The 72,089-nt window shown below is 39.7% G+C and overlaps 1 long non-coding RNA gene across 2 annotated transcripts; it reads left to right on the forward strand.

The window, feature by feature from the left end:
- Window positions 1–24,827: 24,827 nt before the first annotated feature.
- On the forward strand, window positions 24,828–50,381 carry LOC136862856 (uncharacterized). Of its 2 annotated transcripts, none has more exons than XR_010859078.2 (3): window positions 24,828–24,875; window positions 45,995–46,146; window positions 50,188–50,381. It is a non-coding gene; the product is annotated as an uncharacterized lncRNA (long non-coding RNA). The 2 variants fall into 2 exon arrangements; XR_010859079.2 differs by lacking the exon at window positions 24,828–24,875 and adding an exon at window positions 28,954–29,083.
- Window positions 50,382–72,089: the final 21,708 nt, after the last annotated feature.

The raw sequence follows: 72,089 nt of genomic DNA on the forward strand, positions 1-72,089 counted from the left end.
GGAGGAATGTCCCTGTTGAAAATATTTGATAAGTTTCTTCGATATCCTAGAAAAATAGCTAAAGTTTTGTTTTCATTTAATAGTAAATTATGACTTAGTGTATATTGATGTAGTCTTTCTATATCTAGATTTATTTTACTAATACTTTCGACAACACGATTCACAGGAAAATGGTAATAGATCTGTAAATCATGGGCATACATATGATGTCTCGTGTAGCGTAAAACTCCAGGCAGATCGTTTATATACAGTGAAAACAAAACGGGACCCAACAAGGAACCCTGAGGGATGCCAGAATGCACACTAGACCACTTAGAAATATTTTCTTTGTCAAATACTACACGCTGAGATCTTACTTTCAAGAACGATTCAAACTAAGAGAGAGCTGATAGAGATATGCCCATTGTACGTAATTTAGTCAGAAGGAGGTCATGATGAACTCTATCAAATGCCTTGCTTAAATCGAATAATACCAGAAGCGTTAGTTCCTTTCTGTCCATTGCAAACTTGATATCATCGGTGACTTTGAGAAGTGCTGTCGTAGTGCTATGGCCTGTTCGAAAACCAGACTGAAATGTGTTAAGAATAGAATGAGTATTTAAATACGAAGTGAGTTGTTGGTAAACAATCCTTTCTAATCCTTTACCTAATATTGACAAAATACTGATTGGCCTGAAATCATCAAATTTTTGAGGAGAAGAAACTTTAGGAACAGGTCTTATATTGGCCATTTTCCATACAGCTGGAAATACTCCTGATTGTAAACAGAAATTATACAGGTGAGCTATAACCGGAGTGATTATATCCAAACAGTTCATTAGGAGGGAATGTGAGATGCCATCTGGTCCAACAGCCTTGGTATTCATGCTCTTAAATACCTTGACTATATCCTCTGGGTAAATGTACGAAAAGTGAAAGAGATCATGTTGAGGTTCATTTGTGTTCATGTAATTATGAATAATTTCGGATATTCTGTGAGAATTGTTCACTGGTGAGATCTGTAAGAAATAATCATTTTGCAATTCTGCAGATATGAATGAGGAAGTATGTTGTGAATTTTTCTTAGCAATACCTAGTGATTTTATAGTTCCCCAGAGAGCAGACGGAGTTGTTCTCTTACTGAACAAAGAATGCATGTGTTTGACTTTAGCATCACGGATCGTGAGTTTGGTTTTATTACGCAAGATGCGAAAGGTTTCAATGTCTTCAGGTTTCCTGGTTTTGATGTGCTTTCTTTTTGCCTTGTCCCGCGCAGAGATTAATTTCTTTATTGTAGACGTTATCCATGGGTTAGGTGGGTGTTTGGCTCGAATTAGTTTTAATGGGGCATGCTTGTCATACAACGCGGAAATTAAACTATTAAATTTGATGACTTTATCATCGATATTATGCTGAGAAAATACTTCATACCAGGGAGCAGAAATTACGTCTTTTCGAAAATCTTCAGGATTAAAACTGCGTAAATCCCTAAATGTGATCCATTTTCTTTCATATTTGGGTGTCGATATAGAGAAGACAGCATATAGCATATCATGTCCAGAAAATCCACTCGCTGGGGTCTGCCCAAATTTCAGAAGGGTATCATTACAATTTGAAGCTATGGTATCAAGATTAGAATGACAATATGCAGTATGGTATGTGTCATCAAATGGTATTCTAGTTAAATTGCATGAGTCAAGTGCATCATCGATTACTACAGTTTCCGAGGACCCTGATCCAAAATGCCTATTCATATCACCTGCAAGTATAACATGTTTATAATGAAAAACGTAATTATACATCGCCTCTACAAACGAATCCATGAAACCAATTTTGGGAGGACGGTAGATGCATGAAAATAATACTTTACCTATAGGTAATTCAAGTTCTAGAAAAATATACTCTGGCTTACGACAATATTCTGCAGGGGAGGTGTGAACTATTTTACATTTTATATTGCTCCTCACGTACACAGCCACCCCTCCTCCTCTCTTGCCCAGTCTATCGTTTCTATATAGATTAAAGCCAAGAATGTTAATCTCTGAGTCCGGAATGGACCCCTTGAAAAATGTCTCACTTACAGCAATAACGTTAATATTTGAATCAACAAAGTAGTCAAAAAACTCATCGAAATGTACCTTATCAACTAATGACTGAGCATATAAGTGAATTATTTTCAAATCAGAGGGATAGGTTTCTGATAGATCTACAATAATTTTGTGAATATCAGAACACTTAAGTTTAGAAGACATACGTGAATTTGGCTGGTTGCAAAATTCCAGAAAATTAATATTCAGTTATAGGTCCTAATAAAATTACATACAGTTTTAGATTACCTGAAGCAAAGTAGAGAAGAGAATACTGAATAGAACATACTAATTTAACTTCAGTGAGGAGAGATCATTTTAAGTACAACAGTATTTCTCACACGGTGTTTAACACCCCCTTGTAGTACGATAATTGTGCCATCAGAAGTCCACACCTGCTTTTTGCCAAAGATGGAAATTGCCTGTTTCAATAGATGATGTCTGGTAGAGGTAAGATCTCCACGAATCATCACCTTGGATCCACGTAACAGCCTCTTCGCACGGAAAACTGCCGATCTCTTGGTGTAGGAGACAAATTTACATATGATAGCCCTAGACTTCCCAGACCCAGGGGCACCAACCCTATGCGAGCGGTCAATATCTTCAGCGCTTAAGGAGACTTTCAATTTTTGGGCCACATTGAACACTAAGTGAGTTGTATCCTCACCAGATTCTTCGGGCAACCCAAAAATTCGAATACTGTTTCTCCTTTGGTATTGTTCAATTTCGTCCATTTTATAATTCAATAAAGACATTAACTCCAGAATTTCATTTTCGCGAGCTTTTAACTCATTTCTTAAATCGCTGATAACTTTAGAATTGAATTCTATTGTTTCTTTTAGTTCTTCACAAACTTTTTGTGTGAGAACTGTTACCAAGGGTTGAAGGAAGTCGCTATTTTGTAAGAGGGTGGGAACTTTCCACGAGTTCTCTAGCTGACGACCCAAGTACAGTAGACTAGCAGAGGTATTGGAATTTATCTTTTTTCTTTTGCTATTTGGTTTACGTCACACTGACACAGATAGGTCTTATGGCCACGATGACATAGGAAAAGCCTAGGAATGGGAAGGAAGCAGCTGTGGCCTTAATTAAGGTACAACCCCAGCATTTGCCTGGTGTGAAAATAGGAAACCACAGAAAACCATCTTCAGGGGTGCTGACAGTGGGATTCGAACCCACTATCTCCCGGATGCAATCTCACAGCTGCATGCTCCTAACCGCACGACCAACTCGCCCAGTTTGGAATTTATCCTCTTTCTCGATTTTGTCATCCTGATGTATGTTTATAAAATGCCCCAGAGAAGGCTATTCTGTTACGTACATCCCCATCAAAAGTTCTAATTTAGGCAATCTTAAATTACTTTTACTCCTGGATTTACTAGAACCAGTACTAGCAACACTATTTGCCCCAGTGTCATCATGCAAAAAATTCTCACACCTGGTCTTTAAGGTTAACCACCTTTCACGGTATTCCTCCATGATTTCGTATTCGGCAGTGATGTCTTCTTCTTCTTCTGCTTCTTCTTCTTCTTTTCCTTCATCCTCTCCTGCATACCAAACCTTACAAATTCTTTCATCAAGCACGAATAATTATTCAGTTTTGCCCTCAAAGATTGTCAATCCTGCAGAGAACTCTTCTCTTGTGGGTTGTTCTTCATTTAGCTTCTGCTCAAAATCATTGCCAGCATATGTAAACGGCCAGCGCAATTGTGTTCATTCACTTATCAATTTTGTAACTTCTGCCATATTTACGTGGAAACTAGTCCTGTCCTGGTCACCAAATGTTGAGAAAAGACCTTATAATATAAAATTAACACAGTTTAAACAAATGTTCCAGTTTATTTATATAAAACAAGTTTACAATTCACTACACTAACAAAGTAATACATCAGACAACATGATCTTCACTACACCCAAAGATTATACAAACAAGATAAACATAGTGTGTCCCTTGTAACATCCATAGATATACCAGTAAGATATGACATGGCGGTTCATGGCATAAATGTGGTTCTGTAACAGTAGGGATGTAAAGAAGAGGGCATATAAGTCTAGAGTATGGTTCCAGCGTATGGGACCCTCAATAGAATCACTTGATTCAAGAACTGGAAAAAATTAAAAGAAAAACAGCTCGATTTGTTTTGGGTGATTTCAGAAAAAAATACAAGAATGTTGCAAAGTTTGGGCTGTTAAGACTTGGGAGAAAGGAGATGAGCTGCTCGACTAAGTGGAATGTTATTTGACATAATAAATTTTTCACCTGACTCATTCCTGGTTGCCAGCATTTCACCCCAGTGTGCTAAGATGGGCTCATCAGTTGGCAAATAGTACACCCACCAAGATGGATGCCTAGTGCATACCATAGAGACCACTGCATAGGCTACTTGGAGTCACTGGCAGAGCCAATGAACTATGAGAGACTTTGTCACATTTTCAAAAATTGATGCCTACCTGGCCATCAGATGATAAAGATGTTGATTCCCATAGCGAACCTGATATATTTGTTCCGAATGAGTAAATTTATAATACCAATATAGTTGGTCCATTATTGCACATCATAAATTTTCCAGCTAACTCATTCCTTGTTGGCAGCGTTTTGCCCTAGTGTGCTAAGTTGGGCTCATCAGTTTGTAAATAACACAAACATCAAGTCGCCTGGCTAGTGCATACCATGAAGACCACTGTGTAGGCTACTTGGAGCCACCGGCACTGATAATGCACTGTGAGAGACATTGTCTCATTTTCAAAAATATATGCTTGCCTTGCCATCAGATGATAAAGATGTTGAATCCCATAGGGAACCTGAAATACTTGTTGTGAATGAGTAAATATATAAAACCAATGTAGTTGGTCCATTAATGGATATAAAAAAATTTCCAGCTAACTTATTCCTGCTTATTAGCGTTTCACCCCAGTGTGCTAAGATGGACGCATCAGTTGGTAAATAACACACCCATCAATATGCATGGCTAGTGAATACCATAGAGGCCACTGTGTAGGCTACTTGGAGCCACTGGCAGTGCCAATGCATTATGAGAGACATTGTCTCTTTTTCAAAAATTGATGCCTGCCTGGCCATCAAATGATAAAGATGCAGACTCCCATAAGCAACCTGAAATTTGTGTTCCAAATGAGTAATTTTATAATACCAATATAGTTGGTCCAATATTGGACATTATAAATTTTCCAGCTATCTCATTCCTGGTTGCCAGTGTTTTGCCCCAGTGTGCTAAGTTGGGCTCATGAGATGGTAAAAGTACACCCACCAAGAAGCATGGCTAGTGCACACCACAGAGGCTACTGTGTTGGCTACTTGGAGCCAACATCCATGGCAATGTACTATGAGAAAATTGGTCTCATTTTCAAAAATTGATGACTGCCTGGCCAACAGATGGTAAAGATAATGATTCCCATATGGAACCTGAAATATTTGTTCCAAATGAGTAAATATATAAAACTAATGCAGTTTGTCCGTGATTGGACATTAAAATCTTTCCAGCTAACTCATTCCTGGTTGCCAGCATTTCACCCCATTGTGCTAAGTTGGGCTCATCAGTTGGTAAATAGCACACTCACCAAGACGCATGCCTAGTGCATACCATGTAGGCCAACGCATAGGCCACTTGGAGCCACCTACCATGCCAATGCACTATGAGAGACTTTGTCTCATTTACAAAAATTGATGCCTGCCTGGCCATGAGACTAATAAGATGTTGATTGCCATAGGGAACCTGAAATAAATGTTCCGAATGAGTAAATTTATAATACCTATATAGTTGGTCCGTTATTGGACATTATAAATTTTCCAGCTAACTCATTCCTGGTTGCCAGCATTTCTCCCCAGTGTGCTAATTTATGCTGATCAGTTGGTAAATAGTACACCCACCAAGATGCATGGCTAGTGCATACCATGGAGGCCACTGCGTAGGCTAATTGGAGGCACTAGCAGTGCCAGTGCACTATGAGAAACTTTGCTTCATTTTCAAAAATTGATGCCTGCCAGTCCTTCAGATGAAAAAGATTTTGATTCCCATAGGGAACCCGAAATATTTGTTCTGAATGAGTAAACTTATAATACCAATATTGTTGGTCCGTTATTGGATAGTAAAAATTTCCCAGCTAACTCATTCCTGGTTGCCAGCTTTTCGCCCCAGTATGCTGTGTTGGGCTCATCAGTTGGTAAATAGCCCACCCACCAAGACACATGGCTAGTGCAAACCATGGAGGCCACTGCATAGGTTACTTGAAGCCACCGGCAGTGCCAAAGCACTACGAGAGACTTCATTTTCAAAAATTGAAGCCTGCCTGGTCATCAGATGGAAAAGATTTTGATTCCCATAGACAACCTAAAATATTTGTTCCTAATGAGTCTTGGTGGGTGTGCTATTTACCATCTGATGAGCCCAACTTACCACGCTGGGGCAAAACACTGGCAACGTGGAATGAGATAGCTGGAAAATTTATAATGTCCAATATTGGACCAACTATATTGATATTATAAATTTACTCATTTGGATATAATATTTCAGGTTCCCTATGGGAATCGACATCATTATCATCTGATGGCCAGGCAGACATCAATTTTTGAAGATGAGACAAAGTCTCTCATAGTGCATTGGCACTGCTGGTGGCTACATGTAGCCTACGTAGTGGCCTCCATGGGATCGACCTTGCTAAAACAGACAAATAATCTCCGGCGCAGCATCTCCAAGTCTTTTTGCTTAGCCGGGTGGCTCTCATCTCTAATTTGCTACCTTGCCGTCCTCAGCTAAGCGTATAGGCTTACACCTAGTTGGCTGTCGGCCTTCCCAGTGACATTGTATACCTGCCTCATTCCCAGTGTGGATCCCGCCCTCTCTGAACAAGACATTCTCAGCGATCTTCGCACAGCTGGCGTCCCAATCCATGATGATTTCAGGCTCTTGGAATGCTCCACTTCCTTACCATCAATGCAGATTTTGGAATATTTACGCACCGAGGATAAAATGCTATTCCTCCAAGCCTTTTGGCGTGACTCTTAACCACAGATTCTACGAAGCGGTGCCTATTCCTTCATACATCCTCTATCAACTCTTCACAGATCCATCTACTCTTCCCACCATCAACGGATCTCCACCCTGGATATCGCAGCAACCGCCATCACATTCCCTCTCCACTTACCCCACAACTACTACCAATGCGACCATTACCACGATCGTCTATAGGCCCTACCCTATCCAATATTCCCATCATTACTACCATGACTTGCCACCCTTCGCCCATAATGTCATCATCCATCATAATTTCCTCGACTTCCGCACAACCTAGTCCCCCGCAACTCTTTGCCTACCGCTTGGATTCGACCGCCACAGCACTGCCATCACCACAACCATCTTCACAAGAAGACACTGTCACAGCCGCTGCCATACCATCATCACCCCAGCAACCTCTACCATCATTCCATGCCATGTTTAGTTGTGTTCTCCATGGCATCGAACCTGCCATCTCAACAAGGGACAACATACAGGAACTTCAAGCAACAGGCATTCCAGCCCGCCACACATTTCAAATTCACAACACCAATAGATCTACATATATGGTGCGGCTATACCTTGCCACTGCAGAAGATGTCCAACACATGATTAGCACCGGCGCCTGTATCTACAGACATCACTACAGAATGGATCATTCTCGTTCCCAACTCCCAATTTTTCGCTCTCCCCCAACAATTCCTAACGTCACCTGCAGCCAGCCTCTCCTCCTGTTTCACCCCTTCAACCCATTTGTCCAGCCCCTCCTGAAACTAGTTTATTCCTCCCACCCCTTCCGACATTAGATCTCCTTAGACTTCTTGCCAATTTCCTCTCTAATATTACAGCTATCCTACATCTTACATTTCATCTCCACACTGAAACTCTCTTCTAACCTACACACCTCGCACACATCACCTCTTTAATCCCATCTACATAGCTAAGAGGCCCCATCCGTTTTCATCCCACAATTCTACAATTATCCTTACCCATCTTCTTCATTCACCACACCACACCACACCGTTCTTTTCACTTCTCTGTGCCTGAGAGAGAGCATCACTCTCTAGGGGGCCCGCCCCATGGGGAATGAAAACTTTAAAGCAAGCAGAACAGCCTCCATGGTATGCACTAGCCGTGCATCTTGATGGGTATGCTATTTACCAACTGATGAGCCCAGCTTAGCATACTGGGGTGAAATGCTGGCAACAAGGAATGAGTTAGCTGGAAAATTTATAATATTCAATAATGGACAAATTATATTGGTATTATAAATTTACTCATTCAGAACAAATATTTCAGGTTCCCTATGGGAAACAACATCATTATCATCTGATGGCCAGGCAATCTTAAATTTTAAAAAATGAAACAAAATCTCTCAGAGTGCATTGGTACTGCCAGTGGCTCCAAGTAGTCTACGCAGTGGTCTCCATGGTATGCGCTACCCATGCATCTTGGTGGGTGTGCTATTTACCAACAGATGAACCTATATTTGCACACTGGGGCAAAACACTGGCAACCAGGAATGAGTTAGCTGGAAAATGTATAATGTCCAATAAAGGACCAGCTATATTTGTATTATAAATTTACTCATTTGGAACAAATATTTCAGGTTCCCTATGGGAATCAACATCTTTATCATCTGATGGCAAGGCAGGCATCAATTTTTGAAAATGAAACAAACCCGCTCATAGTGCATTGGCACTGCCAGTGGCTCCAAGTAGCCTTAGAGTAATTATAATTTGTGAAGTGAACTAGCTCGTGTTATTTTTCACTTAGCAGGAAATGTTTCCAGTATTTAATGAAATATTAAAAATAATTGGAGAGGATAAAATGATATATCTCCACAGGCTTTGATTATATACGGAAGGAATAGATCAGGACCTGCGACGTTTTAGGTTTCATATTGCGTATTGCCTTTTGAATTCCGATTGGGCTGATTTCATTCATATTTAGAACATTCTTCCATGGAGCCATTTCCGTATTCCCATATTTCGATTAATCATACCACGCCCGTTTCTCCAAGTATATAAATGAGACATAGTCCGCAAAACTGTCAGCAACAGATTTGTCGCTTAATATTTATTTTCCATTGAAGTTCATTACACTGACATACGGGTTCCATTGTTTACTTTTATCGAATGTCCAAAATTTCGTCGAATCCACGCCTATTTTTTGGTCTACCCGCCCAATATAGGCTTTATACGCAATGCTCATTTCACCCGTCCCCTACTCATATGGGTCTCCGGCGATATACCTACAGGGTCGTAAACTGGGTTTTAAATCTATTGGGCATAATAAATATAAATGAATAACATAGCGGCTTGAAGGGTAGGAAAATACGGGTGTCATCTAACCAAAAGCGAATTAGAATTTTCTGTAAAATTTGTATATAAAAGGGGTTAATTAGACTCCTGATGTTGATGGTAAATGACGCAAGTATTCATGCCGAATAAATAATCGAATTTCACAAAAATTAAATCTTGATATGTTGAGCATTGTTCATGTTCTGAGAATAAGACTGAGTATAACCATTCAAGAAGAATCTATTTCATGACTTCACATTTACGTAACATCAAATATTAGTCACTGAAGCTACTCCCAATTTTAGTGAGAAAAGCAAAACCATGATACTCATATATAAACAAATCTGAGTGACACCTAATCTAACATTAACACATATCCTACTGGAATAACCGAAAGTAATATAACGTAAACAAACACAAACTTCAGATGCCCTGGATCGAACCCCGCCCATATACACTCAAACCCGATCGCACCATTGGTGTCGTCCCCGAATGACAACACAATAAAATAAACACGAACACTCAAGACATAAAATGTTATATACACAACCCAGATGAACGCTGACAACCAGTCCCAACGTTTGTGGGTCTGCCTGTGGCATGCCAGAGCCAGACCAAGTATCTTCGACGTTTACAGAGGGCTGAAATCCCTACTAACAATGTTTAGGTGGATGAAAACAATTAGGAAAAATGAACCGGGTTAGTGATTTCTGTCATTTATTTAAGTTGGCTGAGGAAATGGATCAGTTAATAATTTTTAATGATAATTGTTTTTACGTCCCACTAACTACGTTTATGGTTTTCGGAGGCGTCGAGGTACCAGAATTTAGCCCCGCAGGAGTTCTTTTATGTGCGAGTAAGTCTACCGACATGGGGCTGATGTATTTGAACACCTTCAAGTACCACCGGACTGAGCCAGGATCAAACCAGCCATGTTGGGGTCTGAAGGCCAGCGCTTAAACCGTTTGAGCCACTCAGCCCGGCGAAACAGTTAGTATTCCACACAGGGACAATATTAGAAAACTTTTGTTGTCACAATACGGACCACGATTTCACGGTACGGGGTCACAAGGAAAAATAAAAAACAGCACACTCTTAGAGACGAGTTTTCCTTCACTTAACCTCTCGGCTGGAGGCGTTACAAACAGGATATAACTTGAGACTGTCAAGGGAAGACCAATTCCGTCCCTTTAAATATCACTTTCAACATCAGTTCACTTCTCATAATAGCACTCATTTCAACGAGGTGATTCAAAATTCATTTCTTATTTCTCAGTTCAATAATCGTTCACATGTGTCCACCCACAATCTGACTTCCAAAATTTGCAACATGAGTCCTGATTTCAATTCCATTCTAGCATCGTCGTGTGACGCATTTTATTAACAGACTATTCCTTCTCCCACAGAACCTTTCACACAACTGGACCGGTGGTAACCTAGCAGACACAGACAGGAAAAAATGTGTGCCCAATTAGACTGTGTATGTGTCTGCTTCACTAAATTCCTCATATTGCTTTTCGTGGATCGACATTCGTACTCGTTTGTTCTGTTATCTTTCTTCTCTCCCAGACCATGTTACTGAGGTCACCTTGTTTTCAGCTATCTGTGGGAGTCAAAAGAGGCACCAGAACATTGCAGCACTTCAAATCCTGGACTGACCAGCATATGATCCTGACATAAACCCCATTCAACATGTATGGGATACGCTTGGAAGGAATGTCAAATAACCTGACAAAAACACCTTGGCACAACTGAGAACACCAATGCTGGAGGAGGGAGATAACATCTCGGCAGAGGCCATCCAACAACTTGTGAATATCATTACTGAGCGTTTAAAGCCCGCCATAGATGCTAGGGATGGAAACACCCGTTTTTAGTGACCTGTATCCTCATGTGAAGTGCAGAGCAAACATTATTTTGTTTGGCCGTAAATCTATTAACAATTGACAAAATCCAACTGCAAATAAAACTATAAAAACTGAAAAATCGGGAAATCCCAAATTGTAGTGAAAATTTTAAGTAAATGCATGTTGAAGGATATGTTTTCTTTTTTCTACCACCAAACATTTAACGTTTGAAAAATTTAAGTGAATATTTGAAAACCAGTAATTTTCTTTCTTTCTTAATCTGCTTACCCTCCAGGAATGGTTTTTCTTTCGGACTCAGTGAGAGATCCTAAAACTACTGCCTCAAGGGCAGTGTCCTGGAGCGTGAGACATTGGGTCAGGGGATGAAACTGGGGAGGTTGACCAGTACCTCGCCCAGGCGGCCTCACCTGCTATGCTGAACAGGGTCCTTATGGGGGCATGGGAAGATTGGAAGGCAAAGACAATGAAGAGGGAAGGAAGCGCCCGTGGCCTTAAGTTAGGTATCATCCCGTCATTTGCCTGTAGGACAAGTGGGAAACCACGGAAAACCACTTCCAGGATGGCTGAGGTGGGAATCGAACCCACCTCTACTCATTTGACCTCCTGAGGCTGAGTGGACCCCATTCCAGCCCTTCCACCACTTTTTAAATTTCGTGTCAGAGCCGGGAATCGAACCTGGGCCTCCGGGGGTGGCAGCTAATCACACTAACCACGACACCACGGAGGCAGACACCAGTAATTTTAGTGAAATAAATTAAGATTTTACATAAGAAATTGAACATGCACATTCATTTTAGACTGTTATGACTTTCAGCATAAAGTCTGCAAGCCTAAGTGGTTTTACTAAATTCTGCCACAATTCTCTATTTGTAACTAACTGTGCAATGCTTTCAGTTGTATACCTCTCATCTTTAAAACATTAGAAACCGAGTCTAACAACTGTCACCTTGGTCTTCCTCTACTTCTCTTTCCCTCCATGACTGAGTCCATTATTATCCTAGGAAATCTAACCTCCTCCATGCGCCTCTCTTGGCCCTACCATCGAATCCAATTATGCGTACAAGCCTCATCAATGGAGTTTATTGTCCAGCTCCATGGCTAAATGGTTAGCGTGCTGGCCTTTGGTCACAGGGGTCCCGGGTTCGATTCCCGGCAGGGTCGGGAGTTTTAACCATAATTGGTTGATTCCCCTGGCATAGGGACTGGGTGTATGTGTCATCTTCATCATAATTTCATCCGAGGAGATAAAAAGGGTGGGGGGTGTTTATTCTGGTGAAGGAGACTTATTGTTCACATGAATGGTTTACCGATGAAAGGGATGAAATATTAGGGATAAAATTAGTTTGTGATAATATGAAGGAGGTGGGAATTATAGGAACATATAGGCCTGGAAGAGAGGAAAGAGAATGGAAATATTTGAGAAAATAATAGATTATGCTCATAAAAACAATAATAATGATATGGCAATAATTGGGGGAGATCTAAACTTGCCTGAAGTTGAATGGAATGGAGCTGCAAGTGAAGCCCATGAACAGAAACTAGCAAATAAGTTAATTTGGGAGGGAGGATTACACAAGTAGTACAAGAACCGACTCGTCTCAACAACTTGCTAGATGTATTCTTGGTTAAACCATGGGAAATTGTTGATAAAACTGAGGTAATTGAAGGAATAGGTGACCATAAGGCTGTAATAATGGATGTAGGACTTGTACCAAAAATGCTTAATAAGAGGGTCACACAAGACAAGAAATTATACAAAAAAACTAAAGTTGATGAATTTTGGACTTACATTAAATCACAATTCAGTTGTTGGATAAGTGAAGGGAGTAATGTGGATACACTTTGGGCTAAATTTAAAGGAATCATTTGGGAAGGAGAGAAGAGATTTGTACCTGTTAAGAAGGGTAAAATGACCTCAGACCCTGTTTATTATACAAGGGAAATAAGGAAATAAAAAAGAAAATGTAGAATAGTAAACAGGAAAATTAAAGAGGGTAGGGAGAATAGAGAAACTAGAAAACAGCTAATGAGGGAACTGAATAGAGTGAAAAAGGAAGCAAAAGAGAAACATATGAATGGCATACTTCAAGAGGGTAATGACCACAAAGCGAAATGGAAAAAGACGTATTCATACAGTACGGTATATTAGGAATCAAAAAGGAAAAGGAATCCAAATTCCTACAGTGGTAGGAGAAGGGGGTGAACACTATTCAACAGATACTGAGAAAGCAAATCTATTTAGTAGGGAATTCAGAGATACAGTAGAAGATTGTCAGGAGTTGGAAACAGTAACAGAAGATAGAGAGGTAGAGACACATAGGGAAACAAGAAGCTTCTCATTCACAAATGAAGATATTTTCAGAGAAATCCAACTGCTTCAGCAAGGAAAAGCAGCAGGAAGTGATCAAATTACTGGGGAGGTATTAAAGACAATGGGGTGGTACATAGTGCCTTATTTAAAATTTCTCTTTGACTATGTCATAAATAATAGTGTAATACCAAAAGAATGGAAGGAATCTATAATAATACCCATTTATAAAGGAAAGGGTGATAAAAGGAAATCAGAGAACTACAGACCAATCAGCCTGACCAGTATAGTTTGTAAAATACTGGAGAGTTTAATAGCAAAGTACATCAGGCGGATATGTGATGATAAAAATTGGTTCATGAGGAGCCAGTATGGATTTGGAAAGAAATTTTCTTGTGAGGCACAACTGGTGGGATTTCAGCAGGACATATGAGATCAGTTGGATTCAGGAGGCCAGTTAGATTGCATAGCCATAGATCTTTCCAAAGCCTTTGACAGAGTGGAACATGGAATATTATTAAAGAAATTGGAGGGAATAGGATTGGACATAAGGGTTATACGTTGGATAAGAATATTTCTAATTTTTTTTCGTTTTTGCTAGGGGCTTTACGTCGCACCGACACAGATAGGTCTTATGGCGACGATGGGATAGGAAAGGCCTAGGAGTTGGAAGGAAGCGGCCATGGCCTCAATTAAGGTACAGCCCCAGCATTTGCCTGGTGTGAAAATGGGAAACTACGGAAAACCATTTTCAGGGCTGCCGATAGTGGGATTCGAACCTACTATCTCCCGGATGCAAGCATTTCTAAATTCAAGGGTTCAGAAAGTCAAAGTAGGAAATAATATATCACAGTAGTATTGTAGTGTAGTCGTATATTAATTACCTTATTGTTGTGTACTATCCCAGACAATATATCCCTCCATACATTTTTTTTTTTGCAAATAAGTTATTTTATTTTTTAATTTAAATTCTTTTTTCCCCCGTAAAGAATGGCTAAGGAGCGCGAGAGTACTTATTGTGGGTGTGGTGAGGCATTGAGGGGTATGAGGGAGGAGTTGGAAAGTTTGAGGGAGATAATTAGGATTCTCACAGAAGACAGGAAGGAAGATAGGACTCCCTCAAACAATGTACAGGTTACAGTAGGTGTACAAGAGGGAGGGGAAGGAAAGGGAGGAGTTGTAGAAGACAGGTGGTCTAATGTTCTAAGGGGAAGGAGATTGCAGGCTAAGGGCTCTATTCAGGATCAGAAATCAGGACAGGTGTCTGTGCGAAATCGGTACGAGTCACTCCAGGTAGAACAACAGAGGGAAGATGAGGGACAGGGAACTGTTGCTGAGATGCGTGGAAGTAGGAGGAAGGGAAAAGGTAGGAAAGGGAAATGTAGAGTAGAGGATAGGAAAAGACAGGTGGAACAGGGTCATGGGAAGGAGAAAAGGGAGGAGGAAGTAGCTTCTGCAGCTATCAGGAAAGATAGGGCTGACCAGGAGGGGAGGGGATCAAATGTGGTGGGGAGGGTTGAGGCTCTGGTCATGGGGGATTCCATCGTTAGACACGTGGGGAAAGTGTGTGGAGGAAAGGGAACCAGGGTAGAATGTTATCCAGGAATTAGGTTGAGGCAGATGTTGAGGAAAGTAGAAGAGAGGGAGGAGGGGAAGAAGAAGGTGGTAGTGTTTCACGTTGGTACCAACAACGTAAGGCAAGCTGATATAAGTACCAACATAGTTGGAGATGTGTGGGATCTGGTAAATGGGGCACAGGTGAAAATTAAGAAAGCGGAGATTGTTATTAGTGGAATACTGTGTAGGAGGGATACTGACTGGAGGGTGATTGGGGATTTAAATGAGACTATGGAGTGGGTATGTGGGAAACTGGGAGTGAAATTTCTAGATCCTAATGGGTGGGTAGGAGATAGGGATCTGCGCTCGGATGGCCTTCATTTAAACCGCAGTGGTACGTATAAGTTAAGAAATTTGTTTGGAAGGGTAATAGGGAGGTACATTCAGGGAAACAGGATGGCCTAGGGAGTGGTGATAAGGGAACAGGGAACTGGAAATCAAGTAGGGATGACATAAAATTGTTAGTGTTGAACTGTGGAAGTATTGTAAAGAAAGGAATAGAATTAAGTAATTTAATAGATATATATTTACCAGATATTGTAATAGGAGTTGAATCATGGCTGAGAAATGATATAATGGATGCAGAAATTTTCTCACGGCACTGGAGTGTGTATCATAGAGATAGGATAGGAATGGTGGGAGGGGGAGTGTTCATTCTGGTGGAAGAAAAATTTGTAAGCTACGAAAAAGTTAAAGATGAGACACATCAAATTCTAGGTGTAAGGCTCATTTCTAAAGATAATAGGCAACTTGATATATTTGGAGTGTACAGATCGGGAAAGGGTAGCACTGATGCGGATTCAGAATTATTTGATAGGATAGTCAGCTATGTGGGAAACGACATGGAAAGAAATGTGATTGTAGCGGGAGATCTGAATTTGCCAGGTGTAAATTGGGAAGGAAATGCGAACGACAGGAAGCATGACCAACAAATGGCAAATAAGTTAATATGGGAAGGACAGCTGATTCAGAAAGTGATGGAACCAACCAGAGGGAAAAATATCCTGGATGTCGTGCTGATAAAACCAGATGAGCTCTATAGGGAAACTGAAGTAATAGATGGTATTAGTGATCATGAAGCTGTTTTTGTGGTAGTTAAAAATAAATGTGATAGAAAGGAAGGTCTTAAAAGTAGGACTGTTAGCCAGTACCATATGGCTGATAAAGCAGGCATGAGGCAGTTTCTAATAAGTAACTATGATCGGTGGAAAACGGTAAATAAGAACGTAAACAGACTCTGGGATGGGTTTAAAGAAATTGTTGAGGAATGTGAAAACAGGCTTGTACCTTTAAGGGGGGTAAGGAATCGTAAGGACCCACCTTATTATAATAGAGAAATAAAGAGACTAAGAAGGAGGTGCAGACTGGAAAGAAATAGAGTTCGAAATGGCTGTGGAAGTAAGGAGAAATTGAAGGAACTTACTAGAAAATTGAATCTAGCAAAGAAGGCAGCTAAGGATAACATGATGGCAAGCATAATTGGCAGTCATACAAATTTTAGTGAAAAATGGAAGGGTATGTATAGGTATTTTAAGGCAGAAACATGTTCCAAGAAGGACATTCCAGGAATAATTAATGAACAAGGGGAGTGTGTATGTGAGGATCTTCAAAAGGCAGAAGTATTCAGTCAGCAGTATGTAAAGATTGTTGCTTACAAGGATAATGTCGAGATATAGGAGAAGACTAAGGCCAAAGAAGTAATAAAATTTACATATGATAACAATGACATTTACAATAAGATACAAAAGTTGAAAACTAGAAAAGCGGCTGGAATTGATCAGATTTCTGGGGATGTACTAAAGACAATGGGTTGGGATATAGTACCATATCTGAAGTACTTATTTGATTATTGTTTGGTCGAAGGAGCTATACCAGATGAATGGAGAGTTGCTTTAGTAGCCCCTGTGTATAAAGGAAAGGGTGATAGACATAAAGCTGAAAATTACAGGCCAGTAAGTTTGACATGCATTGTATGTATGCTTTGGGAAGGCATTCTTTCTGATTACATTAGACATTTTTGTGAAATTAATAACTGGTTTGATAGAAGGCAATTCGGTTTTAGGAAAGGTTATTCCACTGAAGCTCGACTTGTAGGATTCCAGCAAGATATAACAGATATCTTGGATTCTGGAGGTCAAATGGACTGTATCGCGATTGACCTGTCTAAAGCATTTTATAGGGTAGATCATGGGAAACTACTGGCAAAAATGAGTGCAATTGGACTAGACAAAAGAGTGACTAAATGGGTTGCTATATTTCTAGAAAATAGATCTCAGAGAGTTAGAGTAGGTGAAGCTTTGTCTGACCGTGTAATAGTTGAGAGGGGAGTTCCTCAGGGCAGTGTTATCGGACCTTTATGTTTTCTTATACACGGACTGACAGAGCAAATGCAACACCAAGAAGGAGTGGTCAGAACTTTATGCCAATTGCAGGGTAGACTGACGTCACTGAGGTATGCGCATGATGTGAAATGCGCCGCTGTGCTGCGCACGTAGCGAACGATAAATGGACATGGCGTTGGCGAATGGCCCACTTGGTACCGTGATTTCTCAGCCGACAGTCATTGTAGAACGTGTTGTCGTGTGCCACAGGACACGTGTATAGCTAAGAATGCCAGGCCGCCGTCAACGGAGGCATTTCCAGCAGACAGACGACTTTACGAGGGGTATGGTGATCAGGTTGAGAAGGGCAGGTTGGTCGCTTCGTCAAATCGCAGCCGATACCCATAGGGATGTGTCCACGGTGCAGCGCCTGTGGCGAAGATGGTTGGCGCAGGGACATGTGGCACGTGCGAGGGGTCCAGGCGCAGCCCGAGTGACGTCAGCACGCGAGGATCGGCGCATCCGCCGCCAAGCGGTGGCAGCCCCGCACGCCACGTCAACCGCCATTCTTCAGCATGTGCAAGACACCCTGGCTGTTCCAATATCGACCAGAACAATTTCCCGTCGATTGGTTGAAGGAGGCCTGCACTCCCGGCATCCGCTCAGAAGACTACCATTGACTCCACAGCATAGACGTGCACGCCTGGCATGGTGCCGGGCTAGAGCGACTTGGATGAGGGAATGGCTTCTGTTCTGTCAGTGATAGTCACTGCAGACGAGTGTGGCGTCGGCGTGGAGAAAGGTCAAATCCGGCAGTAATTGTGGAGCGCCCTACCGCTAGACAACGCGGCATCATGGTTTGGGGCGCTATTGCGTATGATTCCACGTCACCTCTAGTGCGTATTCAAGGCACGTTAAATGCCCACCGCTACGTACAGCATGTGCTGCGGCCGGTGGCACTCCCGTACCTTCAGGGGCTGCCCAATGCTCGGTTTCAGCAGGATAATGCCCGCCCACACACTGCTCGCATCTCCCAACAGGCTCTATGAGGTGTACAGATGCTTCCGTGGCCAGCGTACTCTCCGGATCTCTCACCAATCGAACACGTGTGGGATCTCATTGGACGCCGTTTGCAAACTCTGCCCCAGCCTCGTACGGACGACCAACTGTGGCAAATGGTTGACAGAGAATGGAGAACCATCCCTCAGGACACCATCCGCACTCTTATTGACTCTGTACCTCGACGTGTTTCTGCGTGCATCGCCGCTCGCGGTGGTCCTATATCCTACTGAGTCGATGCCGTGCGCATTGTGTAACCTGCATATCGGTTTGAAATAAACATCAATTATTCGTCTGTGCCGTCTCTATTTTTTCCCCAACTTTCATCCCTTTCGAACCACTCCTTCTTGGTGTTGCATTTGCTCTGTCAGTCAGTGTATATATAAATGATATGAGTAAAGGAGTGGAATCGGAGGTAGGGCTTTTTGCGGATGATGTTATTCTCTATAGTGTGATAAATAAGTTACCAGATTGTGAGCAACTGCAACGTGACCTCGAAAATGTTGTGAGATGGACAGCAGGCAATGGTATGTTGATAAACGGGCCTAAAAGTCAGGTTGTGAGTTTCACAAATAGGAAAAGTCCTCTCAGTTTTAATTACTGCGTTGATGGGGTGAAAGTTCCTTTTGGGGATATTTGTAAGTATCTAGGTGTTAATATAAGGAAAGATCTTCACTGGGGTAATCACATAAATGGGATTGTAAATAAAGGGTACCGATCTCTGCACATGGTTATGAGGGTGTTTAGGGGTTGTAGTAAGGATGTAGAGGAGAGTGCATATAAGTCTCTGGTAAGACCCCAACTAGAGTATGGTTCCAGTGTATGGGACCCTCACCAGGATTACCTGATTCAAGAACTGGAAAAAATCCAAAGAAAAGCAGCTCGATTTGTTCTGAGTGATTTCCGACAAAAGAGTAGTGTTACAAATATGTTGCAATGTTTGGGTTGGGAAGAATTGGGAGAAAGAAGAAGAGCTGCTCGACTAAGTGGTATGTTCCGAGCTGTCAGCGGAGAGATGGCGTGGAATGACATTAGTAGACGAATAAGTTTGAATGGCGTTTATAAAAGTAGGAAAGATCACAATATGAAGATAAAGTTGGAATTCAAGAGGACAAACTGGGGCAAATATTCATTTATAGGAAGGGGAGTTAGGGATTGGAATAACTTACCAAGGGAGATGTTCAATAAATTTCCAATTTCTTTGAAATTATTTCAGAAAAGGCTAGGAAAGCAACAGGTAGGGAATCTGCCACCTGGGCGACTGCCCTAAATGCCGATCAGTATTGATTGATTGATTGATTGCAGGAAGAGAAAGTTTGGAAGGGAATCGCACAGGGTAGTATAATCGGTCCGTTACTTTTCTTAACATACACAAATGATTTAGGGAACAATATAACATCAAAAATAAGATTGTATGCAAATGATATAATTGTTTATAGGGAAATAAATAACATTGAGGATTGTTCAGAATTACAAAGGGACCTTGAAAGTATCCAACAGTGGGTTGAAGAAAATAATATGAAGGTTAATGGAGGCAAATCAACTGTTATAACATTTACAAACAGGAGCTTTAAAACTGAATTTTAATATACTTTGGATGAGGTAGTTATCCCAAAAGATGGCAAGTGCAAATACTTAGGTGTGAGATTTGACAGTAATTTGCACTGGAAGGGTCATGTTGATGACATTGTTGGGAAAGCATACAGATCGTTACATGTCATAATGAGGCTACTTAAAGGATGCAACAAAGAATTAAAAGAAAAAAGTTACTTAAGTATGGTTCATCCATTATTGGAATATGCAAACAGTGTTTGGGATCCTCACCAAGAATACCTAATAAAAGAAATAGATAGTGTGCAGAGGAAAGCAGCAAGATTTGTAACAGGGGATTTCAGGAGAAACAGTAGTGTATCAGAAATGTTAGAGGAACATGGGTGGGAAACTTTAAGTAAGAGAAGGGAGAAAACTAGACTTATAGGATTATATAGAGCCTATACAGGAGAAGAAGCATGGGGAGAAATCTGTGAGAGGCTTCAGTTGGAAAATAATTATAATGGCAGAACTGACCACAAGTATAAAATTAGAAGGAATTTTAGCAGAAGCGACTGGGGTAAATTTTCATTCATTGTGAAGGGTGTGAAGGAGTGGAGCAGTTTACCAGGGGTTGTGTTTGATCCTTTTCCAAAATCTGTACAGGTATTCAAGAAGAGAATAAACAGCAACAGGGAAAATAAATGAAATGTTAGAGGGCATTCGACCAGTGGAGGCTATTGTAAATAAAAATGTGTAAAAAAAAAAAATTAATTCCATCCCCTGGTCTAAGGAGTTTGGACAGCCAAAGTAGGGGTCTGCCTGTAGGGGTTAAGTACAGTGGGGACTTCGAGGGCCCTGGGACCGCTACGGTAGCTGTGAAGGCCCTTCAGTTACTCTGAAAAGTGGTGGCAAAAGGGGGCTCTGTTTAAGACGCAGCAGGTCGTTATGCTACTTAGGTTCCAAAATGGGTAAAAAAAAATAAAATAAATAAATGCAATGTAAATTTTAATCTTATACAGTTGCATAGTATTATTTGAAGTAATTCCACATACTGTATATGAGTTGACTATGTTTGTAAGTATAGGAGATATTATAAGTAGAATTTTGTAAACAATATAAATTTATTAAGGATGATCTGTTTGTTTAATAGAAAAAAATGTTACCATAAATTGTATATTATTGTATTCTAGAAAAAACATTTTCTTCTCTTGTTAATTTAAAATTTAGTGCTTGACAATAATGTATTTTAGTGTACCATTTGCCACCGAGGTAGACACCTCATTTGCAAATAAAGAGATTTTGATTTGATTTGATCCTCATTACGACGCGCAGGTCGCCTATGGGTGTCAAATTAAAAGACCTGCACCTGGCGAGCCGAAGTCCTGGGACACATCCCGGCACTAAAAGCCATACGCATTTCAAATTTTTTATCGAGTTTATTGCTAACTTCTGAGTACCCTCCTGTCATTGTTTCCACCTGTTTGTACTATCGATTATTCTCGCTACTTTCATATCTGTTACTTCTAACTTATGAATAAGTTATCCCGAGTCCACCAAGTTTTCACTTCCGTACAGCAAAGTTAGCCTGAAAACAGACGGGTGTGAAGATAGTTTCTTTCGGGAGTTGACTTCTTTCTTACAAAATACTATTGAACGCAACTGCCAGTTCACTGCATTAGCTTCGCTGCCTCATGATTCATTCTCATTTGTCCTGGACCTGGAGTACTTGCAGTCAGAACTCAGTCATCGACCACCCGCGTTTCGATCCCTGTGATGTGCGACTAATCGCGTGCCCCGATGGTGGTGGTTATTAATGTTTTAAGAGAACGTACAAAAGACATCCATCCTTTATTAACAGTAAACAGCGGGGAAAAATTTAAGGGGTCCGACACTTCGAGAAATGAAGGTATCGGCAAGAGCCACTAATGCCCTAATACCGAAGAGGTCGGAAAGAACAAGAGTTGACCTAGGAACGTCAGATAGGATAGATGAAAGTCAGGAGCCTAGCACAAGTACTTGGAAGCAATGCCAGGACTCAACTAAGCTACCCGCGGTCACCAACACACGCTCCAATCTTAAGAGCCCTAGAGGTTTGGCTAACAGTGGTAGGTTACATATCCCCTACACTGTATTTTAAACATTCTATTTTTTACTATCGGTTTTGCTATTGGGGAAACCCAACTTGATGCTAGGCGGCACTTAAAACATGGTCCTGTAAGAGATGAATAGCCATAAAGGCTTGAATTAGAGAATACATCTATCATGATAGCTGATACGGTGAAAATGAATGAGGCATAAATAATCGGAAGTGGCCTTTCCTGAAACTTTTGTTGTGTAGAGTTTTAGATAAAACAAATATTTCTCGGGGATATTTGATTATGTGTGAAAAATATAATAATGCTGATGATCACCATTATTTTCCTCGCGCGGTAAAGTTGCACTAATCGTAAAAAGATCGGAAGTTGTATTATAAACAACCTTTGTTACGTATAGGTATTCGATACTGCTGATTTTTTAAATTTCGTGTGGCTGTTTCCAGCCGAGTTCAGCCCTTGTAAGGCAGACTTTGCGATGAGGATGGGCGGCATCTGCCATGTATAGGTAACTGCGTGTTATTATAGTGGAGGGTGGTGTTATGTGTGGTGTGTGAGTTGCAGGAATGTTGGGGACAGCACAAATACCCAGTCCCCGAGCCAAGTTTAATATCTGTGACCCGGCCGGGAATCGAACCCGGGACTCTCTGGACCAAAGGCCACCACGCTATCCATTTAGCCATGGAGCCGGACTTCGATACTGTTAATAATAACAGAGAAATCTGACATTTAGTGTCTTGGCCTCCTAACCTAGTTTGTTATTATTACCATGAAAATGAATGAGAAAATTCTACTCATTGCTGGTGCGTCTCATAACATGCTACTTTGAGAGCTGATAACGAGCAATTGTCCAATTTCATTTCAAAACCCATCTGTTTCAGCATCAATAAGCACAATGGCCTGGCGCAATTCTCTTTAAAACTCAGACCTCAGAAATACGTATATTCACACACATTTCGAAGCTAATATTACCTAATAATCTTCCATATTTAATAAAAAAAGATATTTTCGGTTCTATTAAAGTTAAAACAAGTAGCTTACATTACACTGAAATTGCATAAAGAGAGATCTCACCCTGTGCGGAATGTATACGTTTAGATCAGGTGACGGAACATTTGGCTATGAGATGTCAATCAGAATGAAGCACTTTTTGGTCACACTGTAAAATAGTGACATCCTTTTGGCAGACTTCAGAATTACGTAGTATTAAGTTCAGCGTGACTTCACCATATTCGGATGTTCAAATTGTTGCCTAACACTAGGGAGACGCCTTGGTAATGTCACAATTTTCATTCCATAAAAAACGGCATATATCGCTTTATCTAACATTTTACTAGGACACTTCTTACGGCAACTATATTTAAAATATCACCCCATTATTTACTGACTAATGACAAACCGAAATTATTTACATTATCAAAATGAACTTTCCAACATACGGTACTACCGGATAATCATAAAGATTCGTTACTATTCAGAAATGAAAAATCCGGTACAAATGACTTGTAACGAAAAACTTCAAAGCACAGTGGCTTCTAAAACAGAGATACTCCTTCTGAACATGTTATACGGTTTCATCACTCGAAAGTCCATCCCAAGAATATACTGTATTAATGGTATTTCAGTTGAATATATCGAAATTTAATCAGCATAGCCATTCACTCAGGAACATGATTCCTTTTATATTACACAATATTTTCCATTCTAGCTCCGTTACTTACAGATTATTTACATTCACAGGAAATTTTTATCTTCAGTGATTTTCTTACTTGCTGTATTTATTAGTAGTAGTTTATGCCAGTGTAGGCATGTCATATAGCGGTATTTCACAATTTTAAGACGGAATTTATTTTCACGTTCTGTGACAATTTTTTCATAATTATGTAGAGGAATTACTGGAACAATAATTACCATTATCTTATTATCAAAATAGCAGCTTGAGGTCACTACCATTAGGGCGGGGTCATTAAATGGCCACATAGGGATTCAAATGACCAAATAAACTGTTCCATGTTTTAGTTTGTGAAATACGAAGACATAGAGACAAGAACGTTGGGACAGCGTATCGAAGTGTGGGCTCTTGAGTTCGCCCTTACGACCCACACTCCGAACAAATCTTTGTGCGCTTTATTTTGAACCTTCCATTATACTGGGAATTATTTTCACATAATAATACAATTAATTTGACGTGGAAAGGGTGAACGTGCCATCTTATTCGAGAGAAGTTGTAAAAATCCGCTTGATCACTTTAAATTCTCAGCGCATTCCATGCAAAATTTAAAACATATTACAGTCCATTCGGGGGACAGAATATATTTATAGTTCAATACTGCTTCCATCCAAGGCATCATTAAGGTTTTTAAATTCATAAGTAAGGTAGCTTTCGCTAGAATGGAATGCTTTCGTACCGTGACGTAAAATACAGTCTCTACTACTTGAACCAGTGAAATACGCTAATTAATTCACCATTACATCACTACTAAGGTAATAACACTTCTTCAATGTGCTACCGAAAATGAAGATTTTTAATACAAAATACACGAACAAAATCTCAGACAATTATTATTTCAGGTACAGTAAATATTGAACATGTATAGTGTTCAGTTAGTAACTAGCGTAGTCACAACCCACTCCTGCTTCGTCATTCATCATGGATGCCAAGGACCTGTCGGTTGCCTCCTTGCTGTTAGTTGCAGTGGTAAGTTGATCTGATTGTGGCTTTTTATAATTATTTTATGTTTCAGCGTATGGAGAATTATCTGAATTACGTAATATGTCATTGTGGAGAAATTATATTGTGTGGCTTATCGATAACATAACTATTCCCCACCGGTATTTTAAACTCAATGGAAGGAGGGTGTTGTCTTTCAGATAGGGCGTTGTCTTTCTTGGTAACATCAAATCGTCTTAAGAAAGCCTTCGTAGTTTCAAAAATTTCGTCTGTATGTGCTGTATTATAATGACATCTCGACATTCACGACTGTGTTAATATCTGTACAATAATATTTTATGCACTCACAATCACAAGAGTAATTACTGTGGTCTGGATTTGTCTATGTATTTCTTACTTATGTCCAAAGATTGCAGTATTTTGTATTACGTACTTCGAGTTAGTTTTAAAATGCCACATTTCTGTTACATACAGATATAGTTAGTAGCTTGATGCGCATTCCATTCCGGTGAAGCAAATGGAAGAACCTATGAATCATCCACAACCTAATCATATATACTCTGCAAGCTCACTATGGAAAGACTTATCAATAACTTAACAGTAGGTGTTGTTCTCTTTTATAAACCTCAATCAATCAACCGATCAACCAGTCAACCACCCATGGTCTGTATTTAGGGCAGTTGCACGATGGCATATTCCCTATTTAATGAGGTACCCTTAGTTCACGACAGTGTGATATATTGTGTGTGCACGTTTAGCGTATTTTGTACCTAGAAGTATTTTCTCTTTGTTAATCAAGGAACCTTTGTTGTGAAATATTCCCATGATATACCGGTACCTACTCCACAAACTATGATCAGTCAGTAAAAGAACTTAGAATCTTCAAAAAATACAGGTCTTCAAACCATTTTCCCAAACCGAGTGAGTGGTAAGTGTAACGTAGCCGTTAGCGTGTATTCCGGAGGAGGTAGTTTTGAATCCCAACATCAGCAGCCCAGAAGATGGTTTTCCATGATTTTCCATATTCACGCCAATCTGTTCCACGACGGCTATCTCCCCAATCCCAGACTTCTCCTATCCTCACGTCACCGAAAACTTGCAAAAGATATACAGTATATATATTTTCTTAAGTTTGTGAATATAAGAATCAGCCATATTAATTCCTGGCACAACCACTCAGTATAGAGATGCACCGTATGATTTTGTTCCAGTGTATAGCTATGGATGGATTTAAATTGTGTAGAATGTTTCATGTGCTTTAAACTCTGTGGTGATCATTAAAGTACAAAAGTTCTACAAAAAAGTACGTTGTGGCGAAGGGACATCTATGGGCAGTTCAGTGTATCTCTAGCCGAGAGTACCTGTTAAAAGGACTTTGGTTTACAGGCTAGTTTTCCCACAGTAATGTTTAATTTGTCAATGATTGTCTTACTGTATTTCTTAGAGTATAGTAATGGAAGGAATAGTAATAAGAAAAGAAGGAAACTGCATTCACGTATTTCGGAAGACATACAGTTCTGATCAGAAAGTATAAATCTATTTATAGCCCATTCCTTAAAAAATATTCACATTTAATGGAAACTGAATATCGAGACATCAGAACCTGAACGAAGGGAAGTTCTTCAGTCTTTCAACCTGTTACTCGAAACGTTCATCGACTTAATGAACAAAACTAACAAACAAGTGATATAGCCTAAGTATATTTCATTGAGTAATAATTGATATCAGATATGAACTCTTCTATTATCTCTGATCGAATTAGGAAAACGAGTAAAATAAAATAAAAATTACCTTGATTATATGATTATTTCAGTCACATTGTTTAACTGCTATTAGACATACATATCTGGGGAAAATTCTTTCAGCCCATACACATCTATGAATGGTTCCTTCCTGAAAAATATTTGTGCACAGGTTCCTGGAAGTAACGAATTATCTTTTGTCTGTTGGAAGTAAGATTGATATACCGAGTAACATGTATTACTTTGAGTAAGAATACTGTGGGGAATCCTGCGTAATGGTGGTTATCTCTACTAATGAGTTTACGTGGTTTCTGTCGGGACAAGGATATAGAGTTTTAGTGTGCTGATGTTTGCAATCACTTTCAGGACAATTATTGAACCATGAGCAACTTACGGGTAGCTGAATAAATAATCCCCAGAACAGAACTCTGAAATATTCCAACACCATCCATCCGTAGACAGATTTTAGTTTTTGTGCGCTAAGCACTTCTGCAGACCACATAGAGATCTTTGTCACTAAACACTTCCCGGAATACTGGAGTGTGCTATACAACTTTCATGAATTTCGTTACGATTGAGTCATTCCGTTCCATGAAAAGTGAGGAAAAGCCTTTATATTGAAGAATGATTCAGTAATATTGCTAACCGCATTACAATTTAAAATATCTCCAAGAAGATGTCCATACCTATTCGATAGAACTGGTTGTTGTGGTCTCAAGATTACTTACTACGACACACAATTATCCACTTATAAATAAATGAACGAGTTTCTTCTCAAAATTAATGAATTTTTAGGTTTCACCATGCTCAGATTCCTCAGAAGCATCAGAATATGGAAAGTCGGTCCCTCGCGGTGATGTATAATGTGCCGGGCTGAGTGGCTTAGAGGGTTGACGTGCTGGCCTTCTGACCCCAACTTGGCAGGTTCGATCCTGGCTCAGTCCGGTGGTATTTGAAGGTGCTCAAATACGTCAGCCTCTTGTCGGTAGGTTTACTGCGGGACTGAATTCCGGCACCTCGGCTTCTCCGAAAACCGTACAACAGTAGTTAGTGGGACGTAAAGCAAATAACATTATTGATGTACAATGTATTGTTGGTACACAATAAACCAGTCCATGAAGCTATTGATTGCGAAATTCGTTAGTACTTTACTTGGGGATACTGTATACGTCTATTTCTTTTTCTATAGCTTTTCTCACACCTGTGGAGTCGCGGGTGCGAACTGTGTCGCACATGCGGACTTGGTCCTCTTTTACAGCCGGATGCCCTTCCTGACGCCTGTAATCACTATTGCGAGTTTCTGTGGTGGTTGGTAGTGTAGTGTGTTGGCTGAATGTGAAGAGGGCAGTGTTGGTGCAAACACAAACACCCTGTCCCCGTGCCAGAAGAATAAATCAGAGGCGATTAAAATTCCCGACCCGGCCTGGAATCGAACTCGGGACCCTCTGAACCGAAGGCCTCAACGCTGACCATTCAGTTAATGAGTGGAACATACTGTATACGTCTTGATTGGTGTGTTATAACATCCAATAACAATTTGTAATCGATTTCAGGCACTTGCAAGGGTTTCATGTCCAGTTAGCAACGAGGCAACTCTATTCGGGCCAGTTTGATAATGTAAAGCAGGGCCTCTCAAACGCCCAAAATTTCACGCGTGCAAATCGAGGCGCAAGAGCTCCGTGCACTGTGCATCGGTCCCGCTCGGCTCGGCTCGGACCAACGTTTCGTCTCTGGGCTACTCGGCTAAGCTCGGCTCAACTTGGCTCTGATTTGGAGCGCTACGGAGCAAGTGAGGAAGAGGGATACAGGGGGAGCGAGCGAGACAGGCGCGGGGAAAGAAAGAGACATCGCTATTGCTCCAAATCGAGGAGTGGGGGTTTGCACTCTGGTCAACCAAGCGAAGTCGTCTTTTGCACAGTGCATACACCCTGAGAGGCCCTGATGTAAAGGAAGATATTTACGATATATGCTCGATATACGCCTTAGTCGATGTCGTTAAAATGAATTATTCTGCATAATGCAAGTGATAAGGGTTCACAAGAAATTGTAGGATGGTGAGGGCCTGTAAAACCGTGGGAGGCATAGGCTGAGCTAACCTAATCATCAAAAATATTATTCAGTTCATCCTTGCTATGTTCGCTGTACACTGTATCTAAGATTTTCTCCGTTCGCATTGCTAATGTTTATCATGTACTGTCATATTGCGCATTCACCGATCAACGATAAATACCGTCTATGCTGAACAATCTATTCCACGTGATGTAACCTCAACCTTGTGATGAAAGGGAAAGACTGCTCCATGACCATCAAGCGTGAACATTTGCGTCATTCAGTCTGCTGTTTAAGCTTACATAGTAACGCAACTCACAGTCAGTGTCCGCCAGGAATGATTATTTTTCCACGTGGTAAATATGAATTCGCAGTTTCTCCTAGTCGGTAGTCACACGCAACGGCCGTCGGCTACATCAACAACTCGTGGAAAGCCCATTGGAGGTAAATCATCAATCCTGCCTGTATTTATGTAATTCTCTCTGTTCTAATCATGTCAGGTTGACTTCCTATTAAACATTTGTCAACTTAAACGATTGATGATCTTTTCCGACGCATATTGACATTACACGCCGCACTATAGTCTACCTTCCAAACGGGATAGCGCAGCCGTATTACTCACTTATCACCATTAAATACTGATGATGAGTCTTAATTATGTGACAAAAATCCTTTCGTGATGTATGTTAGTGTGTAAGAAAATAACACCTACGTACTTTAAAGAAGACTTGCTGATGTGGGTTAGGCTAATTGAATTCAAGTGATGGTAAATGATTTAAACGACCTCTACCCTTAAGCTTCCTCTGCCATTCCTTTGACTCAATCCGTATTATTCTACTGTACCCTTTCCTCTTTCTAAACCTACAACTGCATCCAGTCGCCCTCTACAATTGTTTTTTTTTTCTCCTTAACCTGTCAAATTAAATAATCTACCACTTCGTGCAAAATCACTTCCTTTCTTCGCGTGTGCTCGTACGACTCCGTATTTTGTGAAAGTTTAACATTGAAGAAAGCGCTACGGTGGAGGATGACTCGTCTTAACCTTATAAATAAATTTCAAAGACAAGGTAAGCAATTACAAAAGTGTGTTACTTGTTGTTCAAAACACAGTATTCAATTAAAAACAGTTGTTAAGAATCTGTCGATGCCGTTTCGAGTGTTTGTTAACGGTGACAAGTGAAAGACGAGTTTAGAGTGGAGTACTGCCAACTCCTGCACCCTGTTGATGCGCGTTCGTAGTGACACTCCATGTCACCAGTAGCGCTAGGATATAAGAGTAGGAGCACGTGGCATCCACAGAGAGTAGCACTATGAGTGTATGCGTTGTGTTTTCTAAGGGTATCTTACGTCAGGATACAGGAAGCAAGATGGCTGACACGCGCTTATCTACGCGCCAACATTAAACGTTTGTATATGAGTGTTTAGAAGTCACACGGTCTATTGTTATCTTACCACGTTCTTGTATTTAAAATGTAGGCGTATTTTGTAATGAACGGGAAAGTTTACAACAGTGGACAGTGACTGTTTTTATGGAGAGAGTTTTATATTTTTGTGGTGCAGTTAAAGCGGGCGGCATCGAGGAGGGGTGTGTGGAATCCAGGCACAGGCTTGGAGGCTGGGGCATGGTAATGGCAGACATGAGGAGAAAAAAAAAAAAAATACTGAAGGGAAGGTTTTCACAAAGGTAGCATCCCAAAAAAATTCATTTAAAATTTTACACAGTTAATAGGGGCAGAAGGCCTCCAAATCCGTATATAGGGCAGTGGTATAATACTGTAATTTACCACCACCATTATCTCCTAAAGTAATTGCAGTACTGCTTATTTCTACCACTGTATATTTGGAGTAAAAACTGGGACCAATATATACACACTATTTAGTTTGCTCTTCCTTCACAATGGAACAGAACAAAAAGAAAACGCCACAGGTGGTAAAATAGTATACCACTGCCCGTGTGGTGGAAACACATTGAGGCTGCATATGTTTGTGTGAAGTTGAAACCGAATTACGAAGTCATATACTAAATGCAGAAGTCTGAGGCATGTTTACAAATAATACTGATATGTTTTAGTTTCAGAATTATGTTTTCATACAGTTCTATTGCTTTTAACTTTGAGAAAATAATGAGATATCTGAAAGCATGCATGAGATTTCTAACCAAGGACAGGCTGTAGGCTACTTTGTATAACCGCTTTGTGAAACATTTATGAGAAATACAAACTGAGACGGTGTAAAACATTATTACAGGAGCTTCAAATATTATGTTAGCAGTATTGCATATTAGTAATTACATTTGCCTAACATGTTATATTGTTATAGCTGCCGTATTTATCACATAACCTCAATCGGTGATGGAGACACGTACAAATTGTTTGTGTGGGGTTGTTATTTTAATAAAAAAACCAAACCCCATGGCACTACAGCCCTTGAGGGGCCTTGGCCTTCTAACCGACTGCTGCTCAGCCCAAAGGCCTGCAGATTACGAGGTGTCGTGAGGCCAGCACGACGAATCCTCTCGGCCGTTATGGCTTTCTAGACCGGGACCGCTATCTCATCGTCAGATAGCTCCTCAATTCTAATCACGTAGGCTGAGTGGACCTCGAACCAGCCCTCAGGTCCAAGTAAAAATCTTTGACCTGCCCGGGAATCGAACCCGGCCCTCCGGGTAAGAGGCAGGCACGCTACCCCTACACCACGGGTCCGGCTTGCTTTTTTATACACCATCCTGTAAATTATCGGTATCAGGGAAAGGATAATAATAATAATAATAATAATAATAATAATAATAATAATAATAATAATAATAATAATAATAATAATAAATTATATTTGTAGATGGAGGGAAAATGCTTGACGGAGCTGGAAATCGAGCAACTAGTATCACTCTGACGAAATTGCTTTCCAGAGGTAATTTAGGGGCTGAGGACATTTTACTCGTGCAGCAAGTTAGATCTTCAATGCTTCTTCAGAAGCGGCAGCTACCTCGTCCACTAAGAGATTTTCTCCAAGGCAGGACGCCCAGAACATGAGATTGGGACTTACCGCAGATGTGCATATTGCAGCACAAAGAAAAAGCAAAAGCGTAACAATCTGATTTGCAAAACATGTGATAAGGTTGCTTTAGACGTTTCCACGAGAGTCAGTAAGACATTAGAATTACTGCTATATTTTATTTAGCTGTATTTTAATTATATGCATTTTGTTATATTGATATTGTCAGTGTGCAGAATTTTTAATTTTGATGATTTTATGATCAAATCTGATTTAATTTATGCGTTAGCACACGGTATTTTGGATGTAACAAAATGTGTGTGTGGTGGTAAATTATTATACCACTGCCCACCTGTGTTGTCGGTTGATCTAAATGGGCAGTGGTATAATAATTTACCACCCCATTAACCCTACCTACACGTCATTTTTTTCTGATTTTTTTATTGAATTGTGTTTCAAGCTCGGTAGAGAGGCAGTTTACAAAGTTTCAGAATTTTTGTAATACCCCCGGACTTCTGCCCTGTAAAGGGTTAATCTTAAGATTCTAAGCAGCTAAGGAAAGAAATATAATTAAATTAGCGACGCCATCCCTTGATGGCCTATACTGAAAGAGAGAGGTCATATAAGTTTAACTTTGGACAGATGAACCCTAAGAATTCGTTCGGTGTCTGGATTGCTCACTAAAAGGTTGGCCGGTGTTATTAAATCCAGAATAATGCACGTTCCATGAAATCTGGGGGCAAGCTTGCCTGTAGGAAGAATATTTTTCACAATGACTTGATCTCCAACCTTTAAATTGGTGGGTCACCGTCCATGAGCATATATCTCTCTAACCTTCCCCTGAGAAACCTTAAGGTTACATTTAGCTTTCTCCACAGATCGCTGATATTATCAAAGTTTATTGTCTCTGGCAAAATCTCATTGATTGACCATAGATTAGATTTTTGCTAGGGGCTTTACGTCGCACCGACACAGATAGGTCTTATGGCGACGATGGGATAGGAAAGGCCTAGGAGTTGGAAGGAAGCGGCCGTGGCCTTAATTAAGGTACAGCCCCAGCATTTGCCTGGGGTGAAAATGGGAAACCACGGAAAACCATTTTCAGGGCTGCCGATAGTGGGATTCGAACCTACTATCCCCCGGATGCAAGCTCACAGCCGCGCGCCTCTACACGCACGGCCAACTCGCCCGGTCATAGATTAGATAACGGCGTGTTAGGAACGAACTTAAACTTAAGAGATGTGGGTGCAAACTTGTGTGACTCGTGAACATCCGAGTTGGACGTGAAAGATAACCCATGCAGTGAAGTATCCCACCTACAATGGTCTCCATGATGAAAGGCGATAAAAGCAGGTCGAAGATTACGGTTAACCCGCTCAGCAAGAGATGGTTGTGGGTAATAAGCAGATGTTGTGACACGTGTACTCTTTCGAACTCATTTTCTTACACAATAGAAAAATGGGAAAGTTAATATCCACCTTTTCAATACAATATTTTACGTGAAAGTTTACATTTAAAACATCACATTTATTTACATTTTCTTAACATAATGTCCAAGTCTATCGCATTAATTACCGGTAGTTAAAGAAATTGCTACCTTCACGATAGGCTGAACGGATGTTAATGTGCTATACCAAATGCGGTGTCTAGTAGTCAGTGGATGTAAAAGCTGCGAAAGGTAAAACTCCGTACAATAAGCCGTCATTATACTTATTCTACCAAAAAACTACATATATTGAGACAAAAAATGAATTATTATTTCCTATTTCCTCCTATCCAGAATCGAGGTAAGGTAAAGCAAACTTACGTAACCCGCCAACACCAATAGAACTACTCAATACAGCTTTAAAAACATATCAGCAACCTTCGTTTGTTCTACAACCACCAATACACCAACGTCTTCAGATAATGAGTATCTTGCACAAGATGCACAGATTTTCTTGCATATTAGTATACGGTATATAATTTCGGCAAGTGCTTTGTGCTAGAATCTCACAGCTCTATATTTTTAGCGAGAATTTTATCATAAGATCAAGTTGACAGCATAGAATAGTTCCAGGAAGATCATCGGTTCTGTGGTTCAGTAGTGGCGATTAGGGGGGCCGAGGGGGGCAGTGGCCCCCTACTTTTTGGACTAAATATTACATTTATATTCGAATTTTAACCGGCTGAAACTACGAATAAAAGGAATTATTTAAAAAAGCAATTTGTACAAGCCTTTTCAGCTAATAATATCACTTATGTTATTTAATTATTAACAAAATTATTAGCGGAAATACCCAAAAAATGTCGTTCGCCGCGGCTAACCAATTTGTATAGCGCCGCAGCAAATAGTGGAGACTTTGCATGTACTGTGAGGAAGGGTAGCACCCTCTTTGGGGTACACTGAACCTATCATTTCTCTGTGTGTTGTTGTTTCCTTAGTGCCCAGTATGTCTTCATTTTTTCTGATCTTAATTTCCTCTCATCTTCTGAGATATTAGATATAGTTTTTAACGTAGATTTGTCTTGGAATCTTTTATTTTCGTCTTTAGTCTTTAGGACTTTTTCAGTCTCTTTAAACCAGTTGGGTTTTGTTTTGTGCTTGCGGAAAAATTCAAAGAAGCAGGGTCATGGACACTGAGGTATGATTCATCCGCTTGCCGCGCGCATTTGTCACTCTGGCAGTCTCTGTATATTAGTGTATCTTGGTTTCTTAGTATGTAGTCAAATACTAAGTGATTGTAATTGTATAATAACGCCGTCCTTCTATTAATTGTAATTAATGCGTAATATCGTTCCTTTGGTGAAAGTTTTATTGTGTAATATCGAATCAAAATCTTAAAAAAAAAAAAAAAAAACTATTATTACCACACTTAAATTGGTACACTGTCAACCTTTACCTCTCTGTCGAAATTCGCTCAGAGAGCATCAAAAAACTTACCTGGGCCGACGACCTTCGATGTTAGGCCCCTTAAAACAACAAGCAAGTTTGTAGCTTGTTTCTTCAGTTTTGATATATATAACCACGCACCCCCAAGGCGCTGTTTGTTGTTTGTATATTTCTTTTGCCCCCGCACTTTTAATTCCCAATCGCCGAAACCGCTGTGGTTGGTTTATAACACTTGGAAATATTGAATAGTTTAAATTCAGGTATCATTGGGACATTGGGTCGGGGGATAGACTACAGCTGGGGAGAATGACCAGTTCCTCGCCCAGGCGGCCTCTCCTGCTATGCTGAACAGGGACCTTGGTGCGGGATGGGAAGATTGGAAGGGATAGGCAAGGAAGAGGGAAGGAAGCGCCCGTGGCCTTAAGTTGGGTACTATCCCGGCATTTGCCTGGAGGAGAAGTGGGAAACCACGGAAAACCACTTCCAGGATGGCAGAGGTGGGAATCGAACCCACCTCTACTCAGTTGACCTCCCGAGGCTGAGTGGACCCCGTTCCAGCCCTCGTACCAATTTTCAAATTTCGTGGCAGAGCCGGGAATCGAACCCGGGCCTCCGGGGGTGGCAGCTAATCACACTAACCACTACACCACAGGTCAGCTACCTAACACCCTTTATTAGTCTCCAGCTCCTCTACATAGGCTTATGCCGAAATTAGCAAAATTTATTTATTTATATATTTAGGATCAGCAATAGCGTAATTAGTACTTGGTGACACGGTTATTGGATTTGCCACTTCCCTTCTTCTGGGTACCCGGGGAATGTTGATGGATTTCTATAAATTATATTAAGAACTTGTCTAGGTGCTAATTACCGGAGACAGAAAATAGACTGACAGGCACACAATAGTACATTATGCAACAGGCCTATAATGGCAATAATTAAGACACGAGTATGTTTATAACCCGTAACATACACGGCGTCCTCAACTGTGGTGTAGTGGTTAGTGTGATTAGCTGCCACCCCCGAAGGCGCGGGTTCGATTCCCGACTCTGCCACGAAATTTGAAAAGTGGTACGAGGGTTGGAACGGGGTTCACTCAGACTCGGGAGGTCAACTGAGTAGAGGAGGGTTCGATTCCCAGCTCAGCCATCCTGGAAGTGGTTTTCCGTGGTTTCCCCACTTCTCCTCCAGGCAAATGCCAGGATGGTACCTACTTAAGGCCACGGTCGCTTCCTCCCCTCTTCCTTGCCTCTCCCGTTCAATCTTCCCATCCCCCGCCAAGAACCCTGTTCATCATAGCAGGTGAGGCCGCCTGGGCGAGGCACTGGTCATCCTCCCCAGTTGTATCGCCCGACCCAGAGTCTGAAGCTCCAGGACACTCAGGCGGTGGGAGTGGGATCCCTCGCTGAAGTCCGAGGGAAAAACCAACCCTGGAGGGTAAGCAGATTACGAACGAACTTACACGGCTGTGTCCCTGGGACGCACGAGTGTTTTCTTTTGTAAGAAGATTTTCACATGTTGGCCGCACTGCGCTTACCCTCCCTGTAATCTCCCTTCCGTTCGTCCTTATGACCTTGGCAGGTGCGGACGTGCTGAGGTTTCCTTTTGTCTGTAATTGCAACGTTTGAGTCTCTGGGACCTATGTGTGTAAGGAAAGTGACTAATTTTTTTGTGCCCTAAAACGTTATTTTTGGAATAATATGTCACTATGCAGTGATGATGTGAGAGCATTGTTAGAAAAAGATTTAAGCAATATTTCGGACGCAGAAGGTGAGTTACCGAGCTCGATAGCTGCAGTCGCTTAAGTGCAGCCAGTATCCAGTAATCGGGAGATAGTGGGTTCGAGCCCCACTGTCGGCAGTCCTGAAGATGGTTTTCCGTGGTTTCCCATTTTCACACCAGGCAAATGCCGGGGCTGTACCTTAATTAATGCCACGGCCGCTTCCTTCCACTTCCTAGGCCTTTCCTGTCCCATCGTCGCCATAAGACATATCTGTGTCGGTGCGACGTAAAGCAAATAGCAAAAAAAAAAAAAAAAAAAAAAAAAGAAAGTGAGTTTGAAATTGTATGTATGTTTAGTCCTCAGCCCGAAGGCTGGTTGGATCCTCAACAGCTCCGCCATCAGCTGTCATAAATGGCCTAGTGAACGTAATTCAAATACTGGTGAAAGCGAGGAGAAAGAAGGCTTGTCGTGCATGTGCTAAGTGTCAGTTTCCACTGTGCGGGTCTTGAGGAACTGTCATTTGCTTGAAGTGTGCTGAATTATAAAGGCTCAAGGCTTCCTTTTGGTGATTAAAAGAGTAATTTTCTCCTTCTTTGAAAGTTATTTTTTGCTAGTGGCTTTACGTCGCACCGACACAGATAGGTTTTATGGCGACGATGGGATGGGGAAGGCCTGGGAGTTGGAAGGAAGTGGCCGTGGCCTTAACTGAGGTGCAGCCCCAGCATTTGCCTGGTGTGAAAGTGGAAAACCACGAAAAACCGTCTTCAGGGATGCCGACAGTGGGATTCGAACCCACTATCTCCCGGATTCAAGCTCACATCCGCGCGCTCCTAACCGCACAGCCAACTCGCTCGGTTTTTGAAGGTTTGAACCCATAACTGTTTGCATGAACTTTATTAGAACAGACTGATACAGAGATATTTTCCCCATTGCAAATCTGTGTTTATGTGACAATTTTGAGGAATAACTTATGTAGGTAAATATGTAAATCCTATTCTTTATTGATAGAACCACATAACTATTAATAATATAAAGCAAAATTTGAGTGTTTTTGGAATTGTTATTTTTTTAATAAGTAGATTTGAAGAATATTGAAGAAGAGGAACTGACAATTAAAAGTATATTTTCATTGAAAATGATAAGTTAAAGCTCATGCAATTTCAGAAAATGTTGAAAACCTGATACAATACGTGGTAGAAAAACTTACACTTGGGTCCCTTGGACGCATGGGTGTAAGCAACGTAATATTTTTTCACCGTGCAAGTGTCTTAATTACGTGTGTCTTAATTACAATTATAGGCGGGGTGATATGGTTGTTTATGCTCGACGATAATTATAACTCTATTTTTTAATATGCATACATTTCTGTCGAGATATCGCTTGGCAGTTGTGTTTACTGATCACAGCGCAGAGCACATGCGCGGGTTATTGATTTCCCGTGAGTGGATCAGAGACTTTCATAAAGCTTTGATAGAAGGTTATCATAACCCAGCTTTATTTCAAACACAAATTGTTTATTGTACAGTTGGTGAAGTGAATTTGTGGGAATGTGCCTTTTGGTTGTGGAATATTGGAAGGAGAAAGTGCATTGATGTTGATATGCGTGTCCGACATGTTTGATTTTGCTATCCTTGCCTAGTTGGTCAAGCAGTTGTATCATAATGAAGATCTGAACTCAAATTGGTGGAGAACCTGTATCATAATGAAACTTGAACTATAATGAGCCTCAATAAGCTTCAGTTTTCTGGCATATAATATATATATTTTGGCATCATCGAGCATAAACATATTTACAACATTTGCTGAAGGAAACTTCTATGTTATTTTAATAATTGCCGTTGAAACTACACTTATCACTTATGTTTACGTAAACATCATAAGAAAGACGACTGTTTGAAGTATAAAACGTGAAACAAAACAATACAATAGAAATATATATTCCTACATCGTGTTTGGGCGCAATGTGCCTGACGAGCACAAGGATGGATAATTTTACTATTATTGTGAAAATTTATAAACTACTGCATTATTTCATTACCAAGTAAGTAAAGTAAAAGATTCTGACGAACTGGCTGATATGGGCTTGAAGATTATGTGCAAACAGGAAACTACTGAAAGGTCCCCGCGAATGGCGAATACGAGATAAAAATTAACACATGCATCCATCAGGTCAGTTGCACCCGACGGAAGGTTTCACAAACAGGAAGTCCTCTCAGTTTCAATTACTGCGTTGATGGGGTGAAAGTTCCTTTTGGGGATCTTTGTAAGTATCTGGGTGTTAATATAAGGAAAGATCTTCATTGGAGTAATCGCATAAATGGGATTGTAAATAAAGGGTACAGATCTATGCACATGGTTATGAGGATGTTTAGGGGTTGTAGTAAGGATGTAAAGGAGAAGGCTCATAAGTCTCTGGTAAGACCCCCAACTAGAGTATGGTTCTAGTGTATGTGACCCTCACCAGGATTACTTGATTCAAGAACTGGAAAAAATCAAAGAAAAGCAGCTGGATTTGTTCTGGGTGATTTCCGACAAAAGAATAGCGTTACAAATATGTTGCAAAGTGTTGTAACCAAGGTTGAAATTTACAAAACACAACTTTTATTGCTTCACTTTATGATATTTACATAAATAACGGAAATTTATTTTGAAGCAAAAAGGAATATTGAATCTTGAGAAAAGTTTGTCTTTATACAATATGTACAGGTTTGCAGTCTTTATATACACTTCTATCTTGAAAAGATAGTCTTTGTGAATTGACACGTTGATAGTCGAAAACTATCTGGCACACTAACATAAATGTCTTTGAGAGTCCTTGTTTGTTGAAGTGCCTGAATTCCTAAAAAGCAAGTTCAATTGATTGAAGAAATTCCACCTAGCGAAACTAAGGGAGCTTGCATAACTTAGGGAATGAAAATGGCTTGTAAAAGAATTACGGAACATAGGCAGCGGAAACAGGTAAAGGAAGCGGTGACCAGAGGTGAGACCTCGTACTGCCAGAAATTCAGTCCACCTGGTCGAAGCACATTTTCAAGAGGAGTAGCCTCCGTGCTCGACGTAGGGTGTATTCTGGAGCTGGACACCGGGCAAGTGGGCAATTGAGCAGGCAGGGAGCTCCTATTTATAGTACACTCGATGGTCAGGCACGCGCACTGAGGGCTGCGCGTCGAAGCTAGCAGAATGATACACAGGCGCGCGTGCAGCTGGCTGACGGAGCGAGAAGGGAGTGCCGGACATACAACACCCTCCCCTCCTAAATACGCCGGTACGGCGTGAAACGGCGGCGGCGCTGGCGGCGACTGCGATGCTGGGGCGGAGCTGCTGATGTTTCTGTTGTATTGTCCGGAGCTGGAACTGGGCGGAGTGGCGCTGTCTCGTCCTGAAAGGAACCCATTGTTATTAAATGATCTAAAGCGCGTTCAGCAATAGATTTATCAGGTTTAGCAATAGCATCAATAGCTGGACATGGGCGGTAGCGCAGACGTATCTGATCTTGATGGCGGCAGATACGTTTCTCCGTAGTCTGTATCTCGTATAGACGATGACCCAAAGATCTGCAGATGACTCCAGGTATCCAGAGTGGGTTGGATTTGAATGTCCTGGTGTAGACCTTGTCGTTGAGGGAGAACTTCGTTGGTGATGTCTTATGCTGGGCCAGAAGAGGCTGTAACAGAGAAAGCAAAGTTCTGTGAGGTCGTCCATGGAGCTTCTGTGCAGGGGTGATATTATCAGCGCCGGGTAGAGTTCTGTAGTTGTTTAAGAGTTGGAGCAAGGCTTGGTCTTTATTTAAGCCTGAAGAGACAGCTTTCTTCATACTTCTTTTAAATGTTTGTACGAAGCGTTCAGCTTCACCATTAGATTGAGGGTGAAAAGGTGGTGCTAGGATATGACGAATGCCATTATGTGTACAAAAGTTCTGAAAAGCAGTAGCTGTAAATTGAGGTCCGTTGTCCGAAATGAGTACTTGCGGTAAACCTTCTGTAGTAAAGATTTTCTGGAGAGCACGAATGGTAGCTTCGGTTGTAGTAGTCGAATGCATATCCACGACATATGGAAAGTTTGACAGTGAATCGATGACTATTAACCACATGGAATTGAGGAAAGGACCTGCGAAATCGATGTGAACTCGTTCCCATGGAGTAGTAGCAGGAGGCCATGAAGCAAGATCAGAAGACGGGGCGTTCTGATTCGTTTGACATTGCTCACAATGACGTATTAGCTTTTCGATGGCGGCATCAATACCGGGCCAGTAGCAGTGTTGACGGGCGAGTTGCTTTGTTCTGGAGATACCCCAATGGCTTTGGTGTAATAATCCGAGAACTTGTTTCTGGAGGCTAAGTGGGATAACCACTCGGAAGATGGTGCCTGCTTCTAGTAATACAACTCCGGCACGAGTCGTGAGACGATGCTGCATACGATGATAAGGTGCCAGGTGGGCAGGAAGTGTGCTCTGAAGAGGCCAACCGTTGCGGATGTAAGTACGTACAGTAGCAAGTGTACTGTCCTTATCCGTAGCTTTAGCTATGCAGGTAGCATCAATAGGAAAACTGGATACAGTATCTTCAAGTTCTATGTCCAACTGAAGACATTCAGATTCTTGAGAATCGAAGGCAGTATCAGGACCAACGGGTAAGCGGGAAAGGGCATCAGCATTACAATGCTGGGATGTGGCTCGATATACAATCTGATAGGAATAATCAGAAAGGAACATGGACCATCTTTGAAGCTTTCTGAGGGAATTCTCTGGGATCTTATTACCAGGATGGAATAAGTGTACGAGAGGCTTATGATCGGTAATGATCAGGAAATGGTTGCCATAGAGATATTCATTGAAACGGCGAATACCAAAGATGATGGCTAAAGCTTCTTTCTCTATCTGTGAGTATCGACGTTGATGGTCATTAAGTGTTTTCGAAGCGAAGGCGATGGGGCGTTCTTGTCCATGACGATCCTTCTGGGAGAGAACGGCACCGACACCGTAGTCTGAAGCGTCAGTAGCTAGCGTGATGATCTTGGCAGGCTGAAAATGAGTGAGTTGTATAGCTTGAATTAAGGCGTTGTTGATTGTTTTCCATGCCTGTTGGCATTGCGGAGTCCACTGAAACTTAACACCTTTTTTACGTAGAGCGTTTAATGGAGCTGCCACTGTAGCGAAGCGTGGAATGAACTTATTATAATAGTTCGCTTTGCCTATGAAGGACTGAAGCTGCTTGAGGTTCTGAGGTGCTGGCATGTTTACTATCGCTGAGACATTCTGTGTACTAGGACGAATTCCATTCTTATCAAGTATATGTCCTAGGTAGTGAACTTGAGGCTGAAAGAAGGTACATTTAGCGAGATTCGCTCGTAGGCCATTGTCTTTCAATTTCTGGAGAAGGAGGCGTAGATTGGTTAGATGTTCCTGATGATCTTTTCCAGTAACAATAATATCATCCAGGTAGTTAGCACAACCGGGAATGGAGGCGGTGAGTTGAGCCAAATAGCGCTGAAAAATAGCCGCTGAGGATGAAACACCGAATGGGAGCCGCTGGAGCTGGAGCAGTCCGAGAGGAGTGTTGAGTGTGAGAAATTTCTTAGATTCTTCGTCTAAAAGTAGCTGGAGATATGCTTCTTTAAGATCAACTCGAGAGAAGAATTGTCCACCAGAGAGACGACGGAATAAGTCTTCTGGACGTGGAATAGGAAAGATATCTGTGTCGAGTTGTGCGTTGACTGTAGATCGAAAATCGCCACAAAGGCGAACATTACCATCAGGTTTCTTGATTACCACGAGTGGAGTAGCCCATTGACTAGAAGTCACTGGTACAACAATTCCAGTTTGTATCCATCTTTCTAATTCTTTCGTGACCTGGTCTTGAAGTGCTAGGGGTACTGGGCGTGCTTTGAAGAAGCGAGGCTTAGCTCCGGATTTCAGCTGTATGTGAGCTGTATAGTCTTTGGCTGTTCCGAGCTGAGAGTCGAAGACTTCAGGAAACTGCGCTAGGAGAGCGGTAACGTCAGAAGTAGGATGCAATGCAGATACGACGTTAATGTTGTCATGTATCTGGAAACCAAATAAGTTAAATAGATCCATGCCCATAATGTTTGATGCAGTGTAGTTGTTAACTACGAGAAGAGGAATGGCCTTCTGAATTCCTTTATAACTAGCCTGAAGCTTGATTTGACCTTTGATGTCAATTTTATTCTTGTTAAATGTCACGAGCTGGATGTCAGCTGGAGAGCATGAAGGTGAACCTAAGTCGTGGTAGGTAGTCAGGTTAATAATAGAGACAGGTGATCCAGTATCTAATTGAAAATCGACAGATCGATCAGAAAATGAGAGAGGAATGATGATTTTGTGAGAATCCTTTGTGGGAAGAATAAGATCGATCTGATCAACTTCCATGTCTTGGCGGGGCTGTATATGCTTCCGGCGCGCTGCAGTAGTCTTAGCAGGGCGGAGCGAACTTTGACAGACAGTCTTAATGTGTCCAAGTTTATTACATCGTTCACAAGTAGCTTTGAAAAAACGACAGTCACGACGTTCATGATGCTTGAAACAACCTCGGCAGGAAGGCAGGAGTTTCGAGGTGCTTTTAGAATTGGGCTTCCGTGTAGCATTGCGAGAGGGAACCTGGCGAGAATGCTTGGTGGAGAGCGCCTTATCCGTACGGTTCACTGTAGCAGAGGACTTGCGGGCCTGAGGCGAGACTTGTGCGACTTCGTGTGGAGAAGCTATGGCTGCGGCAGTCTTGGTAGTAAGCTCATAAACCGTAGCAATACGCTGGACGTCTTCTAAAGAAGGGTTACTCTGCTTGACAGCGTCAAAACGTATTTTGTCTTCAGGAGTATGTAAAATTATCATGTCCCGAATGAGAGAATCAGTGTAGGATGAACCACAACCGTCCTTGGAGCAGATGAACTGGCAGGGTTTAGCTAGACCACGCAATTCAGTTATCCATTCAGTATGTGTCTGATGGGGTTGCTTTCTGCTCTGAAAAAATTTATAGCGAGCAGCCACTATGTGAGGAGCTTTGGCATAGTGTTCCGTGAGACGGGCCAAGAGCTGCGTGAAGGGTACCTCAGATAAGTGTTCTTCCGGACTTAATTTACGTAGTAATTCACACGTAGCATTGCCAACCGAACTAAGAAATAGTGCGCGGCGGCGTTGATCATCGGTGACAGAATGGCAGATGAAATGCTGTTGTAAACGGGCTAAATAAACTGACCATTCTTCCTTAGCCGGATCAAAAGCAGAGAACGGAGGAATAGCTGATGGCTGTGTAGAGACAGAAATAGCTTGAATAGCCTGAATTAATGCGGCCTGTTGTTGTTGCATAAACTGTTGTTGTTGCTGCTGTAAGGCTTGGAAGACCGTAGCGAGTTGTTCCGCAGTAGCCATTGCGAGATGCGTGCAAGAATGAGTAAGGTAAGCTGTGTGTCAGAACTGGTTGGAGTGTCGTTGTTGTTTAGCACGTCGCCGTAGAGTTGACAACTGGGCCTGTTGAATTGTAGTGTCGTGTTTACCTCGTCGCTATAGAGTTGGCGATTGGGGCTGATGACGTGTAGTTTGGTGCTTGTTACCTCGTCACCATAGAGTTGGCAACTGGGGTCGAAGAATTGTAGGTTGGTGCGTTTTTACCTCGTCGCCATAGAGTTGTGTTGTAACCAAGGTTGAAATTTACAAAACACAACTTTTATTGCTTCACTTTATGATATTTACATAAATAACGGAAATTTATTTTGAAGCAAAAAGGAATATTGAATCTTGAGAAAAGTTTGTCTTTATACAATATGTACAGGTTTGCAGTCTTTATATACACTTCTATCTTGAAAAGATAGTCTTTGTGAATTGACACGTTGATAGTCGAAAACTATCTGGCACACTAACATAAATGTCTTTGAGAGTCCTTGTTTGTTGAAGTGCCTGAATTCCTAAAAAGCAAGTTCAATTGATTGAAGAAATTCCACCTAGCGAAACTAAGGGAGCTTGCATAACTTAGGGAATGAAAATGGCTTGTAAAAGAATTACGGAACATAGGCAGCGGAAACAGGTAAAGGAAGCGGTGACCAGAGGTGAGACCTCGTACTGCCAGAAATTCAGTCCACCTGGTCGAAGCACATTTTCAAGAGGAGTAGCCTCCGTGCTCGACGTAGGGTGTATTCTGGAGCTGGACACCGGGCAAGTGGGCAATTGAGCAGGCAGGGAGCTCCTATTTATAGTACACTCGATGGTCAGGCACGCGCACTGAGGGCTGCGCGTCGAAGCTAGCAGAATGATACACAGGCGCGCGTGCAGCTGGCTGACGGAGCGAGAAGGGAGTGCCGGACATACAACACAAAGCTTGGGCTGGGTAGAACTGGGAGAAAGGAGACGAGCTGCTCGACTGAGTGGTATGTTCCGAGCTGTCAGCGGAGAAATGGTGTCGAATGGCATTAGTAGACGAATAAGTATGAGTGGCGTCTTTAAAAGTAGGAAAGATCACAATATGAAGATAAAGTTGGAATACATGAGGACAGATTGAGGCAAATATTGATTTATAGGAAGGGGAGTTAGGGATTGAAATAACTTACCAAGGGAGATGTTCAATAACTTTCCAATGTCATTTAAATCATTTAAGAAAAGGCTAGAAAAACAACAGATAGGGAATCTGCCACCTGGGCGACTGCCCTAAATGCAGATCAGTATTGATTGATAACATCAGCAGTGGTCACACCGTGCGGAGGCTTCTGCGCCAGTAGTGGACAATGGATATACAAATGAATACATTCATTAGGAAATAGTTTTTACTTCGTAATACTTCCATTCTCTTTCAAGTGGTACGGAATGCCCTCTCCTAAAAATTTAACTGACACTTCGCAGGTAATCAGCCGGTCAAGTGGTACGGAATGTCCGGTGGTACGAAATGTCCTAGAACGGAGAAAATAATTAGAAGAACAAGTGCAGGACACAGTACTCTATATCTAGATGATGTGATGACTGGTCCTGTTTGACTGAAGAGAGTAACACTAACTGTGTCATGAAAGTGGAATTTGTCGGGCTGAGTGGCTCAGACGGTTGAGGCGATGGCCTTCTGACCCCATCTCGGCAGTTTCGATCCTGGCTCAGTCCAGTGGTATTTGAAGGTGCTCAAATACATATCCTCGTGTCGGTAGATTTACTGGCACGTAAAAGAACTCCTGCGGACTACATTCCGGCACCTCGGCGTCTCCGAAAATGTAGTTATTGGGACGTAAAGCAAATTACATTATTATTATTATTATTATTATTATTATTATTATTATTATTATTATTATTATTATTGAAGTTGCATCCGTCCATGACCAGAAAGAAATGCATGAAAAAGAGAAAATTGAGAGAGAGTCCGAAGTAGACAATTTTTTGTTAGTGGCTTTACGTCGCACCTTCACAGATTGGTCTTATGGCGACGAGATGTTGACAGTTAAAGAAAGGGCAAAGCCTGAAATTGGTAGCTAGAGATGAGAGCAGAATGAGCTGTAAATGAAGTATGGAAGAAAGTTGTGTATAAATGTTACTGAAGGCATTGTCCTCCCTGTTTAATATTTAAGAATCATCAGTCATTCAATTCCCATCCCTTATCTTCCATTTGTCCTAAGCCATCAATCAATCAATCAAACCGATATGAAGGTAATCTCTGCTCCCCATATAAAAATGAAAAGGCTAATATTGATGCAGTAGTTTGTTAGCTCCCTTCTCCCCAAAATTATAAATTTCATTTCCTTCAATTGTGTATATGTCAGCTAAATGATACATTTTACTATATTACAGATAGTTTTCAACGTCATGTACGAAGCCTCTAAACGAAGTACTCATGAAGAAGCACGTGAGTACGTGAGGGAGGCCATGTGGTACCATACCCTCATTCTAATGAACATCGCTGCCTTCATCGCGCATAGACTGATGCACAACTATCTGGATGAGTAAGTAGACAAAATGTGGCCTATATTAATATTGAATTACTACAGTTATCACTACAATTACTATTAATAGTAATAATTATATTGATATTAGTTATTTTAAGGTTCACCAAGAACTGTTTCCAGTTTTTGGAGAAGCCGATAAATCTTTGTCCCTTAACAGTTCAGGTCACTCAAGTTGTTGGAAGTGTGTAGAGTATGTGGATGTTTCTGTACATTCTGTGAGTTGAGACATAAACTAACTGTAAGGATAGAGTTCGTAATGTACTATTCGTTTGGCAGTTCAGGTTGTTCAAGCTGTTTCCTAGAATCTCTCCTTCGGTTCATATAATAAAGCAAGGTAGTGCAATAAATACGTGGGTAGGTTTCCATAATATCAAACATGTGTTTACCTAATTACGTCGAAAATAATATTACGGACACTTTTCATGAGTTTTTATAAATTACGCACGGAAAATATTTTAAAATTCTCAAACACAGCTTAAGTACAAAAATGTGACTAAACCTATGACAAATATGGCAAAGAAAATTTTTAACAGTCATAATATAGTATAATTAACACGTGGGCAGGTTTCTATAATATCAAACAGTTTACTTATTAAGGGAAATTTTTTGGTAGTTTTTGTATATTACACACAGAAAATATAATTAGAAAATTAACTCAAATAAATATTGTGGTAGCTGGCCTGTGAAAGTATGTTAGCCTAAAGAAATATACAATATTTTTCACACAGGGCCGATGACCTTTAAATAACAAACAAGCATTTGTCACACACAATTTAAATTTAGTAATATTCGTGTATTGCAGTTCATCCACTAGAGAGTGACTAGGAACTTGAATTATTTAAAAAGTTCTCATCACAAATAATGTTAATTAATTTAAGGAATTGTATTCGTTTAGAGAACATTAATGTGGTATGTTCCGAGCCGTCAGCGGAGAGATGGCGTGGAATGACATTAGTAGACGAGTAAGTGTGAGTGTGGTCTTTAAAAGTAGGAAAGATCACAATATGAAGGTAAAGTTGGAATTCAAGAGGACAAATTGGGGCAAATATTCACTTATAGGAAGGGGAGATAGGGACTGGAATAACTTACCAAGGGAGATGTTCAATAAATTTCCAATTTCTTTGAAATCATTTAAGAAAAGGCTATGAAAACAACAGATAGGGAATCTGCCACCTGGGAGACTTCCCTAAATGCAGATCAGTATTGTTTGATTGATTGATTGATTGATTGATTGATTGATTGATTGATTGATTGATTGATTGATTGATTGATTGATTGATTGATTGATTGATTGAGTGTATTCTAGCAATTTACCTATTATTATTTTCATCGTAATTATCCGCCTTACCTTAGATAAGATCCTTTCGGTTGGGGCAGATGTTGCCATTACGAACAGTATCACTTTTACAAGCGTCCACAAGAAGGCACTTATGGCTCTCGTCTCCTTCAACCAATTCAAAGAATCTTTCCTTCTGTCCTTCTAGGATTTTCGGTTTCCCAATATTACCTTCATTTTAGTGATGCACCATTTAGCTCCATTTATTCATTAGTTATCCGTCGGAGGTGCATGGCACGCCTCCGCAGCCTGAACGTTCCAACCCTGTACTTCACTACCGCTACATGAGTGGTAAAGAGATAGTCGAACTCTCTTCTTCTCCTCATTCTACTTCTCTTTCTTCTTCCTGGTGCTCTTTCTATTTCATGTGGGGTCTGCCTTCTTGTATTTCACCCTCTATTTTGCCCGCTCTTCAGCGTCTGCAGGGTGAACATCTGCTGCTCTTATGTCCTTTCTCAGACAGTGCTTCCACCAATATTCAGGTCGGTCTCGAGACCATTGTCCACATAGCCTAAGTGTGAGCGCTCACTTCGCGATAGCACCTCTCGATGCTATTCGACAGGAGAAGGCTATGTGCCACAACCGGCTTTTACCGTCTCCCTTCCTACTATGATATATCATGTCATTCATTTCATCTTATTATCTACCCTGATGAGGTTGACGTCAGGAAGGACATCGGTTATAAAAAAAATACATCTTAACAGATTCATCTCACCACAAACCCAACACCGTAGAGAAACGGGACAAGGAATGGACACACGTAGGTTTTAACGTCATGCACCCTTGGCCAGCAGTTCACATTTCAAATAACCCACGTTGTGACGTCACAGCTCTGTCAGGAGAAGGTCTGCGCGTTCGGTTGTGTAAAGATAAGCATGCATTTTTAAATCACCGTGCCGATTACGTCACAGCTCCGTCACTACTCCAAGGGGGAGACGACAAAGAGCCTGTGTGAGCTTAGGTTACCGTTCGTGGCCAAGGTTTGGTTAACACACGATGTAACCACCCCCACATGTCACCTCACTAGTTCGGCTCCTCCAAGGGGAGCCCTTCTGGGGTTAGGTTAGCGTTCCCTCAGCGAGGTTAGGTTAACACGTCATAACCTAAACTACCAGTCACATAACCGATTGGAATCCTCCATGGGGAGCTTGTGTGAGTGAGGTTAGGTTAGCGTTCGTGCGCAAGGTTAGGTTAACAAGTCATATTGACATCTTAACTTCATCTTCAGGTCACCTAACCCATTCGTGGCTCCTCCATGGGCCCCTGATCCATTCGGCTCCTCCAAAGGGTTCCGTGAATTTTCTGACTGGGCTCCTTCAATGGGGGGCCATCCGATTTGGCTCCTCCAAATTGGCCCGTGAGGTTAGATTGCATTCGTACGTAAGGTTATGACGTCGTAACCTCACCTAGCGGTCACAAACACTCCAGTTTGGCCAGTGGGGATAGTATTACCCTCGTACGTATGCGTACGTCGTCATAACCTCACCTAGGGGGTCAGTAGCGCTCCAGATCATCCCCTGACCAATTAGACCCCTACAATGGAGTCTGTGAGTTGAGGCATGCTCTCATACGCAAGTTTATGACTTTATTCCGCGTTCAATGGTTTAGAACCTATATTGTCTTACTACTCAACTAGGGGCAATGACCTCGCGTTAGAATATACATTGCCTTACTACTCAACTAGTGGTCAATGACCTCGTGGGAAAATGCTGACTCTGCACCCGTTGTTTTAGAACATACGTAGCACATCTGCTATCATACTTGAAGAAAACAACAGTTGCACAAAAATACACCGCAATTTATATCCTAACCAAATTAGAGGGAAGACAGCGAAATTGTCAATGAGCTGTCGTGGCCTTCATATTAACTATATTGTGATATGTGTGACCATTAATTGTCATAAATTACTTGTTAAGGCATTACTAAAAATTCATTCGAAAACAGTCGTGGCAGGTCGCTCTAATAAACTCTGGAATGATGAGTAGTAAAGGGGAGTAACGCAAAGATTTGCATACCGGTACTCATTACCTTCATAATAATAATAATAGTAATAATGTTATTTGTTTTACGTCCCACTGACTACTCTTTTACGGTTTTCGGAGACGCCGAGGTGCCGGAATTTAGTATCGTAGGAGTTCTCTTACGTGCCAGTAAATCTACCGACACGAGGCTGACGTATTTGAGCACATTCTAATACCACCGGACTGAGCCAGGATCGAACCTGCCAAGTTGGGGTCAGAAGGTCAGCGCCTCAACCGTCTGAGCCACTCAGCCCGGCACTCACTCATTACCTTAAATTGAGATGATGTTTTTAAATTTGAAAAATTGTATAATATGAAATCTACCTACTGGTCCATGTATATATTCTTAATATTTGTGTGTTGGTTGATCTATATGTTGCTGTATTTTCTGCTACTGCAGCTATCTACACTACTCTACCTTGTCCTCGTTCTTTTAAATTCTAAATGAACACAGTGCTAATTATTCTTAATTTAGACAGCATATTCTTTCAGAGATAAAGAAAATGTACTTATATTACTAGTGGAGGAATATTTATCATTAGTTAATGATTAGAAACATTGTTTTTAATCAGAGAAACCATTTCAAATACAAAAATATACAAAGGCACTGAAATAACACTGTGATGCCACTAGTCGTCGATATAATGGAAATGCTAAATTCTCTTCTTGCTTATTTTTCAGGTGAAGAAACGGCAGTTTCACACTGGAAAGGAAAGGAGCATTAACTGTACCAGAGAGAAAGGAAAATGGAAAAAATACTCAGTACAAATACTGTTATGAATCAAGCAAAATTTCCTTGTTTTGTGCTCCTCAATTTGAAAGAAATCTACAATTTAGGTTGTTGCATCTTATTCATTTCTTCTTATATTTTCCTGATAATTTATTAATTATATCTTTAAAAATGAATTGTATTTGTGCAACTAAATGCATTCTCAAATAAAGGCAAAAGTTTGATAATACCGCAACGTTATTTGATACCTTTAGTACAATATTGTGATGATTCTAGCTAGAAATACACGCCCTGTAATCCTTTCTTTTGTAGAAATCTACTTAATAAGTTATTGCATCTTCTTAAATTCATTGTAAATTTTCTTGAAATTTCAGGAATAGTATATTTACGGAATTCTTTTTATACTTACAAGTGATAGAATAAAAGGCAATTAAATTAAATTAAAAGCAGCAGTATTTGTGCAAATGAAGAATACGTTATAGTTACTTCGTAACCAATAATCTACATAAATAAAATATCTTGTCCTGACTGACTGACTGACTGACTGACTGACTGACTGACTGACTGACTGACTCATCATCGCCGAGCCAAAACTACTGGACATAATGAAATGAAATTTTGGGGATACATTCATATTAACATATAGGTGCTCGTTAAGAGAGGATTTTTGGATATTCCATCGCTAAGGGGGTGAGAAGGGGGGTAAAACTTTAAAATGGTTGCATCTATATCTCAAAACTTCAATAGTTTACAGATGTAAAAATTAGTATTTAGAATCATCTTTTAAAATAAGGAAACACGTATTTTCTTGTTTTCAGAAAATCCCAATAGGAGGGGTGAGAAAGGGTGATAAAGGGGTTGAGTGCCTTTAATCAGGATACCGGTACTTATATCTCAGAAACTGAACATGTTACAGACCTGAAAATTTGTACTTTTGATCTCTTTTAAAAATAAAGAAACACGAATTTTGTTATTTTTAGAAAATCCAATTGATGGGATGGTGAAAAGGGGGGTGAATTTTTAAAATGAGTGTATCTATATCTCAAAACTTTGAAAGTTTACAGATGTAAAAATTGGTATTTCGAATCTTCATTAAAAATAAAGAAACACGTATGTTTTATTTTCGCAAAATCCCATTAGGAGGGGTGAAAACGGGGGGAAAACGGATTGAATGCCTTTCAAGAGGCCACTTATATCTCAGAAACTTACGATATTGCTGATCTGAAAATTGGCGTTTGGGATCTGCTTTAAAAATAAAGAAACACGTATTTTTTGTTTGTGGAAAATCCAATTAAAGGGGGGTGAAAAGGGGGTGAATTTTTAATATGAATGTATCTATATTTCAAAACTTTTAAAGATTATAGATGTAAAAATTGGTATTTAGAATCTCCCTCAGAAATAAAGATACACGTACTTTTTTTTGTTTTCGGAAAATCCTTATACTGTAATAAGGGTGGAAATGGGTGAAAAATGGGTTGAATGCCTTTAATGAGGCTACTTTTATTTCAGAACCTGAAGATATTGCAGACCTGAAAATTGGTATTTGGGATCTACTTTAAAAATAAAGAAACAGGTATTTTTTCGTTTTTGGAAAATCCAAACATGGGGGGGGGGGGTGAAAAGGGGGGTGAATTTTTTAAATGAGTGTATCTACATCTTAAAACTTGAAAAGTTTACAGATGTAAAAATTGGTAGGCTACTTAAAACTTCCTTTAAAAATAAAGAAACATGCATTTTTTGTTTTCGGAAAATCCCAATAGGTAGGGTATACAAGGGTGAATAATGGGTTGAATGCCATTAATGAGGATACATATATCTCAGAAACTGAAGATATTACAGAACTGAACACTTGTACATGGGATCTCCTTTAAAAGTAAAGTAACATGTATTTTTTTGTTTTTGGAAAATTCAGTTACTGGCGGTTAAACAGGAGTGACAAATTGGGGTGAAATTTTTGAAAGACTATATCTACGGAATACCTGTGAAACGTAAAATGTTACAGACATAAAAAGTGGTATTTGGAATCTCCTGTAAATATAAAGAAACATAGGTGATTTGTTTTTGGAAACTCCATTTAAGGGGAACTAAAAACGGGGTGAAATTTTAAAATGAGAATTTCTACAGTATATCTCAAAAACTTAACATGTCACACAAGTGAAAAATGGTACTTTTTATCTTTATTAAAAGTCAAGAGACGTGTATTTATAGTTTTCCGAAATACCACTTCGCTGAAGAGGGTGGGGGGGTAAAGTGACTGAAAATGGTGTTGAATTATTTAAATTAAGCTACTGATATCTCAAAAATGAAGATGTTACAAACGTGAAATTTGATATTTTGAATCTGCTTTAAAGTGAAGAAACACGTATTCTCGAAAAATCCAATGAAAGGGGTGGGGTGAAAGAATTGAAAAATTAATTGACTTAATTGTTTGAGAATACTTACGTCTAATAAAAACAAAAGTTGTTACGGAGGTGAAAATTGGTATTTGGATCTCCTTTTGAAACAAAGAAAAACGCGCTTTTTGAGGGGGAGGGGGGAATTATCTTGGGGGGCGGGATTGAAAAGGAGTTGAATTCCTTTCATGAGGACACAACAATCAAAAACTGAGGAAGTTAGAGTCGTGATAATTGGTATTTAGAGGATCCTTTACTATTAAAGAAACAAGGTTTTTGCCGGAAAATTCAATTGGGGCGGGGGGGAGGAGTGTGAAAGGAAGTGAAAAAAGTGAATTGTTTTTATGGGGATACTTATATCCCAAAACTGAAGGTAATAGACGTGAACATTGGTGTTTGGAATCTCCTTTAAACATAAAGAAACATGCCTTCTTTTATTTTTTGTGTGGGGGTGGTAAATAAACTTAACGACGGTGGGGTGAAAAAGGAGGTGAGAACAGTTTATTTTACTGTTCATAATGTACTTATAAGGAGCTTCCGTTGCTCAGGTGGCAGCGCGCCTGCCTCTCACAGCTGGGTTATGTGGTTCAAATCCCGGTCACTGCATGAGACATTCGTGCTGGACAAAACGGAGGCGGGACAGGGTTTTCTCAGGATACTCCGGTTTTCCCTTTCATCATTCATTCCAGCAACACTGTCCAATATCATTTCATTTCATTTCATTTGTCATTCATTAAGCATTTCCCCAGAGGAGTGCGACAGGCTTCGGCAACCGGCACAATTCCTAATGCCGCCGCCAGATGGGGGCTGAATTCATTCCATTCCTGACCCTGTCGAATGACTGGAAACAGGCTCTAGATTTCCGATGTACTTATTCGGATCATAAACCGATCATTTTTAATCTTTCCTGGGTTCGGCTTCAAGAGCCATCTTTTTCTTCGGAGAACGTTCTTAGATTACAGTAGATTCTCCTGGCATATAAATAAAAATTTTAACTCATTTGAAATAAACGATAGGAATGAGATTGCCGTCCAATTGTTCACCTCTATAATAAGGTCAGCAATGCACGGAATATGTCATTCGTATCACTAGAAATCCCGCACACTTGGCTACGCGCGGCAATGGTGCTGGCCACATTGTTAACAATGACAGTGGCAGCAGATGTAATTTACAGCCAAGTAGCGGTCTTGCATCTTGCTATGGGGTCCAGAACATCTATAATAATAATAATAATAATAATAATAATAATAATAATAATAATAATAATAATAATAATAATAATAATAATAATAATAATAATAATAATAACCTAAATCCAACTGTTATCAACCACCCTAATAATAATAATAATAATAATAATAATAATAATAATAATAATAATAATAATAATAATAATAATAATAATGATGATGTTCTGGACCGTCGTCAAATGTGCAGACCGCGCTGGAAACGGGTCCTGGACGGGTAATGACTAAGAATGCAGTCCAGCCGCGGGTTCAGTACCGCCAAGGCACCCAAGAGGGCACCGCGCCGGATCTCCTCAATGATTTGATCCATATTAAAAATTTTTATAGGAAAAGATGGCAAAAATTTAGGGACCCAACTGACCGAGTGGAGTACCTGGACCTAGCCCGGGAAGTTCGAAATCGATTGATGGAATTAAAGATTGAAAAATGGGAGGAAACTTGCCGTAATCTATTAGAAAACGAGTAAGATCACGAATTTTGGCAGATTCTCTCAGATAACCAGTCAGATCGCGAATTTCGGCGGATTATATATAAAACAATAAGCATTCAATTATAAATTTCAGTATAATACCGTAGCGAAGCACGGGTATCTTGCTAGTGTGCTATAAATGTCCAAGGGAAGGGGAAAAGTGAGGAGGAAGTAGCTTCTGCAGCTATCAGGAACGATAGGGTTGACCAGGAGGGGAGGGGATCAAATGAGGCGGGTAGGGTTGAGGCTCTGGTCATGGGAGATTCCATGGTAAGACAAGTGGGGAAAGTGTGTGGAGAAAAGGGAACCAGGGTAGTGTTTTATCCAGGAATTAGGTTGAGGCAGATGTTGAGGAAAGTAGAAGAGCGGGAGGAGGGGAAGGAGAAGGTGGTAGTGTTTCACGTTGGTACCAACAGCGCAAAGAAAGCTGAAATAAGTACTAACATAGTTGGGGATGTGTGGGATCTGGTAAATGCAGCGGAGATTGTTATCAGTGAAAGTCTCTGTAGGAGGGATAGTGACTGGAGGGCGATTGGGGTTTTAAAAGAGACTATGAAGTGGGTATGTGGGAAACTGGGAGTGAAATTTCTAGATCCTAATTGGTGGGTAGGAGATAGGGATCTGCGCTCAGATGGCCTTCACTTAAACCGCAGTGGTACGTATAAGTTAGGAAATTTGTTTGGAAGCGGAATAGGGAGGTACATACAGGGAAACGGGGTTGTCTAGGGAGCGGTGATAAGGGTACAGAGATCTGGAAGTCAAGTAGGGATGACATAAAAATGTCAGTGTTCAACTGTAGAAGTATTGTAATGAAAGGAATAGAATTAAGTAATTTAATAGATATACATTTACCAGATATTGTAATAGGAGTTGAATGAGGCCTGAGAAATGATATAATGGATGCAGAAATTTTCTCACGGGACTGAAGAATGTATCGTAGAGACAGGATAGGAATGCTGGGAGGGGGAGTATTCATTCTGGTGAAAGAAGAATTTGTAAGCTACGAAAATATTAAAGATGAGAAACATGAAATTCTAGGTGTAAGGCTAATTTCTAAAGGTAATAGGCAACTTGAAGTCTTTGGAGTGTACAGACCGGGAAAGGGTAGCGCTGTCACGGATTCAGAATTATTTGATAAGATTATCAGCTATGTGGGAAACGACATGGAAAGGAATGTGATTGTAGCGGGGATCTGAATTTACCAAATGTCAGTTGGGAAGAAAATGCGAACGACAGAAAGCATTACCAACAAATGGCAAATAAGCCTATATGGGAAGGACAGTTGATTCAAAAAGTGATAGAACCAACTAGAGGGAAAAATATCCTGGACGTGATGCTGGTAAAACCAGACGAGCACTATAGAGAAACCGATGTAATAGATGGCATTAGTGATCATGAAGCAGTTATTGTCGTAGTTAGAAATAAATGTGTCAGAAGCGAAGGTCTTAAAAGTAGGATTACTAGGCAGTACCATATGACTGATAAAGCAGGCATGAGGCAGTTTTTAAAAACTAACAATGATCGGTGGAAAACGGTATATAAAAATGTTAACAGACTCTGGGATGGGTTTAAGGCAATTGTTGAGGAATGTGAAAACAGGTCTGTACCTTTAAAGGTGCTAAGAAATGGTAAAGACCCACCTTATTATATTAGAGAAATAAAGAGACTAAGAAGGAGGTGCAGATTGGAAAGAAATAGAGTCAGAAATGGCTGTGAAAGTAAGGAGAAATTGAAGGAACTTACTAGGAAATTGAATTTAGCAAAGAAGCCAGCTATGAATAACACGATGGCAAGCATAATTGCCAGTCATACAAATTTTAGTGATAAATGTAAGGGTATGTATAGGTATTTTAATGCAGAAACGCGTTCCAAGAAGGACATTCCAGGAATAATTAATGAATAAGGGGAGTGTGTATGTGAGGATCTTTAAAAGGCAGAAGTATTTAGTCAGAAGTATGCAAAGATTGTTGGTTACAAGGATAATGTCCAGATAGAGGAGGAGAATAATGCTAAAGATGTATAAAAAATTTACATATTATAACAATGATATTTACAATAAGATACAAAAGATGAAAACTAGAAAAGCGGCTGGAATTGATAAGATTCCTGGGGATATACTAAAGACAATGGGTTGTGATATAGTACCATATCTGAAGTACTTATTTGATGATTGTTTGCTTGAAGGAGCTATACCAAATGAGTGGCGAGTTGCTATAGTAGCCCTTGTGTATAAGGGAAAGGGTGACAGACATAAAGCTGAAAATTACAGGCCAGTAAGTTTGACATGCGTTGCATGTAAGGTTTGGGAAGGCATTCTTTCTGATTATATTAGACATGTTTGTCAAATTAATAACTGGTTCGATAGAAGGCAGTTCGTTTTCAGGAAACGTTATTCCACTGAAGCTCAACTTGTAGGATTCCAGCAAGATATAGCAGATATCTTGGCTTCAGGAGGTCAAATGGACTGTATTGGGATTGACCTGTCTAAAGCATTTGATAGGGTGGATCATGGGAGACTACTGGCAAAACTGAGTGCAATTGGACTAGACAAAAGAGTGTCTGAATGGGTTGCTATATTTCTAGAACGTAGATCTCAGAGAATTAGAGTAGGCGAAGCTTTATCTCACCCTATAATTCCTCAGGGAATTATTATTGGACCTTTATATTTTCTTATATATATAAATGATATGAGTAAAAAGTGGAATCAGAGGTAAGGCTTTTTACAGATGATATTATTCTGTATGATGTAATAAATAAGTTACAAGATTGTGAGCAACTGCAACATGACCTCGATAATGTTGTGAGATGGACAGCAGGCAACGGTATGTTGATAAATGAGCTTAAAAGTGATGTTGTGAGTTTCACAAATAGGAAAAGTCCTCTCAGTTTTAATTACTGCGTTGATGGGGTGAAAGTTCCTTTTAGGATCATTGTAAGTATCTAGGTGTTAATATAAGGAAAGAACTTTTGGGGTAATCACATAAATGGGATTGTAAATAAAGGGTACAGATCTCTAGACATGGTTATGAGAGTGTTTAGGGGTTGTAGTAAGGATGTAAAGGAGAGTGTTTATAAGTCTCTGGTAAGACCCCAGCTAGAGTATGGTTCCAGTGTATGGGGCCCTTACCAGGATTACCTGATTCAAGAACTGGAAAAATCCAAAGAAAAACAGCTCGATTTGTTCTGGGTGATTTCCGACAAAAGAGTAGCGTTACAAAAATGTTGCAAAGAAGACGAGCTGCTCGACTAAGTGGTATGTTCCGAGGTGTCAGCGGAGAGATGGCGTGGAATGACATTAGTAGACGAATAAGTTTGAGTAGCGTCTTTAAAGGTATGAATGATCACAATCTATATATATAAAATAAGAGTTTTGTCTGTACATTTCTCAGAATTTGAAAAGAATGGTATTTCTGTATCGGTCATGTCCACAGTAACAAGGAGACGCCCTTCTTACTTTTCCGTAATTTCTGTCTGTCTGTCTGTCTGTCTGTCTGTCTGTCTGTCTGTCTGTCTGTCTGTCTGTCTGTCTGCACACGCATCACTAGAAAACGGCTAAAGAGAATTTAATTAAAATTCGGTATGCCAAGTCGGGGAATAAGTCGCTACAATCTAAGCCATAAATAATTGTATTCACGCTGAATGAAATGGTAGTTTAGGGGTAGGCCTAAAACTTAATTTTCAAATATTTATATTATTAGTGGTCCTATCTTAATAAAAATAGTATGTAAAGTCGGAAAATAAGTCACTACAATCTAGGCAATACATAATTGTATTCACGCTGAGTAAAAAAGTAGTTTAGGGGAAGGCCTAACATGTAATCCTTAAATATTTACGTCATTAGTGGTCATATCTCATTGAAAACTGGTACACGAAGTCGGCGAATGAGGCACTAAAATCTAGGCTATAAATAATTTTATTCACGCAATATGAAATAGTAGTTTAGAGGAAGGCCTAAAATTTCATTGTGAAATACTTATATTATTAGTGGTCGTATCGATAAATACTACATAACCAAAGTTATATAGAATTATATTTCCGACCATTTATGCCTCCTACATTCTTACCGTACTGGCTATGATAACACAGATCTTCATGAATTTGTATTTTTGTTGCTAAGTCCATATCGACGCCGAGCCACGAGAAAATGGGTTAACATCATTTAATGGAAATCGGTATGTAGAGTCGGGGAATAAGAAACTACAGTCTAAGCTATAAACAATTTCATTCACCCTGGATGAAATTGTAGTTTAGGGGAAGGCGCCTAAAATTTAATTTTTAAATACCTATGTTTTTGGTCCTGTCGAAAAGTACTGCATAACAGAAGTTACAGAGAATGCAATTTACGATCATTTATATTTTATTCAGTTTTACTGTACCGACTATGATGAGTGGTATTTTAGAGTCGGAACAAAACTAAAAGTGAAAGCCTGTAATATCGAAAGCACATAACATTGATCAACAATAACATTACATTGACCATTGTTTGTTGTGATTTTATTTGTCTCTTATGCTGCTTCTCAACTCCGATAGATGGGATTACTGCTGCATGCCCAGTATAATACCCTGACTGAATATTGGCGGGAAATAGCCGGGGAGTCAAAAAAACTTTCTTCTTTAGCATGCCATTCCTCTGATTCATACATTTTCTGATACAGCTGGTACGTAACACACTGGTTCTTTTTAGTATTCCAGTTATTCGATCCCTACTCTGATGCACTGTTTTGAATGGGCAGTGTGCATACTTAAGGCAGAGGCTGACGTAGTAGTAGTAGTAGTAGTATGGCCTGGTCTAGAATAACAATTTAGGTCTATTCCAAATTATAGAACCACAATTCACTAAATAACTCAAAATTCAACCCTGAAAAGAGCCGTCTCATAAGGAAAGCTTCTTCCTCTTCACTTTTATTAAATTCTACATCATTTTATTCCAAATTATCAGTGAAGAGGGGATTTCCTCTTCTGGCTTGGAGGAAAAATTTGCCACCAAGTCAGATAGATTTTTCCTCCGCCAGTGTAGTGAAATGATATTTTCCGACTCATCGGGTACTCCTAGGAAACAGATTAGTAAAAGGGCATAGTTTTTGCCCTGGGAGTCTCCACTATTCGACCCTCTCATTGCCGAAGAAAGCCGAAGAGTGTTTACGAATCACGGCTGTCTGCGGCTTGGCCATTCCAGCTCTGGAACTTTGGACTGTTAGATCGGCAGTGTAGTCCTGTTCGTTAAAAGTGAGAAAATGTGTGGTGTTTCATTTGATCGAGTACTTCATATGATAGCATTGCTTTTAATAGCGCTTTTCCTGCTGACGTCATTGTAATGTATGTTCATTTCAGTTGGGAAAACCACTAAGACCGTCTTTCTGAGGATGTAAAAAGGCAGGTGGAGAGTGAATGTCTACCATTATAATGAAAACACTCCAACCTGATTGTGACTGATGGTAGGCAAGCGGGCCTACCATTACAGTGAAAATTCCCTCTCAGTCTTCACATGAGAAGAGATGTTTGGTGACTTCCCCGTCGCGTTTGTAAGGTAACGTTAAGAGCTATGCAATTTAATACAATCTTGCTCACAAAGTGTACACTAGAATTCCGTATACAATGTAGAATTCCGTAGCGAAGTACGGGTACATCAGCTAGTATGAAGCTAAAGTTGGAATTCAAGAGGACAAATTGGGGCAAATATTGATTTATAGGAAGGGGAGTTAGGGATTGGGATAACTTACCAAGGGAGATGTTCAATAAATTTCCAATTTGTTTGAAATCATTTAAGAAACGGCTAGGAAAACAACAGATAGGGAATCTGCCACCTGGGCGGCTACTCTAAATGCAGATCAGTATTGACTGATTGATGTTGAAGTCTGGAGACTGCGTTTGAAGTTTCTATAAAACATCTCTATTTGTCGAAACTTGGCTGTATGCATAATTTTCTGCAGTAATATAACGTGGATTATTCCGACAAATTTTGTACGAGATGATTGCAGGGAGATGCAGTACATAGTTTTAATGAAGGAGATTTGAAAAAAAGTAAATCAAATGGGGACCTAAGAGTCTACAGTTGGACTTGTTGCTTCAGAATTTCAACGTAAGAGTTGTGAAAATGTGATAGGTCACTGTAGTAGCCGGAAATAGGTGATATATGAAGTATTAACAGAATAAATAATTGATTATGCAGATATATAAATTTAAATTGCAAACACGCCTTGACTACCATTGCACAACTTACAAAGAAGGGCAACGGTTTTAGAATCTGAAGAAAAATGATGGTGTGCTATCATTGTTACTGCCAATTAAAATATCCTCATATCATGCAATCTTTACAGGTCTAAAAATTATTGCAGTTAATCTTACTGTGTATGTGCATCCTGTCGAACTTCGCATCTAGAAAATGAGTTCGTAATTCGCCTATAGGCTAAATTTCATTTCATTTCCACAAGTAAATTAAACTGGATGGATAGTTTCAAGATCCATTGATTTAGAGAAGACTTCATTCCTCCAGATACAGCAACATAAGCCCTGGTTAACGTATTCTGAACAAATCAATATCGGGTTCTGTTTTTCTGTAAATTCGATGGGTGTTCTAATTCCAATCTTAAGCCACGTGCAGATTTTAGCAACACAGTATCGCAAAGCCCATATGAAACGATCTGATTCGCTAACTTCAGCAGCTGATTAAGTGACAACAGCTCAAGATAACTATTTTTGAAATTACTCGTATTTATCAGACTGACCATACCGCTAACGCTCATATACGTGGTTCACATTGTTTCCGACCACCCAGTATTTAGGAAGGGGGCAAGGTTATATGTAATAATTAGCAACATACCCGTGGTTCGCTACGGTATTATAATGAAATTTATAATTGAATGCTTAACGTTTTGTATATAATCCGCTGAAATTCTAACTCGTTTTCTGTGAGATTCCGCCAAAATTCGTGAACTGACTCCTTTTCTGAGAGATTACGGCAAAGTTCCTCCCATTTTTCAATCTTTCTTTCCAGCAATCGTTTTCGTACTTCCCGGGCTAGGTCCAGGTATTCCACCCGGTCAGTTGGGTCCCTAAATTTTTGCCATCTTTTCCTATAAGCTTTTTAATATGGATCAAATCCTCGAAGAGATCCGGTGTGGTATCGTCTTGGGTGCCTTGGCGGTACTGAACCCACGACCGGACTGCATTCTTAGTCATTTTTCGTCCAGGACCCGTTTCCAGAGCGGTCAGCACATTTGACGACGGTCCAGAAGAGTATTATTATTGTTATTATTACTATTACTATTACTATTACTATTACTATTACTATTACTATTACTATTACTATTACTATTACTATTACTATTACTATTACTATTACTATTACTATTACTATTATAGATGTTCTGGACCCCACAGCAAGATGCAAGACCGCTACTTGGCGGTAAAGTACATCTGCTGCCATTGTCATTGTTGACAATGTGACCAGCACAGTTGTCGCGCGTAGGCAAGTGTGCGGGATTTCTGGCGAAACGAATGGCATACTTCCGTCCATTATTGACCTTATTATAGAGGTGAACAATTGGACGGTCAATCTCATTCCTATCGTTTATTTCAAATGAGTTTAAATTTTTATTTATATGCCAGGAGAATCTACTGTGATCTAAGAATGTTCGCCGAAGGAAAAGATGGCTCTTGAAAACGAAATCAGGAAAGATTAAAAATGATCTGTTCATGATCAGAATAAGTAAATCGAAAATCTACAGCCTGTTTCCAGTCATTCAACAGGGTCAGGAATGGAATGAATAAAGTCCCCATCTAGCGGCGACGATAGGAATTGTGCCAGCCGCCGAAGCCTGTCGCACTCTTCTGGGGAAATGATTAATGAATGACAAATGAAATGAAATGAAATGAAATGATATTGGACAGTGTTGCTGGAATGAATGATGACAGGGAAAACCGGAGTCTCCGGAGAAAAACTAGTCCCGCCTCTGTTTTGTCCAGCAAGAATGTCACATGGAGTGACCGGGATTTGAACCACGGAACCCAGCTGTGAGAGGCCGGCGCGCTGCCACCTGAGCAGCGGAGGCTCCTTATAAGTACATTATGAACAGTAAAATCAATTGGCCTCACCTCCTTTTACATCCCACCACCATTAAGTTTATTTACCCCCCCCCCAAAAAAAAATATTGAAAGAAGGCGTGTTTCTTTATGTTTGAAGGAGATTCCAAACACCAATGTTCACGTCTATTACCTTGAGGTTTGAGATATAAGTATCCCCATAAAAATAATTCACATGTTTCACTTCCTTCACACTCCCCCCCCCCCCAGGGAATATTCCGGCAAAAATACTTGTTTCTTTAATAGTAAAAGATCTTCTAAATACACATTATCACGACTCTAACTTCTTCAGTTTTTGATTTATTTGTCCTCATGAAAGGAATTCAATCTCTTTTCACTCCCACCCCCCAAATGATCCCCCCCAAAACGTGTTTTCTTTGTTTTAAAAGGAGATCTAAATACCAATTTTCACGTCTGTAACAACTTTAGTTTTAATTAGATGTAAGTATTCTCATACAATTAAGTCAATTAATTTTTCAATTCTTTCACCCCTCCCACTTCATTGGATTTTCAGAGAATAAGTGTTTCTTTACTTTTAAAACAGATTCAAAATATCAAATTTCACGTCTGTAACATCTTCATTTTTGAGATATCAGTAGCCTATTTAAAATAATTCAACACAATTTTCAGTCACGTTTAAACCCCCCCTTCACCAAAGTGGTATTTTCGAAAGAAAAAAAGTTTATTTTTAATAGAGATAAAAAATACCATTTTTCACTTCTGTAACATGTTAATTTTTTTAGATACACTGTAGAAATTCTAATTTTAAAATTTCACCCCCTTTTTAGTTCCCCTTAAGTGGAGTTTCCAAAAACATATCACCTTTTTTTCTTTACATTTACAGGAGACTCCAAATACCACTTTTTACGTCTGTAAAATTTTACGTTTCTCAGATATTCTGTAGAAATAGTCTTTCGAAAAATTCACCCCAATTTGTCACTCCTGTTTAACCGCCATTAATTGGACTTTCCAAAAACAAAAACTACGCATTTCTTTATGTTTAAATGAGATCCCATGTACAAATGTTCAGTTCTATAATACCTTCATTTTCTGAGTTATATGTATCCTCATTAAAGGTATTCAACCCATTATTCACCCCTTTTATTCCTATTGGAATTTACAGAGGACAAAAAATACGTGTTCCTTTATTTTTGAAGGAGATTATAAATAACATTTTTACATGTGCAAACTTTTAAAGTTTTGAGATATAGATACACTCATTTTAAAATTCCACCCACTTTCCACCCCCTCCACCTTTTGGATTTTTCGGAAGCCAAAAAAAAAAAAAAAAAAAAAGATTTTTAAAGATCCCAAATACCAATTTTCAGGTCTGTAATATCTTCAGTTTCTGAGATATAAGTATCCTCATTAAAGGCATTCAGCCCCTTTTTCACCACTCCTATTGGGATTTTCCGAAAACAAGAAATACATGTTTCATTATTTTTAAAGGAGATTCTAAATACCAATTTTTACATCTGTAAACTTTTAAAGTTTTAAGATGTAGATACACTCATTTTAAAAATTCACCCCCTTTTCCAAACGCCCCCCCCATTATTTGGATTGTCCAAAAACGAAAAAATACCTGTTTCTATATTTTTTAAGTAGATCCCAAATACCAATTTTCAGGTCTGTAATGTCTTCAGGTTCTGAAATATAAGTAGCCTCATTAAGGCATTCAATGCATTTTTCATCCTTTTCCACGCTTCCCATTGGGATTTTCCGAAAACAAAAAAATACGCGTTTCTTTATTTTTAAAGGAGATTCTAAGTACCAGTTTTTACATCTGTAAACTTTTAAAGTTTTAAGATGTAGACACATTCATTTTTAAAATTCACCCCCCTTTTCACCCCCATTATTTGGATTTTCCAAAAGCGAAAAAATACCTGTTTCTTTATTTTTAAAGTAGATCCCAAATATCAATTTTCAGGTCTGAAATATAAGTAGCCTCATTAAGGCATTCAATGCATTTTTCATCCTTTGCCACCCTTCCTATTGGAATTTTCCGAAAACAAAAAATTACGTGTTTCTTTATTTTTAAAGGAGATTCTAAATACCAATTTTTACATCTATAAACTTTAAAAGTTTTGAGATATAGATACACTCGTTTTAAAAAATTCACCCCATTTTCACCCCCCATTAATTGGATTATCCAAAAACTAAAAATTAAGTGTTTCTTTATTTTTCAAAGGAGATCCCAAACACCAATTTTCAGGTTTGTAATATCTTCAGTTTCTGAGTTATAAGTTTCATCATTAAAAGCATTCAACCCCTTTTTTCACCCCTTTTCATCCCTCCTGTTGGGATTTTCTGAAAACAAAAAATACGTGTTTCCTTATTTTTAAAGAAGATTATAAATACCAATTTTTACATCTGTAAACTTTTAAAGTTTTGAGATATAGATACACTCATTTTAAAATTTCACGCCCCTTTTAACCCCCTTAGCGATGGAATATCCAAAAATCCTCTCTTAGCGAGCACATATATCTTAATATGAATATGTCGCCGGAATTTCATTTCTTTATGTCCAGTAGTTTTGGCTCGGCGATGATGAATCCGTCAGTCGGTCAGTCAGTCAGTCAGGACAAGTTTTTGAATATATATAAACTAGCAAGATACCCGTGCTTCGCTACGGTATCATACTGAAATTTACAATTGAATGCTTATTGTTTTAGATATATAATCCGACGAAATTCGCGATCTGACTCGTTTTCTGCGAGAATCCACCAAAATTCCCGATCTGACTGGTTTTCTATTATTTTACGGCACGTTTCCTCCCATTTTTCAATCTTCCTTTCCAGCAATCGATTTCGTACTTCCCGGGCTAGGCTCAGGTATTCCTCCCGGTCAGATGGGTCCGTAAATCTTTGCCATCTTTTCCTATAATCGTGTTTAATATGGATATAATCCTTCAGGAGATCCGGCGTGGTGTCATATTGGGTGCCTTGGCGGCACTCAACACGCGGCCGGACTGCATTCTTAGTCATTACCCGTCCAGGAGCCGTTTCCAGCGCGGTCCGCACATTTGACGACGGTCCGGAATATTAATAATATTATTATTATTATTATTATTATTACTATTATGTGTTGCTGGAATGGCTGATGACAGGGAAAACAGGAGTATCCGGAGAAAAACCTGTCCCGCCATCGTTTTGTCCAGCACGAATGTCACATGGAGTGACCGGGATTTGAACCACGGAACCCAGCTGTGAGAGGCTGGCGCGCTGCCGCATGAGCAACGGAGGATCCTTATAAGTACATTAATAACAGCTAAAATCAATTGGTCTCACCTACTTCTACACCCCACCGCCGTTAAGTTTATTTACCCCCCCCCAAATTAAAAGAATGCTTGTTTCTTTATGTTTAAGGGAGATTCCAAACACCAATGTTCACGTCTATTACCTTCAGTTTTGAGATATAAGTATCCCAATAAAAATAATTTACTTTCTGCACTTCATATCACAATACTCCCCCCCCCCCCCTAAGTGAATTTTCCCGCAAAAAAATACTTGTTTCTTTAATAGTAAATGATCATCTTAAATACCAATGATCACGACTCTAACTTCTTCAGTTTTTGATTTATGTGTCCTCATGAAAGGAATTCAACTCCTTTACACTCCCGCCCTCCAAGATGGTTTCCCCACCAAAACGCGCTTTTCTTTGTTTTTAAAGGAGATCCAAATACGAATTTTCACGTCTGTAACAACTTTAGTTTTTATTAGATGTATGTATTCTCATACAATTAAGCCAATTAATTTTTCAATTCTTCCCCCCCCCCCCTACTTCATTGGATTTTCCCAGAATACGTGTTTCTTTACTTTTAAAGCAGATTGCAAATATCAAATTTCACGTCTGTAACGTCTTCATTTTTGTGATATCAGTAGCCTAATTAAAAGAATTCAACACCATTTTCAGTCACTTTTACCACCCCCCTCCACCCAAGAGGTATTTCCGAAAACTAAAAACACACGTTTCTTTATGTTTAATAGAGATAAAAAAATACCTTCACTTCTGTAACATGTTAAGTTTTTTTAGATATACTGTAAAAATTCTCATTTTATAATTTCACCCCTTTTGAGTTCCCCTTAAGTGGAGTTTCCAAAAACAAATCACCTATGTTTATTTACATTTACAGGAGATTCCAAACACCCACTTTTTACGTCTGTAACATTTTACGTTTCCAAGATATTCTGTAGATATAGTCTTTCAAAAAAATTCACCCAATTTGTCACTCCTGTTTAACCGCACATTAATTGGATTTCCCAAAAACTAAGAATTACGTGTTTCTCTATTTTTAAAGGAGATCCCATATACAAATCTTCAGTTCTGCAATATCTTTCGTTTCTGATATATATGTATCCCCATTAAAGGCATTCAACCCATTTTTCACCCCTTTTACACCCCTCCCATTAGGATTTACAGGAAACAAAAAAGTACATGTTCCTTTATTTTTAGAGGAGATTCTAACTACCAGTTTTTACATCTGTAAATTTTGAAGTTTTAAGATGTAGACGCACTCATTTTAAAAAATTCACCCCCCCCCCATTTCACCCCCCAATATTTGAATTTTCCAAAAACGAAAAAATATACGTGTTTCTTTACTTTTAAAGTAGATCCAAAATACCAATTTTCAGGTCTGTAATATCTTCAGGTTCTGAAATATAAGTAGCCTCATTAAAGGCATTCAACCCATTTTTCACCCTTTTACACCCTTCCTATTGGGATTTTCCGAAAACAAAAGAATGCGTGTTTCTTTATTTTTAAAGGAGATTCTAAATACCAATTTTTACATCTATAAACTTTAAAAGTTTTGAGATATAGATACACTCATTTTAAAAAATCACCCCCTTTTCACCACCCCCATTAATTGGATTTTCCACAAACAAAAAAATACGTGTTTCTTTATTTTCAAAGGAGATCCCAAACACCAATTTTCAGGTCTGTAATATTTTCAGGTTCTGAAATATAAGTAGCCTCATTAAAGGCATTCAACCCATTTTTCACCCCTTTTCACTCCTCCTATTGCGATTTTCCGAAAACAAAAAAATAGGTGTTTCTTTATTCTTAAAGGAGATTCTAAATACCAATTTCTACATCTATAACCTTTAAAAGTTTTGAGATATAGATACACTCATTTTAAAATATTACCCCCCTTTTCACCCCCCCTTAATTGGATTTTCCAGAAACAAAAATAATAAGTGCTCCTTTATTTTTAAAGGAGATCCCAAACACCAATTTTCAGGTCTGTAATATCTTCAGTTTCTGAGATATAAGTAGCCTCATTAAGGGCATTCAACCCATTTTCACCCCTTTTCACTCCTCCTATTGCGATTTTCCAAAAACAAAAAAATACGTGTTTCTTTATTTTTAAAAGAGATCTAAAGTACCAATTTTGAGGTCTGTAATATCTTCAGTTTCTGATATATAAGTACCGGTATCCTGATTAAGGGCATTCAACCCATTTTGCCCCATTTTCCTCCTTTTTCACCCCTCCATTTGGGATTTTCTGAAAACAAAAAAATACGTGTTTCCTTATTTTTAAAGAAGATTCTAAATACCAATTTTCACATCTATAAACGTTTAAAGTTTTGAGATATAGATACACTCATTTTAAAATTTCACCCCCCTTTTCACCCCCTTACCGAAGGAATATCCAAAAATCCTCTCTTAGCGAGCACCTAAATCATAATGTGAATATATTTCCAAAATTTCATTTCTTTATGTCCAGTAGTTTTGGCTCGGCGATGATGAATCAGTCAGTCAGTCAGTCAGTCAGGACAAGCTATTTTATATATATAGATTACCGAGGAGTCACGCTCACATCTCAGGTAGCAAAAATATTTGAAAGGGTACAACAAAAGGGAATGAGAATAAAGTTCGAAGGACAATTACAAGAAGAACAACGTGGAAAATGGAAAATCAATAATAAGCTCCGTTTTCAGCAGGAGGTAGTATGAGGCAATTAATAGAAAAACACTGGGAATATGGAAGAGATATGGTGATGGAATTCCTTGATTTAGAGCAAGGATATACAGTAAGTACTTTAATGCAAGAGAAAGGATTTGGAAAACGAATGATAGAATACGTGCAAGCAATGTACATCAATTGTTGTAGCAGCGTCCAGGCATACCTGGGAGAAAAGAGAGGTTTTGGAATGAAACTAGAGTATGACAAAGAAATGTGCTGTCACCGCTGTTATTCATAATGGTTATGGACGAAATTGTGAATGAGACAAAGGTAAAATATGGGAACACGTTGCTGAAAGTAACGTGAATTTCAGATGACATTGTGGTGTGAGAAACAAAACAGGGGAAGCGCAAGGGCGACTCAACATACTGAATGAGATTATTGAAAATTATGGATTAAACAGGCAAGGACGTAGATGATAAAGTTCTGGAACAAGAAGGGGCTATTCATGCCGATCAAATGGGAGACCCAATTTTGAGCTCAGAATTCAACAGAGCTCTGAGACACCTAAGTAGGAACAAGGCATCTGGAATTGTTGATATACCTTCAGCGAAACAAGCATGGTGAGGTTATCTATGTAGTGTGTAAGATATATGACATAGAATGACTAAAAAATGTAGACAGAATGTCGTTATATCTATTCCCACAGAAAGCAGGAGCTGACAATTGATAAAAGTACAGCACAATTAGTTTTTCAATCTCACGCCTGAAAAATTTCCACACATATTATTTACAGAAGAATGGAAGGACAATTTGAAACTGAGCTGAGAGAAGATGACCAATTTGGTTTCAGGGGAAACGTAGGAATACCTAAAGCAATCCTGACTTTACGTCTGATCTTAGAGGATCGAATTGAGAAGGCGTTCGTAGATCTTGAAAAGGCATTTGATAATGCTGATTGGACCAAGCTATTTCAGATTCTGAAGGTGATTGGGATCAGATACTGAGAACGATGAATTATCTACAATCTCTATAAAAATCAGTTTGCAGTGATAAGAATCGAGGACTTTGAAAAAAGAAACAGTAATCCTGAAAGGTTTCAGTTTGTCCCCCTCCCTTTTCAATGTGTATATAGAACAGGCAGTAAAGGAAATCCAAGAGGAATTTGAGAAGGGAATCACAATCCAAGGAGAGGAAATCAAAACCCTGAGATTTGCTGATGATAATGTTATTTTGTGTGAGACTGCAGAAGATCTGGAGAAATTGCTGAATGGTAGGTAAGGAGTACAAGATGAAAATAAATAGTTCCAAAACAAAAGTAATGGAGTGTAGTCGAACGAAGTCAGGTTATGCAGAAAATATTACATTAGGCAGTGAAGTCTTAAAGGAAGTATATGAATATTGTTACTTGAGGAGTGAAACAACTAACGATGGCAGATGTAAGGAGGACATAAAATGCAGACTAGCATAAGCAAAGAAGGCCTTTCTTAAGTAAAGGAATTTGCTCACTTCGAACATTGATATTGGAATTAGAAATATATTTTTTAAGACATTCATCTGGAGGTGGCAACGTATGGAAGTGAAAAATGGACGATAACTAGCTCAGAAAGAAAGATAATAGAAGTTTCTGAAATGTGGTGTTACAGAAAAATGCTGAAGGTAACATGGATGGATCGAATCCCGTATGAAGCGATACTGAATTTAATTGGTGATAGGAGATTTATTTAGCTAAATTTGACCAGATGAAGCGATAGAATGATAGGACATATCTTAGGACAACCAAGACTTGTGCAATTGGTTTTTGTGGAAGTGTAGGCGGTAGGAACGGTAGGGGTGGACCACGGTATGAATATGACAGGAAGATTAGAGCCGATTTAGGATGCAGCAGTTACCTAGAAATGAAAAGTTAGTACAGGGTAGGGTGACATTGAGAGCTGCATCGCAGTTTATGTACTGATGACTGAAACGAAAACATGGAATTAAAATGGCCATGGAAAGGAGTAAGACAATGGAGTTGACTAGAGGAGGAAGGGAAGGGAACTATAAAAATAAAGGGACATAACCTTGGCATTTTGGAGAGGTTCAACTACTTGGGAAGCAAAGTGTTTGATGATGCAGGGTTGGGCACGGAGGTCAGTAAACGGATTCAACAGGGAGATGCACACATCAGGGTATGAGAAACCTGGTCATGAGAAAGGTAGTACCAGTGAAGTGTAAATAGGTGATGTATGACTTGTACTACTGCCCCATACTGAGGTATGCAGCGGAGAACACGACACCGATGAAAAGTTAGAGGAATAAAATCCAGAACAGTAAAATTAAATCTTTTAAGAAGTATGATAGAAAAGGCAAGAATGGGTAGTAAATTGGGTGAGAAATTATGATGTTAGGAAGAAAATCAGAATGGAAACGTTTTTCAACAAAACTGATTATCATATTAAATCATTTTTTGTCAGCATCACTCCCTCCAAGTCTGTGGACCCCATAACCACCAAGTTGCCTAATATCTTTCGAGATGAGCCTTACACCTAGAATTTCATGTTTCTCATCCTTAATTGTTTCAGAGCTTATAAATTCTTCCTTCACTTGTATGAATACTCCCCAGCCCAAAAATTCAACGCTCTCTCTATGATAAACATTTGAGTATCGAAAGAAAATTTCTGCATCCATATCACTTCCTAAGTAAATATTCAACTCCTATTAAAATATCGACTATTAAATGGCTTAATTCTATTCATTTCCTTACAATACTTCTACAGTTCAATATCAACAACTTTATATCGGCCTTAGCTGACTTACATGTCCCTCCCTGTACCCTCATTGTCGATACCTATTCCTTAATGTTGCCTTGATTGTGCCTTACCTATGACCCTACTAAACAAATCTCGTAACTTAAAAGCACCACTGCTGTTCAAGTGAACGTTACCCGATCGCAGATCCCTATCTCATATCCACTCATTAGGATCTTAATATCTCACTCCCAGTTTCCCACATGCCCACTCTTTAGTCGCATTTAACCTTCAATCACACGCGCACGCTCTGTGAGTCCGCGTCTGCAATTATTGGCTTTTTAAGTTCAATGACAATTCTGACACATCAAGGATATTTCCATATTGCCTTAGAGGAAGCCGGACACGTGAGTCTGTGTGATGCATGAGACGATTGACTGAACATGTCAGACTGGAATTTGACTTGCAGTTCCACATTCTTCGGGCGTGCTGCTGTACCTTTTGCCTACATAATACTTACAGAGCATTTATGAAAGTAATTATATATCTTCTCGATATAGTTGTAGATTTATAGCTGTTTAAAGCCTTCAGAATAAGTTACAGTTTAATTTGTTTATCATCATAGCAGTCTACATGATTTCTGTCAAAAATCAAGACTTCCTGAATGCTTACAAAGGAAACAATGAATTTCGTTATAATTTTCTTTATTTTACAAAATAATTTGTTAATAAAAATACAAAATAAAAATAAATAAAATACAAAATATAAGTTCCCAGTTGTTTAAAAAACACAGTGACCAATTCTGTGCGCGTGCAACAATGTTCCCTAGGGTGCGGGGTAATAAGCTTACTTTTGACAACATACCATATAAGTTCTGGGAAAAGGAGATTGGCGTTCGGTTTCCCCATTAAATTTGAGGTTAAGAAATTTTACTGTATAAATGAAACGAAAGATAATTTGATAGAACAAAATATATTCTTGAAATTGTATATAAAAGATAGTAAGTCTTGTTGCGATGAAACAGATGAG

The sequence above is a fragment of the Anabrus simplex genome, chromosome 2 (genome assembly GCF_040414725.1).
Source record: "Anabrus simplex isolate iqAnaSimp1 chromosome 2, ASM4041472v1, whole genome shotgun sequence".
NCBI classification, from domain to species: domain Eukaryota; kingdom Metazoa; phylum Arthropoda; class Insecta; order Orthoptera; family Tettigoniidae; genus Anabrus; species Anabrus simplex.